The 72,089-nt window shown below is 36.3% G+C and overlaps 4 protein-coding genes across 4 annotated transcripts; 3 read left to right on the forward strand and 1 right to left on the reverse strand.

Moving 5' to 3' along the window:
* Positions 1-5,071: 5,071 nt before the first annotated feature.
* On the reverse strand, positions 5,072-11,500 carry LOC103435255 (uncharacterized). The gene is made up of 16 exons (XM_029102961.2): positions 11,230-11,500; positions 11,078-11,122; positions 10,948-10,988; positions 10,763-10,844; positions 10,485-10,529; positions 9,934-9,990; positions 9,397-9,456; positions 9,185-9,312; positions 8,700-8,937; positions 8,550-8,616; positions 8,192-8,262; positions 8,023-8,112; positions 7,301-7,409; positions 7,015-7,106; positions 6,141-6,246; positions 5,072-5,379 (listed from the first exon to the last, which is right to left on the reverse strand). Exons 1-16 carry the CDS (start codon positions 11,368-11,370, stop codon positions 5,252-5,254), a joined length of 1,500 nt encoding a protein of 499 aa, XP_028958794.1. The 5' UTR covers positions 11,371-11,500; the 3' UTR covers positions 5,072-5,251.
* Positions 11,501-12,040: 540 nt separating this feature from the next.
* On the forward strand, positions 12,041-16,092 carry LOC103435256 (protein OSB2, chloroplastic-like). Its single transcript, XM_029102963.2, has 9 exons — positions 12,041-12,528; positions 12,619-12,757; positions 13,256-13,352; positions 14,445-14,545; positions 14,646-14,817; positions 14,953-15,056; positions 15,135-15,282; positions 15,432-15,496; positions 15,598-16,092. The coding sequence occupies exons 1-9, from the start codon at positions 12,191-12,193 to the stop codon at positions 15,706-15,708; spliced, it is 1,275 nt and encodes a 424-aa protein (XP_028958796.1). The 5' UTR covers positions 12,041-12,190; the 3' UTR covers positions 15,709-16,092.
* A 1,171-nt stretch (positions 16,093-17,263) lies between these two features.
* Positions 17,264-20,019, forward strand: LOC103435262 (vesicle-associated membrane protein 722-like). The gene is made up of 5 exons (XM_008373647.4): positions 17,264-17,879; positions 18,390-18,531; positions 18,619-18,739; positions 19,341-19,403; positions 19,635-20,019. Exons 1-5 carry the CDS (start codon positions 17,690-17,692, stop codon positions 19,782-19,784), a joined length of 666 nt encoding a protein of 221 aa, XP_008371869.1. The 5' UTR covers positions 17,264-17,689; the 3' UTR covers positions 19,785-20,019.
* Positions 20,020-51,965: 31,946 nt separating this feature from the next.
* LOC139196249 (uncharacterized) lies at positions 51,966-52,781 on the forward strand. The gene has a single exon (XM_070821926.1). It carries the CDS (start codon positions 51,966-51,968, stop codon positions 52,779-52,781), a length of 816 nt encoding a protein of 271 aa, XP_070678027.1.
* The last annotated feature ends 19,308 nt before the right edge of the window (positions 52,782-72,089 follow it).

A 72,089-nucleotide genomic window follows, 5' to 3' on the forward strand; every position in this document is an offset into this window, starting at 1 on the left:
GAATGTTGGGTGGTGAAGCATCAACACGTACACAAAATGGGTGTAGCGGAGATGAGGATGCTTCGTGGGATGTGTGGGCACACGAGAAAGGATAAGATTGGGAATGAGGATATCCGAGGTAAAGTAGGAGTAGCCGAAATTGTAGGAAAGATGAGAGAAAATCGGCTCCGGTGATTTGGACATGTGCAAAGAAGGCCGACTGACGCTCCGGTTCGAAGATGTGACTACGGGACAGAGGTTCAGGGCCGAAGGGGTAGAGGAAGACCTAGGAAAACTTTGGAAGAGACTCTAAGAAAAGACTTAGAGTACTTGGATCTAACGGATGACATGACACAAAACCGAGCGCAATGACGTTCTAGGATTCATATAGCCGACCCCACTTAGTGGGAAAAGGCTTTGTTGTTGTTGTTGTATAATTATTTTGTTACCTAATTTGATTATAATTATTTGTTTGTATTATTTATTTGTTACCTAATTTCATTATTATTATTATTTGTTTGCATTATTTATTTGTGACCTAATTTCATTATTATTATTTGTTTGTATTATTTATTTGTTACCTAATAATTTCATTATTATTATTTGTTTGTATTATTTATTTGTTACCGAATAATTTCATTATTATTATTTATTTGTTACCTAATTTCATTATTATAATTATTTGTTTGCATTATTTATTTGTGACCTAATTTCATTATTATTATTTGTTTGCATTATTTATTTGTGACCTAATTTCATTATTATTATTATTTGTTTGTATTATTTATTTGTGACCTAATTTCATTATTATTATTTGTTTGTATTATTTATTTGTTACCTAATAATTTCATTATTATTATTTGTAGCAACTTCAAGCACAAGCATGGTATGCTGCCAAAATCAAATCAAGAAACAAATCATTCACCCGGTGGGAATGTTGGAATATTGTTAAAGATTGTCCTAAATTCAAAGTTGTGCATGTTGGTCCAGAAGTATGCATGAACAGCATCCCTCTACACAACACCTTTGTACACAGCACCCCTCCACACTCTACACCCGATCATGGCTCCCATGTTGATGAAGAAGATGGAGAAGAAGTGCCTGAAAAGCCCATTCCTGAACAAGCGTCGGGGTCAACCCGTTATCCAATTAGGCCTCTAGGTAAGAAGGCTTCAAAGAGGAAAGGGAGTGCTTCCAAGAATGATTATGGAAAGTACATGCAAGAACTTGCTCGTCAAGGTGAATTGACGTTGGCGCGGGAATTGGCAAAATATGAGGCTGACAAGGCTAGAGATGAGGTAAAAGCTGCAGCTATTCAACAAGCATTTCAAGCTGAATAGAGGAAAAGAGATCTACTTAGGCAAGAAAGGGAGTTGCTTAGAAAATAAAGAATTGCACAATGAGATCGTGACATTATGAACACGCGTTTAGAAGAGATGTCTCCAAATTCTAAATATTTTTTGCAGTCGGAGAAAGCGGATGTGGTGCAAAGGAGGCATGCAAGAGAAGCGAGATCAAGACAAGATGGTCCTAGCACAACAAGACAAGATGATCCTAGCACCACATATTGGTTAAGTGGTGAGGAATATGGTACTTTTGTAATCGGAGTCCATAGTTTTCCAATCACTTTGGGTTGTAATTTATTATTTATGTTGTTTCCATGTAATCGGAATAGGGTACTTATGTAATTTATTATTTATGAAGTTAGTACTTTATTAAAAGTGAGAGTACATGTATTTAATTTCGTAATATATTTATCCTAATAATAGAATATTTATTCATCAAATTGTTCACGTATAATGAAATTATAAAACACACCAAATAAAACTAAAAAACTCACCAATTGGAATTACATAAACACACCAAATAAAATTACATAAACATACGAAATAATAAAAAATTCACTACAAAAAAACACACCAAATAAAATTACATAAACATACCAAATAATTCACACCAAATAAAATTACATAAACATACAAAATAATAAAAAACTCACTACAAAAAACACACCAAATAAAATTACATAAACATACCAAATACAAACAAACATACTAAATAAACTTAAGTATCTTCAGCTTGTTTCAATGCCCACTGGTGCTCTATCAAGTCAATTTGCCGATCAATGTGCATAGATGACATTTGAAGTGCAGTATATCGTTGAATGACCATTTCATTGTAACGTCCATCCCTTTCTAATGGGTCGTGTTGCACGGGTTCTTCGGTGGCATCATGTGCACAATATATCCGTGTTCTTGAATTGTTCATCGTGTCTGCCTCTGGCTCATATTCATCAATCGCATCATAATCGAACTCATCTTCCACAATCATGTTGTGAAGAATGACGCACATCATCATGATGGATCAAAGTGACTCTACATCGAACATTCTGGCAGCACCCCTGACGATCGCCCAACGAGCTTGAAGGATACCAAAACAACGCTCCACATCCTTCCTGCACCCATCTTGACAGCTTATAAAGTGTTTTTCCTTTGCACTTCGCGGACGTGGCACTGTTTTGACAAATGTTTCCCACCGTGGGTAAATGCCGTCAGCTAGGTAGTATGCCCCTTCGTACCTACGTCTGTTGACGACGTACGTGACTTTTGGTGCCTTTCCTTGCAGGATGTCGTTGAACACTGGGGATTGGGCAAAGACGTTGAGATCATTTTGAGCCCCCAGAACCCCGAAAAAGGCGTGCCATATCTATGTATCAAAAGATGTCACTGCCTCCAAAATGATAGATTTTGATCATTTTCTGTCCCCATATGCGCCTTGCCATGCACTTGGACAATTTTTCCACGTCCAGTGCATACAATCGATGCTTCCTATCATCCCAGGAAAACCTCGCATCTCTCCCTTCTTCAGAAGCCTTTGCAAGTCACAGCGAGTAGGTTTTCGGAGGTACTCTGCGATGTACAAAGATTCGACTGCACCGCAAAACCTCATCAGGGCCTCAAGAATGGTTGATTTCCCCATCCTCGTTATCTCATCCACTTGGTCTGCAGATGTTCCATACGCAAGCATCCGCAATGCAGCAGTGATTTTTTGCTCAGGCAGGAGACCCATAACACCACAAACATCCTGCTTTTGCACAAAGTAAGAATCATGGTTGCAAACATCAGTCATGATTCTGTTGAACAAATGTCGTTCCATTCTAAAACGGCGTCTGAAGTACGTATCAGGAAATGCACTGTTATGGACAAAGTAATCGTCCAACAGCTCTTCACCCCGTCGTTGCTTGCTTCTATCAAGGTTTCTTGAACGGTTGGGCCTGCATATCTGAGCAACAGTCTGGATGACTCGACGGGAATGTGAGGCTTTGGCCATTCTTGTTTCGTCATCTCTTCTTCTACGCTCCTCATCCTCTTCCATCTCATTTTCGGCTATCTGAAGGTTGAACATTCCTTCAGATTGGTTAAACAATTCTTCCTCTTGCTGATCGATTTCCCACATCATCCTTGATGAAGAAGAAGACATTGTAATGATGGATGGTGAAGAAGAAGCAGAAATTATGAATAATGAGATAGAGATGTTGAGAAAATTGGTGTGAGATTTGTGAGGATGGATGGTGGATTATATGGACGATTTAGAAAGGATTGGATTGTAGATAAGGCCACGTGGCATGCCGTCATTCGTTAAAAATCTGATCGAAATCTATCCTCAAAGATTCTGAAAAGATAATGACACGTGGCACGATCGTATTGGATAAATTTTTTATCGAAATCGATATCCAATAATTATATTTTCGGATAATGACACGTGGCGCAATTTTGAACGAGTTAAAATCTGATCAAAATCTATCGTAAAAGATTCTCAAAAGATAACGACACATGGCACGATGACATTAGATAAAAATCTTATCGAAATCCATCGCTAAATAATTGTTTTTTTTTTATAAAATAACACGTGACGCAACGAGAACGATTTAAAAAATCTTATCCGAAATTACAAATAATTTTATTTTGTATTATTTAAAAAAACAAAAAAAACTAATATTTTATTGTCTATTGCTAGGGAATGGCTCTAAAGGTGGAGATGTAAATGATAATTACAGTTCATTAATGCTAGTTCCTATTCATTAAAGGCAGTTACTGTTCAAAATGGTGGATTTAATAGTGGATTGACAGAGAAAAGGCTCCATAGGTGGAGTTGCTCTTAAGGAATCCACGTGGGGGCCTGGATTGACACGACCCACTTCCTAGGCGAGCTTCTCAGGTGAGTTTACGGTGAACACCGGCGACAAGCACCGTCGCCACCACCGCCGTTCCACTGCTCTCGGTGCCACGAACAGGACCCACCCAGAGTTCACGCTGTTTGGTCGCCGTTCATGGTGGATCGAACTGTGGATCTCAGGACCAAGCTCATCAGGTAGTTGCCACCGGCGGTGTCAACAATCGAATCGAGAGGATTGCGAATCACGGTTCGGCACAGCAGATGGGCGACGGTGAAATCACTGGAGGAATGATTGCCTCAGTCTCCTCCCTGTTAGCTAGCCACGGTCTCTCCGTCGACATCGGAAAATTAACGGTGTCTCTTCCTGCAGCCAAAACTGGGCAGCAGCTCAACCACAAGAAAAAAGGACTGGGCAAAGCAGCGAGGGAAAAAACATAACCCTGGGCCAACTATGTCGTTTGGCCCCATCCTCTTCAACTTTTTTTTTTTTTTTAATTTCAAACATTTTTAAATAATAACAAATTTTTATTAATTTTTTGTCCACATGGCTCAAACATGATACCATATCAGCAAAGTGTGGGGTCTGCATCATCCACATCAGCATTTAACAAAAAAATTAACAAATTTATTACATTGTAATGAATTCTTAAGTTGCAATGTTTAAAAGATAAGGAATGAAATTGTTATGCAACACAAAATTAAGACAGTAAAATGTAATTTACTATACAAAAACATAGTATTAATCGGTAATTTTCAAAATATCATATGATTCTATACACTTATTATTTGTCAGTTAAATTAAAATTTTAAGCAATCATTTATCATATCAACTTTCTAAAATCATTAATTTACCACATGCCCTTGACTCCGTTAGATTTCCATCCACTTTAGCTCGGAAAGCTCCACCGTATCGACGTTTGTAAGAGAGGCATTCCATATAAAAACATCGTACAACAGCGTAACATCAAGTATCGAGAAGCAGCATCAGCTCATACATAGTAATTAAAACGCTATAACATTAACGTTACACATGCTCGAATTAGTACACAGCATTCCTTTCCCTTCCGAAAAATGGGAAGAGATGAAGGTAATAGAATTACACCCCGGACTTCTGCTCTGTTACTGCGGTATCCTTCAAATCGTAAGCAGCATCCGCGGAAGAGGTGTCAATGTCATTCAGACCCAATTCTTCGTTTTGCTCCCATGACCTCTCGTATTCCTCAACTGTAGTCGGCCAGCACCAAAGAAAACAATGTCAAGCGTAAGAGAGCAATAACTAGCGTCGTCGTAATCAGGTGAAGGAACGAACAAGCAGTATAATATAAGGAACTCGTTAACGAAAATTAAAATCAAATGCTGAAGAAAAAACTGGTAAAGATAAGAGGTCTGCTGGTCACACAAGCATTTACCAGATACATGACTTGACAAGCATTATCGCACTCGAAGATTATAATAGAGTAATAAAATTCTGTGAAGTCCAAGATAATACTTTCTTCCATACAAATTTCCGTTAAAAGTTTCAATTCCATCAGATTTTATCATTATCGCACTCGAAGGTTATCTACCAGAAAAGGATAACCAATTTCGTTGGTGGTGGACAAGGGAGCTAAAACTGCTTAACTGCATACCGGGTAAGGTTTATGGGACACCACACAACCTGAGATGCATACGGCGACACAGAACTGATGTAATTCTAAGAATGTATCTTGTTTGCAAGAATATGTAGTGACAATGTAGAAAATCAACTCAATTACATAGGCGTTGCAGAATCTAGATGAACAGACAAAATTATCCTCTCTTGACCCAACTAAGGAAAAAAAAAAGATAGCTTATTGGTAAAACCCAATTTCCCTCTTAACACATCTTTATGGTCAGCAATCATCCTCTACTAATGTAACGTTAACTATGGCATTTTCTCTAAGAGCAAAAAAACGAGGAACCATGAATTTTTAAAGTACACTTGAGATGAAAGAAAGAAGTCTTACACATCAACTGATGGTCATCCTTTATATCATCAGTTGCCGGTGCAATAAAAGAATTAGCCAATGCATCGTCAAGAATTAAAGTCCAAGGCTCTTCTAAACATAGAAGCTGCAGCAAAGGGAGAGAAGTCAAGGGAAAAATTGATATTGTCTGTGGAAAAAGTAAAAGCCACCATAATTATACATAAAAAGACAACCAAAATAAAAGATAGAATAAAGCAAACTAATTTTCCGCAGCCGTTGCAGAAAAAAAAAACATATCCATATTCCATATTTAGAAATTTTTGCCATCTTTGTAATGTTCGAAATAAATTTCTCGCACGAATGTTTTTTTTCCATCTATGTTACATGCACTAATAAAATAGAATGTTGGGCGGTGTTGTATCAACACGTACACAAAATGGGTGTGGCAGAGATGAGGATGCTTCGTGGGATGTGTGGGCACACGAGAAAGGATAAGATTGGGAATGAGGATATCCGAGGTAAAGTAGGAGTAGCCGAAATTGAAGGAAAGATGAGAGAAAATCGGTTCCGGTGATTTGGACATGTGCAAAGAAGGCCTACTGACGCTCCGGTTCGAAGATGTGACTATGGGACAGAGGTTCAGAGCCGAATGGGTAGAGGAAGACCTAGGAAAACTTTGGAAGAGACTCTAAGAAAAGACTTAAGAGTACTTGGATCTAACGGAAGACATGACACAAAACCAAGCGCAATGGCGTTCTAGGATTCATATAGCCGACCCCACTTAGTGGGAAAAGGCTTTGTTGTTGTTGTTGTTGTTGTATGTTACATGCACTAATGAAAAAGAATATTACAGAAATTAAAAACTCAGACCGCATATTTCTTTTCTATATTCCAGTGACAGGCCATCTAGTACCTTTTTTAGGCTTGTATGAAACTTTAGCCACTTGCTTCTCTTATTCTCATCAAGACTGTCTCCAAAACTAAATCCATGCACTCTTTCAAGACCTGCAAAATCAATGATAAAGGCACTCTCTCAAAACCATAACACAGGTGAACCATATCAGTTCTGGGTAATTAGAAGAAATACCAATGTTAAATTCCACTCTCTGAGAGGTAGGTACTCGGAAGGAATTAAACGAATCATGTACTAGAAATCACAGCATGTCACAGACGGAAGAGGCAGAAATATCAGTACTTACTTTCACTAATTTTCATTATCAAGCCTTCAATAGTTGTAACAACCCCTCCCAGAGTGCCACTAGCCAGCTCCAACTCAATTTCTGGAATTATCACGCTCGCTGTATCAGACTGATCCAGCATGATAGTTTGTTAGATTACGGTTGGAACTTTATAATAAAAATAAAGGTAAGATCTCATGGATGCGGAATCAACATGCATTTATTCCCATCCAAGTTGATATTGTTATCCTCCACATTCAGGATGCTTGTTTGGATACAACTATATGAACAGGCAAAACAGAACAAACAAACAAAATCTTTTCCTTCCCAAAAAGAAAAATACACTTTTTGTCACATTCTTATAGTATATATCTGTACATCACTTAGCACTACAAGCAACGGCAAAACAAAACTACTGAATTGATAAACCAATAAACCAGTCCAGACTCCCCATCCTTTTCACAATTTTCTGTCTGATGGAAATCTAAAGTTCCATATTCTTGTGCATTTGTGCAGAAATTACAGCAAAATTTTCTCTAATATTAAGCCAACAACCACTCTAATCAGAACCATTAGAACAAGTCAACTTTAGGAAAGCAATGTCAAGGGCTACATGTTACTGGTATGAGGGAAAGTGGAAGTAGTATATGCACAGATAATAAGATAAAGACAAGAAATGATAAGAACATTGTAATAAACATCATAAGATAAAGACAAGGTATGATAAGAACAGGGTTATAGACCTTTATTACATCACGACTAAGATCCTTAACATTCTTCACACGAAGAATAATTTTCTTCCCTTTCTCAGGAACTCGTCCACCAGGCTTCAACTGCACAAGAGAGCATAATTTAACAACAAAGCATGGAGGAGAAAAAACAAATCGACAAAATAAGAAGATTAGTACAAACCTCAGAATTGCGGTAACCACAGGCGTCACAAGTGGATGCCATGACAATTACTTCTTGAAAATATGGAATGTCTGTAAATGGTTAAGAAGAAAAAGATATTGCAAAAAGAAGTTCTAGAGGTAAAAGTGACTTCTAGTCGCACGTCCTAAGTTTCTTTAACAACCAACTGGATTGTTTTAACTTTGCTTTAGATGTGTTCTTTTCTAGTTACTGTTGGATCTACAGAGAGGCCATTGTGTTATATTTAAAGCAGAAGGTTCATTTTCACAAGACTAAAACAAGTTCCAGGTCAGCTGTAAAAGAGAGCCAACCTATTGACTTAAATATCTGAAGACTGATAACAGACGCAAAGGGATACTGGTGACAAACATTCGAGTTTCACACCTAGCAGTACAAACTCCGCATGTCGATGGGAAAGTCATCACCTGTCAAACAGTAGAAAAATTCACTAAATGTTTCAAAAATCTATAAATGTGGATAATGCATAGAACAATTAATAAATGTGTACCTCCTCTGGAGCTGTGTATCGAAACAAAGATTCAGCAATTTCAGCGCTATTACTCTGAGCAATGGCCCGATGACCAGCTGCTGCTCCAATTGAGCCATGTGGGACTCTTTGTACTTGGTCAGAAGTGCTAACTGCTTCTGTCGATGCTGCATCAACAACATACCCTAATGCTGTTTGTTGCTCTGGAGTTCGCTCATAGAACTTTATACTCAATGATGGATCAGGGGATGGAGCAAACCTGCACACATAATATTTTATACCCTCTGTCAGTGAAAAGTCCAAACAAAAAGCAAATTAAGTTTCAAATTATAGCGACAAGAAATGAAAACAAATCCAAAGTCCACCACAAATGCAAGTCACTTATGAGACATTAGCTGCATTCCTTATAAAAGTGACTCCAACTTAAACCGTATATTGATAGAATGAATCCCTAGGACCAAAATTATAACAAAATGGTTCTCTTTTCAAAATTGCGAATCTCTTACAGGTTCTCAACAAAGCTGTTTCCAGCTGGATCATCAAGGATGAAGGTGAAGGACATGTCTGCTGTAGCACAGGCTCTCAACTTTAACAAAAACTGGTCTAGTGCTTCAGCAGTCTGAGGATCCACTTTCTGAAAACCCAAAGGACAGTAAGTAAATATTGAGAGAAACTACATTATCTCAGAAAACAATAAATGTAAACCTTCTGCATGAACCTTGCGTTCTTCTTGCAGTGCTTGCAATTCATCTGCGGCTCGCAACAATATCCCCTCCACCTGAATTATCAGACAAATATAAGATGTTTGAAAAGGGAAAGGGTGGGGTGGGGATGGAATGTAGGTACTTCTTAAAAAATATAAGGAAAAAAATTGAACTGAAGACACAAAATATATGAAAAATTATACACCAAAGATCAAACTACACAATTAAAAAGATGATACAAGGTCCAACATTAAGGTGCATGCATAATATAATTGCATATACATTTAATACGCCTAGCCATCTCCAACGTTAATCTTCTTGGAGAACCAACAACTTAAGCCTACCCATCCAGAAAGATACAAAATAAAAGGTATACAAAAGTTTTACTGGTCTGCAGATTCTGCACTGATATCATGATCACTACACAGGGTCATACATGTAAAAAATAAGATATCACTACCAACCACAAAATTACCAAGGTGAATGGAGCTAATCCACTAAGCAGCAATTTATCCAACTCTACTAGAGAAGACGGGGAAGTAAAACAATACCGTTGACAGAGATCCACGTTGAGACTCTGGAGGAATCTCAAAATCCAATTCGGGAATCTGTGTACACAAGATGAAAGAGAATGCACAACTCAGTACATTTTTGTTACCTTATACAAATAGAGAATTAAGACAATGCCACAAGGAACGAGAACAGACAAAATTAATTCTAGTTTGACTAACCTAGCATTTTATTATTGCTATTCTTACATATCTAAGCAATATTTCCTTGCTCTTCTTGATCATCTTGTAAGGGGATTACAAAAAAATAAAAAAAATATAAAAAAAAAAAGGTCGTACCCAGTGCACAAGGCTCCCGCTTTACGCAGGGTCTGGGAGAGGTGAAAAATAAATACGAAAAATATAATCTTTTCTATGAGTGTCAATTAGCACCAATAGGGATATATTAATAATAGCAGCCCCAATCTCCACAGCCGGAATGTGGAAATCTTACTACCAAACTGACTAACTAAACGACATTAAATAAAAGATACCACTACGAACTGTGTCAGCATTCATCCAATTAAAGATTTAGAATGAACACGTTAAGGTACCTTAATAGTAGCAGACTCAGACTTCACCACCTGTCGATTAAGCATCTGCACAAAGAAAGTTCATCAATTCGGCAATCCTGAAGGAGGGGGAATGTCCAATAGAAAAAAGATCATGCGTTGCATTGTGTAAAGATAAGGGCTTTGTGACTATAACATATCAGTGCATCCAATACGATAAGTACTTCTTGGCAATTTGGCTAAATACGGAAAATTTGCGACAAAAACAAGAGATAAAATGATCCACATAATGCAAATTATAAAAATTTGATTAGTCTAACCTTGGGATCGCCGGAAGGCACCTCCAACCGGTAGCAGCAACCCTTGGGTTGGATTTCACCAGCAAACTGAACCTCATTATTTCTGTGTTCGACACAAAACATACAAAATCGAAAATCAAAAACAAAAATTTCCCTAAACCAATAAAAAAACTGAACAATTATAATCACATAGTTTTAAGTTTTACCTCTCATTGCAATGCGGGCACTCGAAAGCCGAAAGCAAAATCTGCAAACCAACAAAACACTTTCAAGTACACAAAACAACAACAGCAACAAGAAGAAATTGGCCAACTTTATAAGCAATTAGAGGCATACCTTTCTGAAGTGTGGAATCAGAGTCAGCAGAAAACTGGTAGTCCCCTGAGATTAACAATAAAATTAACAAATTTGAAGATAAAAAGTAACACAGAGAAGCCCTAAGAAGAAATTGAGAGAGAGAGAGAGAGAGAGAGAGAGAGAGAGAGTACGTTTTCGCCGCAGCGCATGCAGAGGCTTTCGACTCGGTAGAGAGGGGCGTCGGAGTCGTCGGCGGAGACGGCTTCGACCACCGAGCGGACATCCACGATTTGATTCTGGTCTTGGGTGTTGCTATTGCCATTGCCTTCCATGTTTCTTGTCTTCTCTTTGTGTTGTTTCTTTCTCTGCGATTGAAAAGAATGTGCGGGAGTTTTGAGATGTTTCGTTGGCGGCAGGAGCAGATGGCAGTGTCCGTCTTACCTACGCATACAACCGTTGAGAAAGTGCGAGAACCTTCACAAGCATTCTAAACAAAGCTCCGGCCCGCTGACGCAACCCGATCGAACCGGCACGTGCTTTTCTTTTGATATTTTTTTGCGGTAATTTTGATTTCGTTTGGTATGCAAACGGAACTGGGACAGAATGAAATGAGACGGGATAGGATAGGACGGCACGGAAGAGAGAGAGCAAAGATGTCCTTAGATGAAAATAAGGAGGAATAAGAAGGAGAAGGAGATGTTATAATTTTGTGTTCCACGGATGTGGAACGAGTCGTTACAGGGGTGAGGCGGAACGAAAATTCACCCAAAATTCATCATGTGGAACAACGCGTTCCACCCGCTTTAGGCACACCAAACGTGGGATTAAACGTCTCGTCCCACTTACCAAAACGGTACCTTTGGGAACTGAATCTCATCCAAAGAAACTGAATCAATAATCAAATTATCCGAATCATTAAAATTTAATTTAACAGTTACAATTATTATAACTTTTTAAAAAATCTCTTATTTACAATTGTCGGATCAAATTCAATGTGCCACACCATCTAATCATTTAGTTCGTGGGTTCCGGAGGGGATCCGGTTCCGTAATTTTGGATGTTCCCTGTAACTTTGCTTGTCTTTGGGGTTTTGGGTTTATTGCTCTGACTCTCAGTCCCGACAAATCGAAGAAAAGGAGACTGGTTTCCGCCATGAATTCAATAAGCAGAGCAATACAGACCAGAAAACGCCTTCTCTCGCGCCCCTTGCTTCTTCTCCAATCCCACTTCTCCACCACCGCCACTAAACCCAAAACCTCAACCACCTACACCGTCACTAAACCCCGCTTCAAGTCCAAACCACCGCAGCCGCCGCCAAACCCCGATTTGCCGGCCCCGACCCAAGTCCCCTTCCAGCCAAAGGTCGCCAATTCGGTGCGCCTCATTGGTCACGTGCGTACCCCTCTTCAAGTCGTGCGTACTCCTGATGGCAAAGTCTTGGCCGCCACCGTTCTCACCTCCTCTTGTTCCTCTCCGGGTTACACCTTTCGGTAAATCGAATTCCAAATTCGATCACTTGGGTTTGTTTCTGTAGTTGTTATTATGCAGGATTTTTGAATTTTGGGTTGGTTCTTTGTCAGGATTCCCATCGTCTTTGAGGGCGACTTGGCTCATACTGCTGATCTGCATTTGAAAGACAGTGACTTTGTGTTTGTTGCTGGAAGTTTGAGGTCGGATTTGGAAAATTTGAGTGCCGCTGAGGACCAGGCTCGTCTTCAGGTAAATTCTAGTGCATCCTGTATGCCGAATTTCCATTTTCTGTAGTTACTTGAAATGTGGGTTCATATGATTTCCCTTAGATAATGCATTTGTTTAGTTTTTAGCGATTTTATTGCGTACTCATTACTCTCTGCGCTTCAAGTGTTTGTCGCATGTTGTTTACAAGGGTGCCTCTTTAATCTCTCTGCATCTCTTTGTAAATGAGAAGGCAGTGTTAGCTTGACTCAAACTTAGCATGAACTATGGTTTAGTATGGTTGAGTCGATTTTACATAGCGGTTTTCGTAGTTTCAGTCTTCTTGCTAGTTTTGAGGTTTATGTCACATTGATTAGAAGCCAATATTGCTGTAATTACTCGTACATTAATTTAGCAATTGTGGAAGGTGCAATTTTCTGCTCTAGTGTTTTCTTTATTTCGAATGCCCTTTCTTTTTATAGGTTGAGTATACAGTTGATGCGTGTTCATATGTATCTAACAATTAAGGTCTAACTTTGTTAGGTTTTGGTGCATACCCTCAACTTTGTTGAAGAATCTTATCAACTGAATAAAAGCTCTAAAGCTGACAGACAAGAAGAAAGGACAACTGATCACACTGGTAAGTTCATTCAAGTGATTCTCAGCTTCTATTTTGTCACCTTGTAGTACTTGGATTATAATCACGCACTGAAGTATCGGTGCTACCTTTTCTATGTAATATTGAAATATGGTGCTATGAAATGCTTAAGATATTGACAGTATAGTACATTAATGTGTAATCTCATCAATCGGTACTTTAGTTGGTGTTTTATATTTACTTTTCATATTTGGGGAGTTTTAACTTTTAACTAAAAGAAAACATAGTAAATGAATTGTATGCATGTGTTTGATAAAACTTAGAAGTTTAGAGAACATGAGACAACATTTGTCCCCCAGAAGATATGCTAGGAGCTGCAAGCATTAGATTTAAAACACACAATTATCGAGTACTTTGATTCAAAAGTTTATATCTGTTCAAAGAGTTTATACTGGTCCTTTCATGCTAGGTGTGCTCACAACTTCGTATAATGTTTGTGGCTGTGTGCATTTTTTTTGTACCTTCTTTCATTTTATTGTTTCTATTAATTGGTTTAGAAACCCTTTTTATCTCCATTTCAAAAGAGTAATGTTCACAGACAGTCTCCATTTCCCCTAAATCCCTATTCAGATAGAGAGAGAAATATCATTGTACTGCAAGGGTCGGTGGTTATTAGGAGTGTGTATGGAGTCCACTGTCCCCCACTAAATAAAATTTCTGTCTCTTCTGAAAAGAAAAACTATTGAGTGCACTCTATTGCGCACAACTCCTGCTTTATTGAGGGTCTGTCAGGCAGTTTTCCTTCTCTCAATTGTCTAGATTGTGGTTAGGAATGTTGCTAAAGTTCAATTTTGGGAAGACATTACTCATTTTTCCGATCTTTTGTTTCATCAGTTGTATCGGACAGCTTTGTTTCGTGTATTATATGGGTCATCTTTGAATATTGTCTTTATGAGCATTATACTGGTCGAAGCATGTGCTTATGTCGTTGCCATACAAAAGTCTACCTGGTGGCTAGAACACTGTTAGGAACTATAATTTTTAGGATTGTCATTGAAGTCTAATACTGAAAATACCACCCTACTTTCGATTAGCAACCTCTAATAAGGTTCATACATGCTTTTATTGTAGCAGTTGTATATGATGACAGGGATCAATCATGGAAGAAAGATCTTCTCGCATGGAAAGATCTCCTTGCCAAGCCTCATGAGTGGTGGGACATCAGGTTGAAAGAGGTACCAAATCTATATGGGTTACCGCTTGTGTTTTATAAATGGGGATGTTGTTCCTTTTATTTGTAAATAGTTAATCATACTTGTTATAATGTGTGCTCAGGATCCAAAGGCTGCAGCTTTTGAACGGAAGAACAATGGCGAGTTACTTTGGATAAATGACAAAACTCCTGAATTGATCCTAAACAAGTTAGATTCTTTGACATTTGATAAGAAACCTATACCAGATAGTCAGAAGCCAGAGACTCAGAAACCTATATCAGATACTCGTGAAAGTAATTTCTTGGCCATTGAAAGATTTCACATTCATTTTTTTCATGCTGGGTTGACTTAATAAAATAAATGTTTAAAGTGTTTACTTATTATAATCTTGTTACTGACGAAAAGGGAGGTACTGAATTGTTTTTCAGCCATCTTGAGGAATGATGGGGACTCTACGTTGGGTTCTTGGAGTGATCTTCTTAGTAATCCAAAACAATGGTGGGACTGCCGCAGTAAGAAGCTCAATGGATTGGTGATGATTCCTTACAAACTCTTTGTTATCTGACTGATTTTCCTGGTAAAAGATTTGACATAATTGTTTCCCTTACAGGTAAAGCCAAACTACCCTGATTTCAAGCGGAAGGAAGGTGGTCATGCTCTCTGGCTTGAGAAGGCACCAAAGTCGGTTTTGTCAGAACTTGAAGGCCTGCATTTTGATGTTCAAATTCAGAAGTCAAAACAAGTAAAAGAGAGTAAAGGTGAGCTTGCACAAATTTATTGTGTACTACCCTGCATTATCCAATCTGTATTCTGTCATGCTTTCATGCAACTGTTTAAGCCGTTGGAGGGTTTTGGAATTTTCTTAACTTAATCTGTCTAAAATCTACTTTGTTACTCCTCGAATCAGGGGAGGATTCCTGGAAGAACTTGGTGGAAAACCCGGATAAATGGTGGGATAATAGATTGAATAAGGTAACCCTCTTGAATTTAGTCCGTCTTGCATGCTGTCCTCCTACGCACACCCAATTGAATTGTTTGATCAATTTGTTACCTTGCTACTCTGTTATACACAGCGGAATCCAAAAGCTCCGGATTTTAAGCACAAAGAAACAGGTGAAGGACTTTGGCTCGACAGTTCGCCAGCATGGGCACAACCTAAGCTGCCACCTTCAAAAACACAGTAATATGTAAAGATTGGCAACACAGATACGCCTCTCCGGTGAGACATGCAAGCATCTCATGGTTTGCAGCTTATTGCAGACTGTTTATCTTCTGCCTTGGTTTAGTTTTGACATGAAAAACCATAGAGCATTCGAACCAACGGCACAAAGCATCTAAAACTGAAAAGGAAAACGTCTTTCATATCGTTTCCACCCCCGATCACAGGGAATTGGGGTCGGAATAGAGATTCAAAGTGACCTCTGGCATCTGAGTAAACCATCGAAATACGAAGATTTATGAATGTGAACTGTATTTAAGTTGTATATTAAGTATTATTTTTTTAAATTAAATCGTATAGTTGTGTTGGAGACCATGTGGATTCTTTATTTTAAGGCTTTTTACTAAAATGGTCCATGATATTGACTTAACGTCTTACCTTGGTCTTTGAGCTTTAATTGATGCTGGACAATTTCAGGAATCACTTATATTGATTTTGAATCTTAAGGACCGAAGTGAGGGATTATATCAATTTCAGGAACAATTTTGGCTGAAAAGTCTTATTTTTAATGGTTGCTTTGCCAAAAGAATCCTTGATTGCTTGTAGGAGCAATGTACTTATCTATTCTACTGAGAGAAGAGCCCTTGTCAAATTTTTGTCCCTTTTTTCCAATTTTGCCTTTATACACTATTGACATGAGAAAGGCAAAATAGTAATTTTGTATATTTTGACAAAATGACAATCATATCCCAATTTTTTTATTTTACCCTCTCTTTTTTACAAAATGACAATCATATTCCTATTTTTCTATTTTACCCTCACTTTTGATACACAATAAGAGAAATTGTTCCACTATCATTTTTTCATACTTTTTTTAAAATTTTAAAAACTAATCACATTCCTTAATAAAAAAAAATAAAAAAATAAAAAAAATTATTAACACACAGAGTGTGTGAAAATTATATAAAACTCTAAATCGGGGGGGGGGGGGGCAGTCGATGAAATCTGTCTTTTCCTTTTTCGCTTTTTCACCTTATAGAACAATTCGGTATGTGTGTTGAAACTTTTTCTTTTTGCGATTTGAACTTAGTTTTGCATTCGTATTGTGCTGAAGTTTGTACTTTTGTTTTCTTTGTTAATAATTTATAGTGAATACTTCTGAACGTTTTAAATTTAATAAATTAAAAATAAAAATATAAAACGAAAGAATTATGAAAACTGAAACTGAAAAACAAAAAAAAGATATTAAACTTGTTTTTGTTTTGCATCATCTCTCTCTTTACATTTCATTTCTTTCTTATGGTGTGAGAGTGAGACGGTGACTGTGAGTGGTGACGTCACGGGTGGGCCAGGCAAATTGATGCTTAATCTCTCTTAATTTTTATTGTTACGCTTCCTCTTTTGGATTAAAATATTGAAATATGTGTTATTCCGTACAATACAGGTAGGATAAATTTTTGTTTTAATTGTGATGGGAACAAAGTGGTACACCACGTGTTTTAAGTTATTAATTTTTTAAAAGCTAAAGTTGAATATTTACAAAATACAAAAAATTTTGATACCCGATTTTTTTTTAAAGTACCTCGGTACCAAATCAATACTAAGAAAAGAAAGAAAGAAAGAGCTCGTGAGTCTCTCATGAGTCCAACCCCACAACAATCTTTCCCCAAAAAATCCCTCTCACTCTAATTAAACTTTTAATCCATATTTTTAAAATTTAAACCCGACATTTCTTCTCCCTCACCTCTCTCTCTACTTTTTAAACCTCATTAAACTCCCCCTTAAACATTCCCTTTTCTCTCTCTAAAACAAATCCAGTGGGAGGCCAGATCAGAGAGAGAGAGAGACAAAAAGGGCGCTTCACGCATCAAAACCCAAAAAATCCAACCCAACCCCCAAAAATTCGAAAGAAAAAAGCATAAAAATTACGGAATCGCTGTGCGGCTCTCTGAAACGAGAACAAGAACGCACAGCGGTAGGCAGAGAGCAGAAGGTTGGAGCAAAAAATGGGGCAGAAGGCGCTGATCTACGCGTTCGTGGCGCGCGGCACTGTGGTTCTCGCCGAGTACACGGAATTCAGCGGCAATTTCAACTCCATTGCGTTTCAGTGCCTCCAGAAGCTTCCTGCTACCAACAACAAGTTCACCTACAACTGCGATGGCCACACCTTCAATTACCTCGTCGACAATGGCTACAGTAATCTCCTTTTTCCCTTTCCTTTTATTTTCCGTTTGTCTCCCGAGAAAATGCTGGAATTTCTACTTTATGTTGTGTTGATTGTTTGATTTGTTCGTTTTGCTTTGCTTTGTTGTGCTCCGTTTGGTGTGCCTAATTGTTGTTAGATCTGAGCTTGATCTTGATGCTTTGGTTTTGTTTTGTAAATTTTGAGTTTTCGGCGCAAAATTTCGGTTTCTGTGCATTGGAGTTTCTAGATCTTGGATCTTCGGCTTATATTTGAAGATATCTTTATTCATTTGCGCTTTGCAAGTGTGCAAGCGTGCAAGCGTGAATCGTCTTGTTGCACTTCGATTGTCGAAAATAGTTCCAATGCCGTGATTTCCTGGATGTTGAAATTGTTAGGATATTCGAAATTCCTGTGTTTAAAATCTTAGAACCGAGTTTTTTAAAGTTCTTGTTAGTGTCAATTCAAAAGTTACCGGTGCGTTATTCAATCAATGTACTCACCGAAGTTTGTCGTTGTTGCAGCATACTGTGTGGTTGCAGATGAATCGAGTGGAAGACAAGTACCTATTGCTTTTCTGGAGCGTGTCAAGGATGACTTTGTCGCGAAATATGGTGCTGGAAAGGCTGCTACAGCTGCTGCCAACAGCCTTAACAAGGAATTTGGGTACTTTACCTGATTAGGATGTAAAATGCACGGTGATTGTATTTTTATCTGGCTAAAACTGGTAATTTTTTCTTCGGTTAATGGCAGGTCAAAATTGAAGGAACATATGCAATACTGTGTTGATCATCCTGAAGAAATAAGCAAGCTTGCAAAGGTGAAGGCCCAGGTTTCAGAAGTTAAAGGCGTTATGATGGAGAATATTGAAAAGGTAGACAACATTGGTGGTGTATCTGTATTGTTCACTTGGTTTGTATCAGATTGTTTGATAATCCTGGGATACAATATTATTGATTCAAATAGTAACTGCCTGAGCTTCACGCATCTATGTATTTCTGAATTGGTTACGTTTTTGCCCATTTATTTATTTTGAATTTGGGAAAATAGATAGAATTGGGGGTTTTCGCCCTGGACTTTAGGAAGAGATGTTCTTCAGTAATTGTTGGGCATTTAATTGTACACAGCTCTGGACACACGTCCATAAATGAGCATGTGCAATCTTATGTGTGTTGTTAGAAGCTAAGCTACTAACAGATCGGGCAACGTGGAAGAAGCAATGATAGTTGGGATTTGGAAAGGGGGATGTGGTGATATCGGATAGCATTGTGTCCATTGAGGGGTTATATTTTACACTGGCTAAGTTCGATGATTGTTGATTTTGGTTGTATATGCATCCATTCTTATAGACATAGAATAAATGTCATTAGATGAACTTGTAACTTGCTTGCTCAAGATGCCTTTTTCAAACCTGTTTTTCTGTACACGTTGTGTAGTATAATCTTCTCATATGTTCGTTTTGCATTTTGATGCAGGTTTTGGATAGGGGGGAAAAGATAGAGCTTTTAGTCGACAAGACTGAGAACCTTCATCAACAGGTCGTATCTCGTTCTCTATCATTTGCATGGTCTTGTTTAATAAATAGAATAGTTTTTTGTACAAGTATTTCCCTATTGAATTGGCATGCCACCCACATAAGTCTGAGCACGTTGCTAATGCATAATGTGTGGTGTCATTCGAAATTGATTCATCTTTCAAGATGTTGTTTCCTCTGAACGAGTTGTTATTCTGTGTTCCCTACTTACGGGGAAAAAATGACCTGCTTACAGGCACAGGATTTTCGGACTGTGGGGACTAAAATGCGGAGGAAGATGTGGCTGCAGAACATGAAGGTGAAGCTGATTGTTTTAGGAATCCTGATCGCCTTAATCCTTATCATAATACTCTCCATTTGCCATGGTTTCAACTGCGGAAAATGAGCCCTTTGCTGTTGTCAAGAAAATCATTTGGCCTCGTCAGTCCAAACTTCTGCAATTATATTGCCGTAATTGTTAAGAGAAAGATCATATATCTGTTGCAACTCTGTACTTAGTTAAAAGTAGTGATATTCGGACGTGTCATGAGGCGGAAGATGTATTTTTTGTGTGAAAGAAACTCCCTATATGATGCTACTACTACTACTTTGGCATAAGAAATGAGTGCGTTGCCTATGGATGGATAGTCTTTTGCTTTCTTGATTCCAGTTCTGAATGCTTCACTCATTGGTTGTGACTTGTAACCTCCGAACTTCGGATCGAGATCAAATCTTCCGTCTTCAAAATGGGTGTGGTCTCTATGTGGCTTCAATCAATAACTGATACATATTAAGTTTATAACAACAAAATTAGAAAAGTTAAATTTATAAATGTGTCAGGCATTGATTGGGGTCACCGAGAGGCCACAATTATTTTGAGTGCAAAATATTTGATTTCTAAGAGGGTACAAGTCACCAAAAACGTATTGTACCAATTTTAATAGGGATTTGTCGTTGGCCTTAAAATAAGTGTTATCTGCACTATTCTCTTTTATCAGGAAATTTAACGAAAAGTTTCCGGTGCTGTTCACTTTAATGAAAAATTATATTTTTATTTAAAAAAATCAATCAGGGTACTATCACTTACAACACATTTTCTGTCATTTTCGTTAAAACTCAAAGTTATCAAACTATTTTAATTAGTTTTTTTTATTTAATTTCATTAGCGAGGGGTGCAAGATAATATTTTTAGAGTATTATGTAGTCATTCGGATTGACGCGTTTAAAAGCAGCATTGGGCCATTGATGTGTTTAAATTTGATAGAAAAGTTGAATTCCCAATTATCTTTCGAGATGGGGATTTGAACTTGGATTTCGTCCCTAATAATAGAAGATAGTTCCACCAAGACTATAGATTCGCACTTGAGATTTCTTCCATAAGACTGGACGAGAGGCCCACCAAGATTGTTTCGGTGGAGAACCAATGAATTTTTCTTTTTAAGTATTGTTAGGTAAGGGGGATGAGTGGTTACAATAATTTCATAGAGAAGAATTCTGAAACCTAACACTATGTTTGAATGAAGGAAATAAACTTGAAATTTTGGTAAAAGTCAGAATTTATAACAAATTTCCAAGTTCAAATTCCATATAAATAGATATCATTTCCTAATTTCTATGATTGAGAGTTTAAAAATAACAAATTCTGTATTCAATTCCATTGTTCTTTTAGGTTAACCAAACAAGAAAATTTACAAATTCTAGAAAATAAAATCTTGTCATTTCAATTTCCGTCATTTTAAAATTCCTTAGTAATCTTAAATTTCTTCATCCAAACATAATGTAAGCGCATAAATAGAAACCCTACATTCTATCCATTAAGATATTGAACCGCATCCTACCCACTAAAATACTAGATCATGTTCTAAGATATTAGACCAATGACATATAAAATCATAAATCCATAGCTTCCTAAAGAAACTCCTGCACAAGGAATGGGGGGCCGACGATGCACTACGTTTTTTGGGAGACAGGTCGGACGATCGAATCCTGCTGTGTCCCTCCGGAACACGCAACTTAGTGAAAAAAATTACAATCTCTGAAATTTGCCAAAAAAACTTCAACATCTTCATCACAACAAAATTATCAAAATTAAAACTATCTTTTATCACCATCATCATCATCATCAACATCAACATCATCAAATTCATGAATTCTTGTTCTAGTACTGAAATTAGTGTAACCAATTTTACTGTTACTCCAAGACACCCTCTTCCCTCCTCTACACACCCCACTTCTCAAATCCACACCCATTCCCCCCACCACCCCACTCTCCTCCTCCCCTCCTCCTACCCTAAACCTCACTCTCCCCCTCTTACTCTTTCCCACCGATTCCCTGCAATTCCCTTTCCCATTTCCACTTTCACCGCCACCGCCGCCATTACTAGCCACTACATTCTCCCACAGCTCCTCCCCATTCCTCCTCTTCCCAACCGCCTTCCCCATGTCCGGAAACGCCGGCAGCCATCTCGGCACGTGCAAGCCCCTCCGGGAATCCAGTTCCGGAGGAATGGGAACCTCATTTCCCCTTTTCTCCGCGCCCAATTTCTGCACCCGCGGAATCGGCCTGGCGAAGGGGATTTCCCGATTCCACCTCACGAACCCGGCGAGTTCGCTCAAAATGCTCGAACCCAATACGCAGAATCCGTTTTCGTGGAGGGCGGAGGCGCCTCTGAATCCCTGCACCGACTGCAAGTCGTGGAGGGCGTTGGCGAAGTCGAAGACGTTCGTGTTGGTGCGCTTGGCCATGGCGGCGTAGGAGGCCGAGGCCGAGGCTACGGCGCCGATGTACTTGACGGCGATGTGGGTCAGGGTTTCGAGGGCGGAGTGCTTCGTTGATTTGAATCCGACTGATTGGCTGATCTGAGACACCGCGATCCTGGCTATGGCGAAATGCAACTCTGGTGGGGTCGGGTTTTGGGTTGGGAGTGTTGGGGTTTGTTCGATTTTTGTGGTTTTGCGTCGTGATTTGGGTTTTTGGCACATGGTGGTGGCGTTGGTGGATCGGAAGAAGGTTTGGTGCTTGCAGACTGTTCAGTACGAATACTGGTGTGGTTTTTCTTCTCAACCCTAAACTGTTGGAGAGAAAGTTTGTCTTTTATTACTGGCTTTTTATTTTTGTTTTTGAGTGGTAAATATTTTTTATGTCAGATGAGAAATAGTGTTTGAATGTGATTTTAAAATGACTAAAAACGTTTTTAGTAAAAATATTTTTAGAAACAATCATTAGTACAAATGCCTGTAAATTTTAAAAAAGCGAAGTGCATCTGGAAAGAAACACATAACTGATGTTTTTTGTAGAAAACATTTAAAGTGTTTTTGAAACCTAAAAATATTTTTTCTAAAAGCTCTTTTAGTTAATTTAAAAGTATATCCAAACGAGTTAATAATCATCACATACGCTTTTGTGTGATTTTGACGTACAATTAATTGTTTTTGAAAAATCACGTAATGTGAAGGAGGATTAAGGATAATTTTAAATCAAGTTGTGCAAATGCAAAAATATGATGCGTAAAACTGATTTCTCTTTCAAATATAGCTTATTTTTCCCCAAAAAAAAAAAGTGGTTTGAGTTTTCATTTCTAATTCATAGAATATGGTTTGAATTAGGAGGACATAGTAAAGGGGCATTTCATAAATGTAATAACTAGAAGCGCTTATAAAACTTATAAACGTTTTTGAGTTGTAAAAGTACTTTCTAATAAACACATCTTCATCAAGCCCTTTCAAGTGCTTCTAGAAATAAACACTTACGATATGAAGTGTTTTCAACAAAGGCGTCTCCAAACAAAACTTTTATTTTCCTAAAGAGCGAGGGTCTCGAAAATTTGGACAATTCAGACTTTTTGGTTTTTGGGTTGGACAATTGAAACTTCATACTTGGGAGTTGGAGTTGGGCTAAAGCTCGTTATTGTCGAGCAAAGGCTTGCGTCAATGTGATGTGTTTATTTGGAACAGGCCAAGGCCAACCCAAGACCACAAAAACTAAGTGAGAGATTACAAAGGACCTTAAAAGAATGTCCAATTTAATTGTTTCTTCATCGTCAAGATATTGTAAAAGTTACAATGATACGGCAGAATAATTGGATTTCATGAAGAAAAGGGCTTTCTTGTCAATTAAGCTTGAAGATTTATATCAACCAACGATATAGAGCTGTGTGCAATGCAATCACATTGGGAAAATATGTGATATTGTTCCTGGAGTTCAATGATTGCTTACTCCAAATTCAGACCTCATGGATCGTGGTATGAGATTAGTTAGGTTCGATTACATGAACTTATGAGTAAAGCGGTTTGTAACTTAAGTGGTCATGAGTAATAACTCATGCACATCAAATCTTGTGTTCGATTCTCAATTTTCTCACTATCTTTCATGAGTCGTTTACTAATTTGACATAGAATTAGACTAAGGATAGTCAAGATCCAAATTTCTTATTAAGCTATTTACTAAAATTTTATGAAATTGGGGTAAGAATAGTACTGATTTTGTAAAAGCTGATTACTAACTCGCTTGAATGGAAATCAATATGATTACTATGCTATAACAGTAAACTTGGAATCTAGAAACTAACGTGAGGAAAAAGTAGATTCAAATTCAGTGCATAGAAGGGAAGCACACTGCTCTAATCCTTAGATACTGATGGTATCATTTCTGCAATTTATTAAACCTATATATAATTCTTAATTAAATGAATTATGACCCTTAAGATGAACTCAATATATACAGATAAACAGTATATATGGTATGTGTGCCTATTAAGTTCATGTGAGATTGCCGGTTTTTACTGTCGATGTTGTCGACAGACAAGATAACCACATCACGGACCTGCAAAGGGTAGATGAGTGTTCGATCCTACACAGTTTTTCAATTTAGACTTGTGAAGCAAGGCATCATAATTTGGCGTTCTGTCTGGTTATTTTGTAGCCAAGGGACTGTATATACTGCCAAATACAGTTGTCCTTTTTTTCATCTAGTCCCAAAACTAGCAGATCTGAGTGGGAATTTTGGTATCCGATTTAGGTGAAGGTTTATACGCCAGAGCAACAACTCTGAACAGTCCTGATTGATCATCGTAAAAACGTATTATTACTTTGTTAGTTTGTTTTACATTGTTTGACTCAGTTCTTAAAAATTTCATCAGCAGATTTTACTCTTCATATCTCTTCTTCGTTCTCCTTTACATGATAAATTTAACCGAAAAAAATATGCAGGTTGTATGACCTTAAATTGCCGCGGGGAGCATGTTCTTGGTGGGATTTATATTGCCATACCGGAATACCACTCCGCATATCTATGTAACAAGCAAGATGGTAAATCGTTAGCTGATTTTCGAACTTCAACCAGTTACTCCATTACCATAAGTCCTTTCATTAGAGTTTCTACTGAATGATTTATCTTGTTTAGGTCCAGGAGTACACTGGGTTGTTCTAGGAGCACAATGACTGCGTACTACAAATTTAGACCTAGCTACATTCCTACAGATCAATAAATCAATAAATTGCTGACATTTTGACAAAAAAGACTTCGTATAATCCAACGTTTTCCCTAGCTTGAGATTGAAGGGGAGTATTGACAGTTATCTAGCTAAATATTAGTGGTTTAGTATTGGTAATTAGTATATAATGTTAGCTGTTAGGCTGCTAGAGAGAGTCAGTAAGCGAGTTAGCTGTATTGCTTGAGAGCTAAGAAAGCTATGATTCTCTCTGTATACATATGTTGTAGTCTCTCTGAATGGTAACACTATGTTTGGATGAAGAAATTTAAGATTACTAAGAAATTTCAAAATGACGGAAATTGAAATGACAAGATTTTATTTTCTAGAATTTGTAAATTTTCTTGCTTGATTAACCTAAAAGAACAATGGAATTGAATACGTAATTTGTTATTTTTAAACTCTCAATCATAAAAATTGGAAAATGACACATATTTACTTGGAATTTGAACTTGAGAATTGGAGGTCCCAAATTCCAAGTTTTTTTTCCATGCGGAAATTCTAAATTTCTATGTTTATAAATCCAAACAAGGGAATTGGTGAATGTCAATTTATAAATTCTGACTTTTACCAAAGTTCTAAGTTTATTTCCCTCGTCCAAACATAGTGTAAGGGTATTTGATAAGTCCATATTTTACCATATATTTTACCCTAATCTTAGTATTAATTCATTGGTTATTTTGGTAGGATTTTGATACTTTGTTATATATTTCCAATGTAGGACATTCAAATTCCTCTGGAGCAAAAAGTGATCAAACGGATGAATTTTGGAGTGATTCCAATTGGAAGATGTTCGTGAGTCTTTCAAGATGATTGTATCAAAATTCCATATTTTTCTACCAAGCCATTTGACCGTGGCAATGAAATAAAGGCTCAGCGCGCAATTTTCTCAGATTGACGTTTTTGAATGTTTTGGGCATTTTGGAGGTCAATATGGTATATTTTGAGGAAGATTTGTAGGGGACGTCTTCAGCTTTCAAAATAGACCTTTTGGGACCAAATCGGAGTTGATTTGGTCGGGTAAAAGTGTGATTTTATGAGAAGTTCGAATTTCAGTTTAAATAGGAAACCTTTTATTTCCTAGTTATCTTATTCTATTATGTTTCCTAGTTTTTAGAAGACCTTTTCTAGGTAGGATTTTATTTTGTAATAGTATAAATAAGGCTTGTTAGCCATTAGGGTTCACTATGCAACATTGGGGGAGAATGGACGCACTATTTGGAGAATTGCTTTTGACAATTCAAGTTTATTTTCAAGGTGTTTTCTATCCATGTTTTTAATAATATTTTGTGTTTATGGTTGTTCTTAACTAATTTTCCGTTTGCTAGGACGATGCCTTGAGCATTAGCATGAATATGTAGTATTTATTTAATTGCTTATGATATTATGCATGCATGGTTTGAATTATTAATCACTGTGTTTTAAACTGTCTCTATATCTTAATGCTTAGCTACCATTAGGCTGTTTAGATAAGTAATTGGATGCAATTCGGTCGGAATGCCATCGAGGAATTGAGTATTGCTTCTTGTGATTGATAGTTGTAATTTCACCTAGGGCGAATGCCACATCTTAGGGGTTGCATGATTTTTCAAAGAGTTTTCACAAAGCGTAATGAGTCATGCATGTTTATATTTGATCCGAATGCCACAAACGAATTGCATGTTTGATATACGTTCTAGCTTGAATGCCACAAGTAGAATATGCATAAGGAAAACCTAACCTTCAAAGTTGCATGAGTAATTCTTAAGTAATTGGTAAATCTACATAAGATTGTTAAGGGGACGGCGGAACCATAGACTTTTACAATTTGATTTTCAAAACTATTTTCTTTTGTTTTCTCTACTTTGTCAATTTATTTAATTGTTTTCAATTAAATTCGTTTTTAATATTTTAGGTCATCAAATCAACCATTTCCAATCTTTGTTTCCAAATAATTAATTAAGATTTGATATTTACATAAATTATTCATTCAATTCCTGCTGAAAATGTGACCTTGCTTGAGCTGTTATACTACAACAATCTTGTACTCTTGAAAGTATTTTTAAGTGTTTTTATTCCTATTTTTACAGGTGGTAAAAATCTCTATCAAGAAGGTATTCATCTCATTTTGTGAGTGAAATATATAGAGCCTCACTCTCTCTCTTCTTCAAGCTTGTACTCTTGCAAATATTTTTTAAGTGTTTTTATCTCTATTTTTGCAGGTGGTAAAAATCCCTATTAGGACGGTATTCATCTCATTTTGCAAGTGAAATATACAGAGCCTCACTCTCTCTCTTCTTCAAGCTTGCTTGTCTATGGTGGTTGGATTAATATATTAATACTTAGATTGTACAACAATATCAGTTTGGTTAAAGCTTCAACGATAACCTGATAAAGCAAAAGGCTTGTAACTCAAATGGTCAAAAACAATTATCCGTGCCCCCGAGATCTTTATATTCGATTCCATGCTCTCCCACTGCCACTACCGTTTGCATGAAAGAGAAAAACAACAATCCAGATGAAAAGAAATTATACAATCAACATTTTTTAGCTTGTGGGCCTTTCAAGTGGGTTGAACTTGGGCTAGACTTGAAGTTGAAGTTGCTTTAGGCTAAGCTAGAGTTGAATATTTCCAACCCTATAGAATAAGTGTAAGTTTGGCCCAAATACATTTTGCTAATTTTGTTCTCAACACTCCAATATTATAATCTTCAACCAATTCGAACCAATTTTGTTGGGGTAGTACTATTTACACGCCTCTTTTTACATCTTATATGCTATTGCTAATTTTTGTCCATCATTTGATCCAATAACAGAAAATTGAGAGAGGTGTGTAGGAGATAAAAATTAGTGTGTCGATAGCATTACCCTTTCGTTTTTCTTCCCTCATTTTATTCATGATTTATGCTTGGCTATAATGGCTTCTTCTATTTGGGGTCTTTCCACTGTAGTCGTTACACATCACATTCAATACCTATTGGACAACCTCACCATCCTTGACCAGGCCATGCTTTTCCTTAATAAATTTTGGAGCAAATCTGGTTAGATCGACTTTATTATTTGATACAATAAAGTGGCAAGGTCTACCAGCTGCCTCAGCATGATCAAAAGCTGAGATCCCAGTTAGAAAATTGCACCACATCCACCCAACGAATTTATTCACATGCTAAGAAAAAAAAAAGAGAAGACTTAAGTCTTGTCGCACATAATTTTACCTAATTTTGAAAGATTCTTTGTATGACTTAACCAAGATTCTATGTTTTGGATTCAACACGATGACTTGGAGACCATGTTTCGGTCCAGCACTTGGTTCCTTTATAGTTGCGACATGCAATGTCGGGGTGGTGGCCAATAAAGTGTGATGGGCGACATTACTCTTTCAACTCCTCTCTTTTTTTTTTCTTTTTTTTTTTAATGTTCATTTAGTTGTGCCAAAAGGTACTCATTTTTTATTCTTGCTAAAAATTGGATTATGTAATATATTTGATTAAAATTTGATTAGTCTAGGTTTTGGGTCACTTTCCATGCCATCACCCTTTCTCTTCAACGCTAAATTTGCTCCTTTCAAAGAGAGGAAAAGTTGGAAGCACATCTAGATGGAATGATGTATATTTTACTCCTCCTCTTCTTTTTCTCTTTTCTTTTTTAATCTTTCGTTTTGGTTGATTACGACCTTGAGGTTACTCTCATAACCATAAACTTCGATGCAAAGAAACATCTTGAAATTACTCTCTCTCACACACACACAAATTGTATACATATATATATATATGTATATATGTGTGTGTTTTTTAGATAATAGTCATGCCATATGGACAACCAAGTTCCCATATGTTGTCACCATTATTCCAAATATATTTTACAAATAGTGTTAAGATGATTTTAAATTCAACTTCAAATGGAGTAGGTTGTTGATCCCTAATTTAAAAGTGTGTGTTTTCCCAACAATTGTTTAAAACAACAAATAAAGTCACTGATGTGTACTTTAAATTGTTTAGTATCATCACATGTATTATAAATCAATTGTTCATTTGAAAAGAAAAATAACAAGTTTTATTTATTCACCCAAATCTATCAATGTTTGATTGAAAAGAAATTTTACTTGCACAAATATATAAACTTAAAACAATTCCTAACACTTATCCCTCCCCATAGAAACCATTTTCACAATGTGTCATTCATACCTTACTGGCCCCATACTTGAAGCAGTTAGTATCTCTCTCACCACTAAAGTGCCATTTAGATCATTTGCCCATAATTTTGTTTGCTTCGTTACAAAGACTTTTAAGTTTAGGGTTTCATTCATAAAACTTAAATAAATAGTTTTTTTTTTTTTTATGTTATAAAACAAGTAAATAAAAGAGAAAAATGAAGATGATGGAATTTGCACTAATTAGATTTGATGCTGCAATCTTAAAGAAACCAATGAACGGGATCATGGGATGAAGAGAGGTTGCAGCCTTTTAGGCTTTGGCGTATAGGATTTTTGTTCGGTGGGATAAGATTTTGTGCTTACAACAATGGCATATATTTTTCTAATTCAATGGAAAAGAATGGTAAGTAAAGGTCCCCTTTTATGCTTATGTTGAATAGAATCACCTTAACCTTCCGGATACTTCAAACTTTATTGGTTCTTGATTCCACCATGGAAAATTAATAATCCCCAATAGATATTATACTCCACCTTTGCTTCAACTCCACCATCTCTTTATCCTATCAAATCCATATTCCTAAAGCAAACCAATGGTAGCCCTCAAAATTCTCGCATAAAGGATATTCTCTCTCTACATGTCTCTCTCTCTTGTTTGTCAATTGTCATATGAGTGGGACAATGTTATAAAGGGAAAATGTGGTGTTGTGAGAGAGGAGAGGGAAGCAACATCAAATTTTAAGGTGATGACTAAAGCTGATAGCTGGATTGTGCCACTCACCCCACATTTTACTACACATCATATGCATGTGACCCTAATTTTTTTCTTTTTTTTTAATATATGGAGATCCATATTTTATGCCATGGCTTTGTCCACTCCATCACCATCAAAATTCCCCACCACCTTTGTGCATGGAATATGGATATATCTGCAAGGTGGACTTGCCATCTTTATGACACACCTTTCCATTTCTTTACCTATTTTCCCTACTGGGATCAATACCCCCCGCAAGAATTCAAATACTAAATAGCAGGGTAGATAGACATCGCAATTGCATACTGGGTTTCTCTCCTCACAAAACTATAAAACCAAATGAGTGGGGCTGTGTGTGTGTCATTTTCTTGTTTGACAATAAATAAGATAGAGGAGGGCCAGTTGAGCGTACCATATGGCATGAACGAGGTTGTCCTCTTTGCCTTCTTGTGTTATTATATATATACAATATGGACATATGCATATGTTGTCAACGTATCGATCTATATGCTTTGATATTATGAAAAAAATTGAGGTTCTATCATAAAATTAATCAGTAATATGAAGAATAGTTTAACCCTTTATAAACCCTTATAAGATTTTTTCTTTCACTGATATAAGACTATTTTACCTTCAAACCCTCACAAAAAACACGTCATCTTTTTGTTTGATGTGATGGGCTTGTGAAAATTAATTTCAAGTCTCCACCACCTTCGTAGGCAAATTATTACATAGGCCAAAAGTACTCTAGATCTTGCAGGTTATATTTTGGAAAATTATATCATACATATAATGTTTAAGTTAAAATCGATTTTCTTTATGACCCAGAAACATACAAATGATAACAAGCAAACCAAAGTCTTAACTCTTAATACAAGCAATTAAGTAGAAGGTTCAGATTCTTTGACAATTATCTTCACTCATCAAGGATATATGGTATTTGCTGGACAAGATCTCCAATTATCCGATTAATTACATTTACAGAAATGCAATTTGACATTTGATGAGTTTGCTAATCAAGCACATACTTATAGTCAAGGCTTATTTTATCAACACCCCACATATATTGTTGAATGCACCCCACAACCTTAATACACCCAACATTTGCTTTTTTAATTAAAATTTATCTTAATACACCCCACCTACTTTTCCATAATACCATCACACCCCACACCTCAACATACAACCCACATTTTCTACATATACCCCACACTCTGCATATCTAAAAAAAGAAAAAAAATTTAGCCCTCCCCCTTCTCCAACAAGAACCAGCCACAATTATTCTTCTTCTACCACACCGCGCCAAATGTTGATTAAAGAGTAACATTGCTTTGATTAAAAACTTGAGGTCACAACATTTAAAGGAAAGGCCAGTGCTTCAGTTCCTCCATTTCTTTTTGTTTGGACTTCAACCCAGGATAAGTAGGACAATGTTGCGAAACCTAAAAGATGTGTACGCAAAAGAAAGGGACAACCTTTCCAAGCTCTCCTCGAAAATATGTGGAAACCAAATATTCTTAAAACAAGACTTGCAAATGAGGGCCTTTGTATTGCTTCTCTGAGCCGAACAGCCAACTAATAAGACTAATTAAGGGGTTACTTGATTTGGTATGGAAGGTTGATTTGATTGAAGGAATCAGGTTTAGAAAGATGGAAACTGCCCAAGTAGGAATAGGAAAATGGGGACAAAAGTTGGGATTAATTGATTGAAGATCAATTATCAATGTGAAGTTTATTTGGTTTTGGATTAAGATTCTCTTATGAATAATTTTTTCAGTCAACGTCTTTGTAGTTTTATTGATTAGAGTTTTGTTCTAAGTACAATGGAGAGGGAACGGTTTTGAGAGTTGAAGAAAATAAATAATATTGGGATGTGTTATTTGGGGTGTATTTAGAATTATTTTAATTTTTTTTTATAATCTTATGTGGGGTGTTTTCAACATTATGTTGGGATCTAATAAAAAAACCATAGTCAATCTTGTATTTAGTTTTGTAATTTTCGTCCGAAATTTGTTCGTGGCTCTTAATTGATTTGTATTGTACTATGATCCGTATAGGATCCAGTTTGTAATGTTTATATTTAAAAAAAAAATCACAACCAAACATCATAACATCAAGATAAATGGGGAAAAAGAAGAATTAGATAGTATGCAACATTAGGGTTCCTCTTTGATTAAGCCAGAAAAGAAGATCAGTTTCATCTTTGTCTGTGCTTATTTATCTTCAATTAACTAAAGGAAGTCTCAATGAAACATTCATGGTACTGTTCACTTTTAACGTTAAAGATATTTTTAGCCGGAAAAGTCACTTCTGATATTATTCACTTACACATTTATTTTGTCGCTTTGATTAAAACTATTTTTTTTTTTTTAGAACTTTTCGTTAGTTTTCCTTAAATGGAGAGTTCAACTGTGCTATATATACTACATGGTGCAGTGTTGCACGTTACCTACAATTTATAAATTCTTCGTGCAGAGTTAGTAGAACTCAGATTTAGAGAGAGGTCTGGGAACCCATATGCATGGCTATGTGAAAAAGATATGATCTGTTACATAAAACAAAAATTTTGTTATGATATTTTTTAGGTCAAGAATGGCATGTAAAGCAACAAAGTTTGGTTTACTACTTTATTCACACTTCTTCCACACCTTTATTTTATGAATTATAGGTTACAAATAAGGTGGTTAGTTTCTCTTAATCGCAACATCACCGCTTGAAAAGATAACCCTATCAACTTATCATATTTAATCAAAACCATTAATTTAAGAACACCTCACGAGTCACATAGGCCAATAATCTTCGCACCATATGACAGTGACAAAGAAGAAGAAACATATAAAAAGAAAGTGAAATATTCCCACTTACGTACACATATATGATATCTTTATATTTATTCAACCAAAGGTATAATAAATCTTGGGTTTTGATGTATAAGGTGGTGGCCATTGTTTAACTTGGATGCGTGCCGATATTAGATGTCACGTATATGTAATATTCCTCTAATTATATATTTAGGATGACAATTACGAGATGGGTGACGGGTCTTCCATGCCACTACTTGTTTATGTCACCTAGGCTAGTACATAAACACATGGTCACGGCCAACAATCCCCACGCAACAAATAAAGGCCAAATATTCATTGCAATTTTGAGTGGTCCGGGCCTTGAATAATTATAAGGAATAATAGATGACCAACGCATAAAATGATGTGATGCCCTCAAGGAGTTTAAAAATCTTAGTCAATTTGAAGAATTAACGGTTAATTTGGCTAACAAGTGGAGCTCGGGTTCCAAATCTAATTATATGGGGACACTTTCTAACGACCAAATGTCTGAAAATTAGTTGGTTGTTAATGTGAGCAAGGAAGTAGAGCTATTAAGAAAAAAGTCTTTTGCTCATCGGTGGTAATAATCACTACCTTATTTATTATTATTGGATAAGTTTAAATTTTAAGATTTGTGTCTGTCTACTACACAGATTTTGAAAATTTAAACTTATCAAACAGTGATAAATAAAGTGGTGAGCATTACCATCACTTGAGAATGGTGAGTAAACATATTCCCATTAAGAAATTTACCAAAATCGATGTAGACTTTGTGAGTTTGAGGCTTTGGGTTTAGTTATACATTGAAATAGTTAGAAACTGTTACATATTGTAGGCCAGCTTTATGAGGTCACTATTCAATAATTAGTAATATCGTCCTAGGCCTGGACATGTAAGCTCATGCCCTTAAAACAAAGCCTGAGTTTTCAAATGAGTGCTCTAATTAAGGTGAGCTTGAATCCTTTAGCATGAGCCTCTTAGAGGTGGGATTTGTGAAGATTGAAGCAGTAGCTCCAATGAAGATAGTCGAAGAAACTGAGATTTAGAGAGACAGAGAGACAGAGAGATTTCAGAGAAGATTTCTTTTGTATTTCTTGTATGTTTTTCATCATCAATTACACCTTTAGCTATCTGTATTTATATTATTACATTCCTTGCTCTGTAAGCCAAGATATGAAGTATATCAGTTTTAACAACTTTAACAACCTTAGCACCATATCCTAACAACCTTGTAACTTCATTTGGATCTTGTGACACTTGTCCTCATCTAGACCCTTGAATTGCTTTCACTTGAATTCTGCTCTTGATGCTTGTTGTCCTTACTTATACTCTTACATCCCCCCTCAATCTCATGCGTGAGGGAACTGAGCATGAGATTGCCACAGTGATGGTGAAACAAGGGTGCAGATAAACCCTTTGTGAAAATATCAGCAAATTGATCAGCAGAATAAACATGTTGAACGTGAAGATCTCCTCTTGTCACCTTTTCATGAACAAAATGATAGTCAATCTCAATGTGTTTAGACTTCGCATGAAACACAGGATTTGTGGAAAGAGCAATGGCGGAAATGTTATCGCAGTGAATCATGGGGGCGTGAGAGAAAGGAATATGTAAATCATAAAGCAACTGTCGGATCCAGGATAGTTCAGCAGCTGTGATAGCAAGAGCTCGATACTCAGCTTTTGTGGATGACCGAGAGACTGTATGCTGCTTCTTTGAGGACCAGGAAATAGGATTGGATCCAAGAAAAACGATAAATCCAGAGGTGGAACGTCGGTCATTTGGATCCCCAGCCCAGTCGGCATGACTATAGGATAGAAGAGATAGGGGTCCAGGTTTAAAATGTAACCCATAATCTGGTATGCCCTTGAGATAGCGGATGATCCGTTTGACTGCAATGACATGGGACTCCATAGGATTATGCATGAACTGGCAGGCTTGATTCACGGAGAAGGCTATGTCAGGCCTTGTAAATGTGAGATATTGAAGAGCTCCCACGATACTTCTGTATTGATCGGGAATGTGATACGGCTTGCTATCATCTTTTAAGAGTCGATGATATGGTAAACAGGGAGTAGCACAAGGTTTACACGCCTGTAAATCCACCTTGGCAACTAACTCACTGATGTATTTGGATTGGAAAACAAATAAACCCTCTGCAGTGTGACTAATTTGCAGCCCTAAGAAATAATGTAGATCACCTAAATCCTTCATTTCAAATTCGGTAGTAAGAGCTTTGATGACCTGAGCTATTAACTGAGAAGAACTTCCAATTAAAATAACATCATCAACATAAAGCAATAAGACAACAATGCCTTGTTGAGAGGATTGAACAAAAAGCGATGGATCGGCATGTGAAGACTGAAATCCCAAGGCTGGTAGAAAACTTGTAAATCTATCATTCCACGCTCTTGGAGCCTGTTTTAATCCGTAGAGTGACTTGTGAAGCTTACAGACATAATTAGATGGATACTGGGTGTTGAGAAATCCGGGAGGTTGTTCCATGTACACGTCTTCTTGTAAAACGCCATGTAAGAAGGCATTTTTGACATCAAGTTGCCGGAGTTGCCAGTGGAACTGTGATGCCAAGGCAAGAATAAGACGAATGGCTGTAGGTTTAACCACCGGACTGAATGTTTCACCGTAGTCGACACTCTCTTCTTGACTGTACCCTTTGGCTACAAGCCGGGCTTTATATCGTGCCACAGTGCCATTGGCATTCTTCTTGATTCTATATACCCATTTACATCCAACCAAATTCTTGTCACGGGGAAGAGGAACTAAGGACCATGTTTGTTGAGAATGAAGGGCATCGATCTCTTCTTGCATTGCACTTTGCCATTCTACAACTTTAGAAGCGGCTTGAATATCTTTGGCTCGGAGACAGGTGACTGAGAGCCAATGCTAGCTGAGAAAGCCTTCGGTTTGACAATATCATTCTTGGAACGTGTTACCATAGGATGCACATTCATTGGTAATGAGAGAACAACAGCAAGATGATCGGGTTGGAAATCAGGATCCACAAGGATGGGATACTGTGTAGGCATGGTACCTGGTATGTCAACACTTGGAGAGGGAGATGAATTCAAATGTGGGACAGATGTATGTGTTTCCAAGGAATCAGAAGCACTAGATGCAGCCAAGAAATTTGAGGCACTAGATGCAGCCAAGGAATCTGAGGCACTAGATGCAGGCAAGGAATCTGGAGTACTAGATGCAGAACGTATTGAATCTGTATTATGAGATGAGGATGCATGATTATGAAGTGATGTTGTGACTTGATTAGTCAATGTAATGCATGGTAATGACGGAGAAGGATGCAATGATGGAGATGATACTACCAAAGGTGAGGTTTTGACAAAAACAGAAAACTTTTCATATGGAAAGTTTGATTCATCAAAAAGCACATGTCTTGATATATACATTTTTTTTAGCAAGATTTAAACATAGGAAACCTTTATAATCGCCTGCATAGCCCAGAAACACACAAGTAGCTGTTTTTTGTCGTAATCTGGAAGTGTTATATGGTTTCAATAGAGGAAAACATGCACATCCAAAAAAATTTAAATGACTAATGTGTGGAAGATGACCATATAACAGTTGATAAGGGGACTTCATTTTAAGAATGACACAGGGCAAGCAATTGATTTGATATACTGCAGTGGCACAAGCATGAAACCAGAAGAGATTAGGTAACTTAGCAGTTTGAAGTAGAGTAATGGCAGTTTCTACAATGTGCCTATGTTTTCGTTCAGCTAATCCATTCTGTTCAGGAGTGTGTGGGTAGGATTTGTGATGAAGGATACCATTGGTGGTGAGAAAATGTTGAAATTAAGAGCTAATATACTCTCATTCACCATCACTTTGTAAAATTTTAACTTTGGCAAAAAATTGGGTACACACAAACGCATGAAACTTGACAAAAATAGCAAACACTTCTGATTTATATTTCAAAGGAAAAATCCATGTAAATCATGTACATTCGTTTATGAAGGTTACATAGTATCTAAACCCTTCATATGATAAAAGAGGAGCAGGGCCCCATACATCACTATGGATGATTTCTAGGGGATGTACAAATTTATTTGTGGGAAAGGAAAAAGGCAACTTGGTAAATTTCCCTTCTAGACATGGTGTACAAACTGTTTTACAAGTGTCTAAAGATGCAGAAACTTGATGCTGATGTAGTATGGCAGAAGTGATTGCATTAGATGGGTGTCCTAGCCTTTGATGTCATAGACTTGTACTAACAGGTTGTGCAAGAAAGCATTTGTGAAACTGAGATGATGCAGATGGCAGCTTCGGAGTAATGTGGAAAGGTATAGGATAATAACCAGCCCTACACAGCCCCTTGAGAAGGATTTTCCCTGTGAATTTGTCCTGAACCCAAAAAGAAACATCATCACATATGAATCGGCATCTATTATCCTTACAGAGTTGGTAAATTGATAGTAAAGGCTGAGATAGCTTTGGAACATGTAAAACATTCTGCAACACAAGAGTATGAGAGGAAGTATGCAATTTGGAAGAGCCTATGTGAGAAATGGGTAAACCTGCACCACTTGCAGTGGTAATCGTGTCATTGCCGTGATATGGTCGTGCCAACTCCAAGTTAGCTAGGTCAGAGGTCATGTGAGATGTTGCACCCGTGTCTGCAACCCAGAATTGTTCTTCAGGGGCAGATGGTTGATGCTGAACATGCATTGCAGAGAGATTTGGGGTTGGTGGCCGTCCTTGATAAGCAAAATTTCCTCGATGATAACATTGAATAACGGAATGACCAAACTTCCAGCAAATTTGGCATTGAATCGGAGAATGAGAAGCAAAGACCGGTGTACTATGTCGCTGAAAGCAGTCAGCTGCAACATGCCCTTTTTTGTTGCATATTTGACAAGTTGGTATTTCAGATGGATGATCTGGACAATGAGACTGAAATGGTCTTGGAGCACCAAGAATTCCAGGACTTGGATTTGGTGAATGATTATAAGATCGGGAACCAGACTGATATGACCTTCCTCTTCCTTTGCCTTTGAAGTTGTTACCCTTGTAACCGCCATAGTGGTAAGAACTCTGAAGATTACTTCCAAAATTGCTGGATGGACTCCCATTGGTATAATACTGCCCACCAGAATTATAACCAGGGGAACAGGAACCACCACCATTGTTCTTGTATGGTTGATCATTGATGCCAGAGCTAGAACCAAACTCAACAGGATGAGAAGAATCTTGATCAAGAACTAGAGCTTTCCCTTTGTCAGTGTTGGTACCAACAACCATTGCAGCACTAAAGGATCGGGAAGACTCAAAATATTGACCAATTATAGTTTCTTCAGCTAACAATTGAGACCTGAAGTCTTTTAGGGAAATGCCAGTTTCTCTGCCTCTTATAACACACCTGAAGGTGTTAAATTCTGCAGGAAGACCTTTCAGGGCAAGAATGATGATATCATCATCATCAAAAATGACTCTTGCAGTAGCAAGATGATCTCTCGCATCTTTGATCTTTTGCAAATACACAGAGACATATTCAGACCCTTTTTGAATGTTTTGGAGCTCAGTTTTCATCTGAAAGATTGTAGCTTTTGTGACTGTCGAGAATCGCTCAGCAAGATTAACCCACATTTCATGAGAACTGTTACTCCCAATTATACAAGACATTGCAGTTGTAGACAAAGTGGCAATGATTAATTGCATAAGAGCACGATCATGCATCTTCCATACAAGATAATCATCTGTTTCAATCCCTTCAGTTGTAGCATCCTTATCAAATCTTGGAGGACATTTTCGTGATCCATCAACAAACCCCAGAATACCATGACTTTCAAAGAGAAGTTTAATCTGAAAACTCCAGGTTAAGTAGTTAGAATCATCAAGCTTGACTGTAACGGACGTAGAAATGGTAGAGATAAGACTGGTGATTGGAGACTGAACAATCCGTAGCTGATCAGCAGTAACCATTATTGAGTTGTGAGACAAGAAATTCACTGAGACCTTTTAACAAACAGTTGATATGCAGAAGAAGAAGACTAAGTTGTTGAAGCTCTGTAATACTCTGACGATGCCAATTTTTGTTTTATCACAGAACAGTTTGCAAACTAGAGGGTAGAGAGAAGAAATGAAAGCTTTGATTGAGATGCGGAAGCGCCAGTCGGATCGGCTCTGATACCATGTGAAGATTGAAGCAGTAGCTCCAATGAAGATAGTCGAAGAAACTGAGATTTAGAGAGAGAGAGAGAGATTTCAGAGAAGATTTCTTTTGTATTTCTTGTATGTTTTTCATCATCAATAACACCTTTAGCTATCTGTATTTATATTATTACATTCCTTGCTCTGTAAGCCAAGATATGAAGTATATCAGTTTTAACAACTTTAACAACCTTAGCACCATATCCTAACAGCCTTGTAACTTCCTTTGGATCTTGTGACACTTGTCCTCATCTAGACCCTTGAATTGCTTTCACTTGAATTCTGCTCTTGATGCTTGTTGTCCTTACTTATACTCTTACAGGATTGGACCTTTTCGACTGGGTTTGACAAGTTTTTTATTTTTTATTTTTTTTATTGTTGAATTGGATGTAAAACCTGCAGGTTCAATGGTTTTCTCTGTTTTAATTAGGGCTAAAAGTCAGTTAAGTCGGTTTATGTATTCATTATCCAATGTATGATAGTGATACAAAATATACAAGGAAAATACTATTACCGCACGTTTGAAATTAAATAAAATGACAAGGTAGAATAACAATATTTAAACGCCGGCCAACACAATCAAATGCTTGTGAATGCAAAGTGAGCTATTCTTGGCATACAAAATATTTACGACAAATAACGTGAGTGAAAATAATCAAATATCTCCCTTCATCATGTGAATGAAAGTAATTTTGAATATTATTGCTTTGTCAAAAACTGACTATATTTTCCTTTAAAACTTTTAAAAATTTCAAATCACAAATAAGTAGCCATATTTTTGTGCTTTCTTTCTTCAACAAAAAGAATCAAAATGGGAAAATTAGGTTCACATCCTTCTTTTTGTTACTCCATTGATTAAAATCTTATTCATTTTCAATTTTTGATCAAGGTCCTTGAATATTAATAACATCATTAATTATTTGAATAATAAAATATTTTTATTTTTAAATATATTCCTTTAATGTTAAAAATGTTACAATTAGTATATTTATATTTATGCCTAAATTTTTTATCATATATTTTTATTTTTAGTTTGTACCTATTTTTAATTTGCAAATATTTTTTAATTTGTACAAATTTTCTTTTCATTTTTAATTTTACCCATATATTAGTTTCTTTTTGTGCCCATATTTTTTAAAGTTTTATTTGTGTTTGTACCCATATGTATACCGTCATGTGACATTGTATATTTAATCAATAATAGAAAAATTACATATGGTATATTTATGTTTTATGCCTAAACTTTGTATCATATATTTATATTTTTAGTTTGTACCCACTTTTAATTTGCAACATTTTTTTTTAAAATTTGTAGTATTTTCTTTTTAGTTTTATTTTGTACCCATGTATTAATTTCTTTTAGCATTATATTTTTAAAAATTCATTTGTATTCATAATTTTTAATCTTTCATCTGTACCCTAATTTATTTCTAATGTACCCATTATTCTTTATTAATGTACCACTTTGTTATATGTGAAATGTATTCATTTTTTAACACTATGGATACATTCTTTTGCCATTTATTATTTCTTATTTTTATGTAGTTTTTATCCATTTATTCAATCATAATATTTGAATTTTTTTATTGTAACTGTTTCTAATAGTATTATAATGAGGGATTTAAAATTTATAGGATTATAAATCTCATAAAATATCAAACAATTAATGTCAAAACTATAAAAATATAAATATTAATAGTAATATAATGAGGTGTACAAAATCAATGGACCTTGATCAAACTTTGAATACTATTAAGGTTTTAATCAAAGAATGTTAAGGATTACGGACCGCATCCAAAATATCCCGAATCAAAACCTAGAACCTCCGGGGCATGCCCAATAGTTAACTAAGTTAAGAAGTACTGCAAATAATATCGATCATTTGAATTGAAATTAACTAGAAGACAACTTGTAGAACTTTCACATGTGAATGGCCCTTTTGGTTGTAGGCAAGATTACAACTAGCTGGACACCATAATAATCATAATTTTGTTTTCAAAACTAAATTGGAATTGCATTTCATACTTAAAAGTTTTTTTTTTTATAATTTCATTCGTTTATTATCATTTTTTTTCATGTGTGGCAAATCATAACAATGTCAAAATGAATAATTTGACTATTTTTATGAACTATATATATATCCCTGTAATTTCATATTGTCAGACAAGTGTTTGAAACAAAATCAAAGATGGAATGGTTAATGTTTGGGGGAAGACCGGTTTTATTGATTAGATTAGCAAGTAAGCAAAAATAGTATTTCATTAACTCAATCCTGACCGTTCATTTCCCATACTGAGTAGTTTGGACTATTGAAAAAAAATTGGAGTGTCTAATTAAAAGGAAGAGAATTAATGTTTTTTTTTTCTTCTGAGGATGGCCCTTCCATGGGGCAAGTGAAGGGACATGTTTGAAGTAGTATCTATCTGTCAGCATGGCGCTAAGATCAAGCAATGTGTAACTTATAGTATTCCTTGCTTTTTTTTGAAATTGGAGTTATTTGGATGGAGAAAGATCCAATTTGATGAGAATGACATTGCACGTTTAAATTCACTAGCATCTTCATCAATTAGTCTCAGTTTCATGTTCCAACTTCCAACTTTAACATTGATGAATGCGAAACTTCATTCACATGTCATGTCCCAATACATGACGCTTTAGAAAATATAGACCCCATCTGTTGTCACTTGTCAATTGTGTTTTTCTTTTCTTGACATACAACCAATTAAGTTTAGGTTCGACGCTCCAACTAATTTGAAATTTTCTTCATCATATCTCCACCAAAATATAGAGTGATTTTGGGTGTTACGAAAGTGGTTCTCATGTTAAACAAACAAAAAGCTATCATAACTTAATAGGAAAACAACTTAGTTAGTTTCTACCGCGATAATCAAAGTGCTTGTGACATGATTTTGTATTTGATTATATGCATTTGATTAAAAGAGTGATCCCAATAAGTGAGAATGAATCCTATCCTGTGACCCATGCACTTTAATTTACATATAGAATTTATGATTAGATTTCGTTTTTTTTTTTATATATTTTATTTTACATCATACATAAGTAAATGTTTATAACCACTTAAGCTATATGTCCCTTGCAATGATCAGTATTATATATATCTATGAAATTAAAAGTTCATTTTAGATTAGTTTGAACATTTAGTGTAGCATTATATCTAATTAATTATCTCGACAACTTAACAAACGTTTTTGTTTGTTCTCAACAAGTCACCAATATGACCAAGTTCTCCTTCTTCCATTTCTTTTCAACAATTTTGGGGGTGTATTCAAATAAGAACTTAAAGAATCTTAGAAGAGTTTACAAATTCATATGTGTCTAATCAAAATTTTAATTGAATTTATGATGGTATTCAATTAAGATTTTAAAAGAAATCCGAGTGTATTCATTCTAGATTTTAAAATATTTTATAAAACTCCATGCGTATTCAATTAGGATATGATTTTAAAGTATTTTAAAAGATGAAGGATTTAATGAATTTGTAGTAATTTTATAGTATTTTTAGGCTGTACGAAATCAGACCTCTACCCTAAAGATTTATAATAATTTCACCTAAATTCACATAGAGTCTATGAAACTGTTTGGACCCAAATTTACATTATCGGCCCATGCAATCAAGGCCGTTGAGTGAGCATAGCTCCCAACCGTCGGATAGAAGAGTGAAGATAATTTTATTATTGTTAAGAGATAATATTATAATTTTTATTATAATAATTATCTTTTAACGTGAATTATCTTGGTTATGGGATGCAAACTATATCTGTCATCTGGAAGTAAACAACACAGTTCGAGTTGGGATTCTTATCACTGGCCTATAGGATAAGGAAATGGTGACGTGATGTGGCAGAAGGTTAGCTTACATGCATTTGATGGTCTCTCTTGGGGCATGCGAAAGATCAGGTGTGGTAGAGAATAAAATAATATTCTTTTATTTTCTACATAATCAAAACAACAAAGTGCATTGAATATTGCCAAGATTGCATCAGGATAAATACTTGAGATTTCGAATTTGATGGAAGGTCAGGTTCTCAAGATGACGGCAGGTTTTGGTTGATGTGATAAGGTGTGGGATTAGCAACAGATAAAGACTTAGAGTTACAGTACAATTGGGATTGGTTTCCACGATTTGAGCATGCAGATCTTTATAAATATTAAACTGCAGACCATTCAAGGCAGCCCCACAAAATCAATACAAAATTGCCCTGCGCAAACTCTCACAACTTGAGATCTTTTTCTTTTCCTTTTTCGCTGACACATCTTCCGTTGGCATCAACAGCACTGTGGAAGCAACCGGTGATATCTTAAGTCGGCATAGATAGCTCTGTCACCGTAGAGTCGGTCGGTCTCGCAGTATCTTCCGTTGGCATCAACAGCACTGCGGCGAGAACGGTCGATTGCCTATCCAAGTCTCGGTCGAGAAGGGTTTTCGAATCCTTGTTGGTCGAGGTCATCTCATTAGCCTTCTCGGCGAGGTGAGGTGTCACAGTTATTACATTCGGCACATTGCAGGCCGAATTCGGTTCGTGAACTTTGTAAGAAATAGCAGCCTTGTCTTCAGGCTCGAGAACCCAAGAGGCCGAGACGTGTTCCTTTCTCGGCCGCAATCGCAAGACGCAGAAGTCAGTAGCGTGACCCAACGCAGCATCATCAAATTTACTCCTCGGCCGAGCCTCGGCCGACGAGTTGGCACGCCCGCAATCACCGAAGGACGTAGTTAGCTTAGAATATATTCGGCCTGCGCGCCACGTAGGCTTGGTAGATTTTAGGGTCAACATTTTGGCACGCCCAGTGGGACCTAGTGCTAAAACTACGAAGTTCATATGATATATCAAGATTCCGATCTGGCTCAACATAGCCGATTATACGAGCTCCTAGAGGAATTGAAAAAACACAATGAGGAACGTAAAAGATCTTTTGAAGTGGAAAAAATTCTTCGTGGCCATAGAGATATGCAAAAGTCATTCGCTTGCATGTTGAGAATAAAAGCTCATGTTACCCTGCAAGAGCAATGGGTAAATGAAGACAGGGCTAGATTTAATGCCTGGCTAGATGAAGAACATTTTCCTTACGTTTCTGATTACAGATCAATTCCATTTGAAAAATGGTTAGGTCCAAAGGCCGGGGGGCAATTTTTCGCTCCGACCACAATTAAAATTCGGCCTCAGAAAATTGTCGAGACGGCCGAAGAAGAACATAGGCCACCTGTTTTTTTGGTTGAGACTGAAAGTGTGGTGGGCCTAGAAGAAAAAATTCAGATTTCTGAGCCACAACTCGACTTGGAAAATGATTCGTCAGAAAAGTGCTCCAATGACGAACAAGGCCGAGACATAGGCCTAATCGAAAAAATCACGCCAATCGACATGATTATTGGTGATAAGGCCGATATGGAGAAGTCCCATTCGGCTAAGTTGTTTGACTTAAAAGCCGAAATTGTGCCTGGGGGGCATAATAATTGTTCAACACATTCGGCGGTCGATAAAAAATATTTTTCCAAGTTAAATATATTTGGAGATCATTTTTTATTCGGCTTAATGCAAAATTTGAGTGGCTGTGTTGATATACAAAAATCTCGGCTTGGAATAAAGCATTGTTGGCCTCCTCCACCTTATAGTTCGGCCACTTTTGTTTTCTTTTGCTAAAAAAAAAAAAAAAAAAAAAAAAAAGAATAAATTATTTCCTTAAACCATTCGGCTGCCTAGCCGATGCTTAAGAAAATAAAGGGGGCACAGGTGATATAAATAGCGGATCAAATTTAAACTTGTCGAAAGTAAGTACATATAAAGGAGTTGTTGCTTGCCGAGAGGTTTTTTTTTTTTTTTTTTTTTAGGCCGAGCTCGGCCAACTTGTCGAGAAATATTTTCTAAGTTACGTAGACATCACTTTTGAAAGCCGGGAACAACTGGTGGCATGAATCATCGTTGAATATATATATATATATATATATATGGCCTACGACATCACATCAAAATAGGCCAAAAGAAAGATGGCATGCAAAAGCAAACGGCAGGTTCAAAAGTTTGATAAAAAAACCACTTATTTTAGGTTGTAGGCTTCCATGTGGGCACACCGTCTTATTCGGCCGAGCCATTCGACGCATGCTATGGGAGGAAACAATTTTCGGCTGTCTAGGCCGAGGCCGATAGAATCAGAATGATGTTATGGTGGATTTTTAGGCTGAGCCATTCGACGCATGATATGGGAGGAAACAATTTTCGGCTGTCTAGGCCGAGGCCGAGAGAATCAGAATGATGTTATGGTGGATTTTTAGGCCGAGCTATTCGACGAGTGCCCACAGCTTGATGGGCAAGTGTATCTATATATATATGGCCAACTGTTTGCCAAGCACGACTAACGTGAGGATCGTTAAGGGTAAAATGGTGGCAGCCGAAGAATCAGCCGAGTCGACAGCATGCGTGGTTGAAATGCATATGGTAAATATATGTTGTTATACATGGCTCGGTGGGTGAGGATCATCAAGGGTGCATGGTCGTAAAATCTGTGCAATTAGATTCTACATGCAGTCAAGCTTGAATATGCATGAGCCAAACCGTAGTTTCGTCGCACAAAGTAATTGTATATGCACAATCGGGTTTTATGAGTGTACCTCGACTTCGAGCAAGTAGTTTCCTTTGTTCAGATTGTTTTTTCGGCCTTGGAGTGTTATTTGGACTGAGGGGTGGTCGAGGTGGTCTATTAAGGGGCTTGAAGTCGGTGATTCCGAAGAGCAAATTAATTTCCTTAACCATTCGGCTTACAAGCCGAAGCTCAAGGAAACTGGGGGGCAATGTTTGGACCCAAATTTACATTATCGGCCCATGCAATCAAGGCCGTTGAGTGAGCATAGCTCCCAACCGTCGGATAGAAGAGTGAAGATAATTTTATTATTGTTAAGAGATAATATTATAATTTTTATTATAATAATTATCTTTTAACGTGAATTATCTTGGTTATGGGATGCAAACTATATCTGTCATCTGGAAGTAAACAACACAGTTCGAGTTGGGATTCTTATCACTGGCCTATAGGATAAGGAAATGGTGACGTGATGTGGCAGAAGGTTAGCTTACATGCATTTGATGGTCTCTCTTGGGGCATGCGAAAGATCAGGTGTGGTAGAGAATAAAATAATATTCTTTTATTTTCTACATAATCAAAACAACAAAGTGCATTGAATATTGCCAAGATTGCATCAGGATAAATACTTGAGATTTCGAATTTGATGGAAGGTCAGGTTCTCAAGATGACGGCAGGTTTTGGTTGATGTGATAAGGTGTGGGATTAGCAACAGATAAAGACTTAGAGTTACAGTACAATTGGGATTGGTTTCCACGATTTGAGCATGCAGATCTTTATAAATATTAAACTGCAGACCATTCAAGGCAGCCCCACAAAATCAATACAAAATTGCCCTGCGCAAACTCTCACAACTTGAGATCTTTTTCTTTTCCTTTTTCGCTGACACATCTTCCGTTGGCATCAACAGCACTGTGGAAGCAACCGGTGATATCTTAAGTCGGCATAGATAGCTCTGTCACCGTAGAGTCGGTCGGTCTCGCAGTATCTTCCGTTGGCATCAACAGCACTGCGGCGAGAACGGTCGATTGCCTATCCAAGTCTCGGTCGAGAAGGGTTTTCGAATCCTTGTTGGTCGAGGTCATCTCATTAGCCTTCTCGGCGAGGTGAGGTGTCACAGTTATTACATTCGGCACATTGCAGGCCGAATTCGGTTCGTGAACTTTGTAAGAAATAGCAGCCTTGTCTTCAGGCTCGAGAACCCAAGAGGCCGAGACGTGTTCCTTTCTCGGCCGCAATCGCAAGACGCAGAAGTCAGTAGCGCGACCCAACGCAGCATCATCAAATTTACTCCTCGGCCGAGCCTCGGCCGACGAGTTGGCACGCCCGCAATCACCGAAGGACGTAGTTAGCTTAGAATATATTCGGCCTGCGCGCCACGTAGGCTTGGTAGATTTTAGGGTCAACAGAAACTCCATTAAATACCATAAATTTATAAGTCTTTTAAAATCTTTTGAAATCTAAATTGAATACATCCCCTTGGACTAAAATTTGTGAAAATGTGAAGATAAATTTAAAGAGTCCACATTGGTGAAAATAGAAAGATTCTAAGGGCATATATATAAGAGGTTGAGATACTCCTCATATTGTCAAATGGTTTTACAATGGATCCTCAACTTTCTCCACATATAATGAATTTTCAAGCCAAACATGTGGACAACACAAATAAGGTGACATGGAGCATGTGTGGCCGTTGGCCTTCACACGTGGGCGTCAACCTGCTCTAATACAATGAAGAAAGTTGATATTCCACCATAAAACCAATTGGCAATATGAAAAGTAGCCCAACCTCTTAAAAGCCGTTACAAAATTTCTCCTTTCACCAATATGGAACTCTTTTACCTTCGCACTCTCAAAAAATTTGACATATAAATGCGACTTGACTTGGATAACAAATTAATTAATTGACACTAGAGTTGGACATATAAATTAGGTCAACTTTCGCTTTCAATTGTTAGCAAAAGAACACAGAAGAGAAAAACAAAGAAAAACCTTCACTTTCTGTATTTTTATTTGACAAATGCTTGTACACTAAATTTATAAATCAAATTTGTGCATTAAAGAATGTGAAACCATTAAACTTGTATTTTAATTCAAGTTCGAATTTGGTTAATAATTATAATAAATTTTTATATGATTTAGAATGTGCCACATTTTTTGGTGCATACATTTAGTCAAGGTAAACGCACTAGTCGGGCGGCAGGTAATGACCTAGCGCCTAGCTAGGGGACTAGGCCGCCAAGGAGGTTTTATAATTTATTTGTTATATAACATATAAATAACTCTGTACTTCAACTTAAAAAATATACATACTTGAGAAACATAAATTGCAACGTAGAATGATACATAAATTATAAAGTACCAGAACATATTGAAAACATGGGAAACAATCATATAATAAGTGTTCATCCATGTATCCAACAAGTATCTTACAATTCATTGAAAACATTAAATACAAAAAGCTTTTTAGTCAAAATGGTCCGTGAGATTGACATAAATCTTCACTTTAGTCCTTAACAATGAAAATCAATAGAAGTGGTCCTTTAGTTTTTCCACCGTAAATCATTTTTGTCATTCCATGATAAATATGTCACTATCCTCGTTAAGTGAAGGGGTTGGTTTGACAAAAATACCCATAAAAAGATGGTCATCTGATCGTTCACATGACAATTTAACGAGGATATTGACATTTTTTCATGGAAGGGCCAAAATGATTTACAGTGACAAAAACAGGGATCACTTGTATCGATTTTCATTTTTAGAGACCAAAGTGGCAAGTTCAACCAATTTCAATAACCATTTTGGATAAAAAGCCAATACAAAATCGAAGCTATCTATTTTCTTTCTAAGTAAGAGTCGCGACGCTAAGCAATTTTCTTAAATAAATAACAAATAAGCAAAAGCAGTCACAAAATCACCCAGCCCGCCTAGCACACTTATGCCAAGCTAGGTGGCCCCTAAGCAGGTTATGTGGGAATTTGGGCGAGCCTAGCCGTTTTTTCTATTTTTTTAACGACTAGAAATTAATCAGAATAGTGATCACCCGCTTAGCATCTAAACAAAATATTTTTTAAAACTAAAGTTAGTGCATGAACTTGGTTTATGTAGTACCGTTCTTTCTATTTATTGTGAATACTATTTGGCACTGAAACTGTTCTTATATGATTGCTTCATGTATATCGCCTTAATTAATGTAAGATAAACATTTGTGTCTCAATGCCGTGAGAAGTAATCAAAACAACATTATTTTCTTTCATTTTTAGTTCTTTTTCTTTGTGCAAATCGTAAAGAATTCTCTAACTCACATCCTTTGAGAGTTAAATTAACTTGAACCACAGATATGACAACAATATAAAATACAAAAGGTAACAGTCACCATCCAATATTCCAAATGTGCATGGTTTAGTTTAGATAAAGACGGTCATTGCATCGGGCATCCCTTATAATTATATATGGCTTGTAGGTTTTTAGTCAGTGGGTGGGATAGGTTGATTCATGCAGTTTATAAATTATAATCCCTAAGGTTATATGAATAGTAGTTAAATTAACTAGTTTTGGTTTTTCAATCTGTCTTATGCTAGTCACGGAGGGACTAAAGATCCCAAAAAATGGGTCCAAATCCAGTTTTGGCAAAATACCACAAAAAATCTGTGTCATCATATGTTACTTTCAAGTTGACCATCCGTTATTTATTAAGGGGTGTGATATCCACATACCCTATTTTACTTCTCACACACTTTTTTTCGTTTTTCTTTTATTGGGAAATTAATCTCTGCCTTATATATAGTTTTCAATGTCAAAAAATGTACACGTATACATTCTCTATGTCAAAAGAATGTACCAATCTCATTTTTTGTTCAAAAAAAAAAAAGAAAAAAAAATCTACCAATCTCAATGTTAAAAGAACAAAATGTTAAGTACCCACAAAATGTACCCCCTGATTTAGGTTACATATTACAATTTAAAATTATGGGTAGAAATAAAATATTTTTTCAAAATTAAGGGTACAACAAAAGTTTTAAAATATGGGAACAAAAAGAAATTAAATATATGGGCACAAATTAAAACCAAAAAGAAAATTGCTACAAACTAAAAAATGGGTACAAATTAAAAATAGAAATGTATGAAATATGCTAACATGTAAATTTATTGTTATTGAAATTATGAAGTAGATAAAAACCAAAGAACCTTGATAATAAATTGAAAAGGAATAAGGTTTTAACTAATGAAATAGAAAAATAAGGGATGTGAACCATGTTGATCACAAACCATATGTGTGGAACCATAATTTTTTAGGACCATGACAAGTGACACCTTGGGTGGCAAGAAGAACAGGAATGCACGTAACCCTGAAGCGTGATTTGACAATCTTTGTCCGAAAAGCTAGGCTTAAGCATATTGAAGGTATTAATTGTTTCTCAAGTGAGGAAACCCTAATTCAAATCAAATTAGGACATATTGAGGATTAGGCGATGTAATCATAATCTTAGAAAGATTGGATATTTTATCCGAGATGGCATCCTAGATAGTCTTCCGATTTAATTGGGATTAATTTTCTTACAAGGACTATCAAGATCTTTATAAATACCCTAGATTGGGTATTTATTAGAGGACCTTCTCTGGATTCATGATCTTCTCTTCAAGGCTACTACACATATATTTTCTCTACACCTAACATTGGTTCATCATGCATACACACCGTCGTTTACGCGTAGACACATTCATGGAGAACTCATTACCTTAATGACCTGCCATAGACTATTCGTCAAGGACGGTTCACAATGTATTGCACATCACACCATTCTTCCTTAGAACTGTAAACAGATAGAGGGATGAGAAAGATAACCGTCAAAGAGAAGAGGAGGAAAAAGTATAACTGAAACTTGTATTTTCTTAATGAAGAAGTAATTACAGGAAGAAGTATTTATAGTGTTGTAGAACATTGCATAACTGGATTGACCAAACCAAAAATTATTCCCCTGAGAAGTGCTAGCTTGAAAATTAGATCATTTGTCATGAGGTAAAGTATAATTGGCCAACATAGCAGATATTAAAGGTGAACCTGGATTGGCTTCAATAATGGCTTCCTCAGCAGATAATTGAAACCAAAACTCCTTAAGATAAATGACAATCTCTCTTTCTCTAATGACACACCTAAAAGTATTATACTCAGAAGGAAAACCATTTAAGGCTAAAATTACAATATCGGCATCCTCAAATCTAACTTTCGCAGCAAACAAATAATCTTTGGCTTCTTTGATCTTTCGGGATACTGAGAGACAATATTAGTACTGTTTATAATGTTCTGTAAATCTGATTTCAACTAGAAAATGCTAGTCCCAGATACTATAGATAAGTGTTCTTTAAGCCTAGTCCGAAGTGTTAGGAGTCATGAAGGTTCACAATCTTATCGAAGGTGTAAAGCACCATATTAGTATCTCAATGTATATGTTAGTTAGGGAAGTGTTGAGTCAGCACATTAGTTAAATTTGGTATTTATGTACAAATACTCAATGTACACCTAATCATAATGTAATGAAAAATAGTTATGTTGTAAATAGTATAATATGTATGCCCACATGCATACAGTAAACATGTCATATGTTTAACAGTGTTTTTGTTTGTTTCCATGGTGATGCTCTATAAATAGAGCTTTACGAATGTTCAACAAAGTAGAGAAAAGGAAGAGAAAAATATCTAATAGTAATAATATACATTACTTCCTCTGCAACAGCTTGTGTTGGTATAATACTCTACAACTGCTTCGTTCCTGTCCCGAATAAAGGTTATCTCTCTATAACTTTTACATTTTTATAACACGTTATCAGCACGAGTCTCTAAGTATAACAATGTCTAATTTACATTCACTAAACAATAAAGGAAATCATTCTCTCATTTCTCTCCGCCGAACAAAAATAAAAAATGTTTCCTCTAAGGTTTTTCCTGTTCATCTTCTTCATCTGCCTCAACTGCGCGGTATATCCTCGCGACGAACTATTTGCTCCATGCCTGCTCGTAGTTCTCCAACTAGCGGTTACATACATCTTTGATTACTTGTTTGGTTTGGATATTGATTACTAACATAGTATTTATATTGATCTTATTGCGATCCAAGATGGTACGGTATCATCGCCTATCTTGGACTGCATATCTACTTTTATTGCAAATTTCAGGTGGAGCGGTATAATCACCCTCCTTGCTCTCCAAATTTAAATTTACCTGTTATTTAATTTCATTGCAATTTTAGGTGGTGCGGTATAATCGCCATCCTTGCTCTCCAAATTTAAATTTACCTGTTATTTAATTTCATTGCAATTTTAGGTGGTGCGGTATAATCGCCCACCCTGCTCTGCGTATTTCAATTTTCTTGCTACTTGAGTGGTGCGGGCTAATCGCCCATTCCATGTTACATTCTTTCAATGAGAATGGTGCGGTACAATCGCCCTTCTCATTCACCCTGAAAATCTCGAGCCAGAAGTTTCGAGTGCTTATCATTTTGGCCTGAAGATCAAAATGAAAAATTTGTAAGAACCAGAAGTTCTAACATCACATTCCTCTAGGAAACTTATTACTGCAAGTTCTTACACATCTCATTTTCTTTCAGAAAAGAAAATGACGAACTTGGCTAAGCTGGAATATGCTACCCTGGACATTACCGGGAAGAATTACCTTACTTGGGTACTTGATACCAAGATCCATATGGAAGCAGGGAATCTTGGAGATACCATCAGGGAAGAAAGCAGCTCATCTTCTCAAAATCGGGCGAAGGCTATGATCTTTATTCGCCGCCATCTTGATGAGGCACTAAAGAGTGAATACTTAACGGTTGAAGATCCGTTAGCTCTCTGGGAGGCCTTGCGAAGCAGATATAATCACCAGACAACGGTGATTCTTCCAAAAGCTCGCTATGAGTGGTCTCACCTGAGAATTCAGGATTTCAAATCAGTGGCGGAGTACAATTCTGCGTTGTTCAGGATTACCTCTCAGATGAAGCTCTGTGGGGATACCATTACTGATGAAATATTGCTGGAAAAGACTTACAGCACATTTCATGCCAATAACGTGCTCCTCCAGCAGCAGTATAGAGCGCGAGGCTACACTGAATACAACCAGCTGATATCTGTACTTCTGGTAGCTGAACAGAACAATGAGCTCCTGATGAAAAACCATAATTCCCTACCTACTGGATCTGCACCATTCCCAGAAGTAAATGCTGCTTCCCTCGAAGTGAACGCCACATCCTCTGGTGGTAATTATCATAAACAAGGACGTGGCCACAAACGAGGTCGATGGAATAGGAAAGGCACGAACCATGGTGATCAGTTTCACAACCAGGTTCAGAGGCATAATTCTGGCCCGAGCTTCAAAAATATGAATCGTCACAAAGGCAAAGCTAACATGACCAATGCTCACATGAACTCTGAATGAGCCTGCCATAGGTGTGGTGGCAATGGGCATTGGGTGTGAACTTGTCGTACCCCAAAACATCTGGTGGAGTTGTATCAAGCCTCCCTCAAGAAGAAAGGTGTTGAGACCAATTTTCTCGACCAGGCTAAACCAATGGATATACCTGATCCAATGTTTGATTTATCAGGGCAATTTGACGCAACTCACCTAGATGTTTCAGACTTCATTATGGAAAGGGGGAATGAAGTATATCGGTTCGACTAAATCATTTATGTTTGATGTACTTTTATTATGCTGAACTTGTTGTCTAAAACTAGTTTTTCAAATTCAATAAAAATGGCATGTAAATTTCCTGTTATAAATTGTTTGTTAACTGTGATTCCATTTACTCAGAAAGCATGGATAAAAACTGTGGTTATTCTCAGAACATGAGAAATGGCGGAGATATTTGTCTTGCAGACAGTACAACCACACATACAATACTTCGTGATCGAAAGTATTTCTCAAGCTTAATGCTTACAAAAATAGGGGTAACAACAATATCAGGACCTTCAGATGTGATTGAAGGCTCAGGGAAAGCCCAGATTATGTTACCAAATGGAACAATATTGTCCATACAAAATGCATTGTATGCTACTCGATCTACTATAAATTTGTTGAGTTTCAAAGACATACGTCTAAATGGATACCACATTGAAATGAAAAGTGCAAAAAATGTGGAGTATCTATGCATTACCTCCAATGATACCTAGAAGCGTATATTGGAGAAGTTGCGTGTGAGTGGATTATATTATACATACATAAGGACAGTTGAATCACATACTATCATGAACCAGAAGTTCATTGATTCAAAGGTTTACATGCTTTGGCATGACCGTCTGGGTCATCCAGGATCCACCATGATGCGTAGGATCATTACCAACTCTAATGGACATCCATTATTGAGCAAAGACATTGCTATCTCAAATGATAACCCTTGCAAGGCTTGTTCTCAAGGGAAGTTGGTAATTAGACCATCACAACTAAAGGTTGATGCTGAATCCCCATCATTTCTACAAAGAATTCAAGGGGATATCTGTGGACCTATTCAACCATCTTGTGGACCATTTCGATATTTTATGGTTTTGGTTGATGCATCCACCAGATGGTCACATGTTTGTCTCTTGTCTACTCGGAATGTAGATTTTGCGAGACTTCTCGCTCAGATAACTAAGTTACGAGCACAATTCCCAGATTATCCCATTAAATCAATCCGACTTGATAACGCTGGTGAATTTACATCTCAAACCTTTGATGATTACTGCATGACATTGGGCATTGATGTTGAACACCCTGTTCCTCATGTCCATACTCAAAATGGTTTAGCAGAAGCATTGATCAAGCGGCTTCAGTTAATAGCCCGCACTCTGCTTATGAAAACCAAATTGCCAGTTTCTGCATGGGGACATGCCATTCTACATGCTGCATCATTGGTTCGATTGAGACCTATAGCCAACCACCAATACTCTTCAATACAACTCGTGTTTGGACATCAGCCAAACATTTCACATTTACGAGTTTTTGGTTGTGCTGTTTATGTGCCTATTGCACCCCCGCAACGCACTAAAATGGGACCTCAGCGTAGACTGGGAATTTATGTGGGTTTTGATTCACCATCTATTATTAGATATTTGGAACCCTTGACAGATGATATGTTTACAGCTCGTTTTGCTGATTGTCATTTTGATGAGACAGTCTTCCCATCGTTAGGGGGAGAAAAGACCGTTCCAGAAGAACGGAAAGAGCTGACATGGGTTGTTCCCACCTTGTCTCATTTTGATCCTCGAACCCTTCAATGTGAAAATGAAGTGAAAAGGATCGTTCATCTTCAAAGCATTGCCAATCAAATGCCAGATGCATTTAATGACGCTATGAAAGTGACAAAATCGCATATACCAGCTGCAAATGCACTTGCCAGAATTGATGTCCCTGTTGGACAAAATAAAGTGGCAGCGAATGATTCATCTGGTGCACGCCTGAAGCGTGGTAGACCACCAGGTTCAAAAGATTCAGCCCCTCGGAAGAGAAAAACGAGGGCACAACTGAATCCAAATGAAATCATTCAGGAAGAGAGAGTAAATGACAAATCCACAATTCATGACTCTGGACTTCCAGAAGAAGAAAATGGCCATGAAGAGACAGAAGTACATGAAAGCAAAGAAATGTCCATAAATTATGCATGTACTAATGAATTGTGGGATCGGAATGAAATAATCATTGACGATATGTTTGCATTCGCAGTAGCCACTGAAATCATATTAAGTGATGATATTGAGCCCCGCTCTGTTGATGAATGCAAACAGAGACAAGATTGGCCTAAGTGGAAAGATGCAATCCAGGCAGAATTAAATTCCTTGGAAAGGCGAAGTGTTTTTGGACCAGTAGTCCAAACCCCAACTGATGTAAACCCCGTAGGTTACAAATGGGTATTTACAAGGAAACGCAATGAGAAAAACGAGATTGCTAGATACAAAGCACAACTCGTTGCACAAGGCTTTTCACAAAGACCTGGAATTGATTATGAGGAGACATACTCTCCTGTAATGAACACAATTACGTTCCGTTACTTAATAAGTTTGGTGATTTCAGAAAAACTTGACATGCGCCTTATGGATGTCATCACCGCGTATCTATATGGAGAATTAGATACTGACATATATATGAAAGTCCCAGAAGGACTTAAGTTGCCTGAAGCAACAAACAAACCACGGGGTATGTACTCAATCAAGTTAAGGCGATCACTATATGGGCTGAAACAATTTGGGCGAATGTGGTATAATCGTCTCAGTGAGTATTTGATTAAAGAAGGATATATCAACAATGTCATCTGCCCTTGTGTGTTCATTAAGAAATCCAACTCTGGATTTGCTATAGTGGCAGTATATGTTGATGATATGAACTTAGTTGGGACTCCTGAAGAGCTCCATAAAACTGCTGAATATCTGAAAAGCGAATTTGAAATGAAAGACCTTGGGAAAACCAAATATTGTCTAGGCCTGCAGATCGAGCATTATGTTAGTGGAATTTTGGTCCATCAATCAGCTTACATTGAAAAAATACTGAAGCGATTTGGCATGGACAAGGCTTATCCACTTAGCACCCCCATGGTCGTTCGTTCTTTAGACATTAAGAAAGATCCATTCCGTCCAAAGGAAGATGATGAACTGGTCCTTGGTTCAGAAGTACCATATTTGAGCGTAATAGGTGCTTTATTGTATTTAGCACAATGTACTAGACCAGATATAGCTTTTTCAGTTAACTTGTTAGCCAGGTACAGCTCTGCTCTAACAATTTGTCATTGGAAGGGAGTCAAAGATGTTGTACAATACCTTCGTGGGACAACAGATATGGGTCTCTTCTACTCAGACAAGCCCACAAATGAACAAATCCTTGTTGGATACGCAGATGCTGGTTTTCTCTCCGATCCGCATAAAGCCCGCTCACAAAATGGATATGTGTTCACTAATGAAGATACTGCAATTTCATGGCGATCAACGAAGCAAACGCTAGTTGCAACATCTTCCAATCATTCGGAAATAATTGCTCTACATGAAGCAAGTCGTGAATGTTCTTGGTTAAGATCAATGATCCATCACATCCGGAATTCATGTGGTCTACCTTCAAAGACAGACACTCCAACTGTCATCCATGAAGATAATGCAGCATGTGTCGCCCAGATGAAGGAAGGATTTATCAAAGGTGATAAGACTAAACACATATCTCAAAGATTTTTCAGCGCACATGAGCTTCAGAAGGCTAAAGTTATTGAAGTCAGACAAATCCGTTCCAATGAAAATTTAGCAGACTTGTTCACCAAATCTCTACCAAAGTGCATATTTCAGAAGCTGGTGCAGGGAATCGGATTACGTCGGCTTACAAATTTGAAGAATGCAGAATCAGGGGGAGATCCAATTCAGGGGGAGCATCCATGATACATGCATGTTGTACTCTTTTTCCTTCGCTTAGGATTTTTCCCACTGGGTTTTTCCTATCAAGGTTTTAACGAGGCAACATAAGCATGCTCAACACCATCCGGATAAAGTTGTACTCTTTTTCCTTCGCTATGTTTTTTTTCCCACAGGGTTTTTCCAAGCAAGGTTTTAATGAGGCAACTGATGTTGATATGTGGGCATCCAAGGGGGAGTGTTGTAAATAGTATAATATGTATGCCCACATGCATACAGTGAACATGTCATATGTTTAACAGTGTTTTTGTTTGTTTCCATGGTGATGCTCTATAAATAGAGCTTTACGAATGTTCAACAAAGCAGAGAAAAAAGGAAGAGAAAAATATCTAATAGTAATAATATACATTACTTCCTCTGCAACAGCTTGTGTTGGTATAATACTTTACAACTGCTTCGTTCCTGTCCCGAATAAAGGTTATCTCTCTATAACTTTTACATTTTTATAACAAATTACACAATTCTCTTTCTCTCTAAAAAACCGGTTCCTTACTCTCTAAGATAATATTTTCCACATGGTATCATCGCCAGAGTCCACCTATGTTGATCTCCCGCTTCCATGTTCTTGATTTTCTTTCACTTTCTCTCTTGCCAAACAAGTCTTTCTCTAATTTTCTTTATGATTTTCTATGAGATTCCACTATGGCTTAGCGATGAACTCATCCAATTCTCCTTCTCCTGCGAATTCTTCAGCCTTTGCTCCTCACGTTGAAGTCTCTAATCCTCTCATTGATTCGATCGCTTCTGTGACTGTTCATAATATAGCTAGTATGGTGTCGGCAAAGCTGAATCGTCACAACTACATCAGATAAAGCATCTTATTTCTTCCAATTCTGAAGCGATTTAAAGTTTTAGAGCTTATTGATGGAACTGACTTTTGTCCCTTTCAATTTGTTTGTGACTTTACTGGAATTTGTGTTATTAATTCTGCACATGAAGTTTGGTGTGAGTGAGACCAAATCTTGATGATTTGGATCAATTCGACTCTTTCTAAACATCTCTTTCCTCTAACAGTTAGAATGGATGATTCCATGTCTCTGTGGCTCTCATTGGAAAAACGATTTGCCGATGCTTCTCGCATACACATTCATAGTCTTTGTGTTAAGATTCAGATGATCCAAAAAGGTGATTCTTCGATGATTGATTATCTCAATTCCATTACAGAAATTTCTGACAAATTGGCTACTACAGGTGAACCAATTTCTGAGTATGATCTAGTAGCTTATATTATTTATGGTATTCCTGATGCTTATGAATCATTTGTTGATTCTACTGAAACAAGAAATGAATCTGTTACTTCTGATGAACTTCATGGTTTACTTTTGAGCAAGGAAATTTCCCTTCAAAAGCGTAAAACAAGATTGACTGTTCCAATTCGTCTACCCCATTTCATGCTTATGCTGCTCAATCTTTAAATAATTCTTGTTCTACTTCTGGTCATAACTTTGAATTCCGAGGGAATTATCGAGGACGAAATCAGAATCGCAACAAATTCAATCAAAATCGCAATTTTGGGGGAAATCGCTCTAATAATCAAACTGCTGGAATTCTTGGTAATGGTCCATCTCGATCTGGTGGATTTCAGTTTGGTCAATCTTCCTTCTATTCTGGGAAATCAATTCCATGTCATCTTTGTAATCAGCGTTAGGTAACAAAGTAGTTGTGATTAACTGCATAATAACATGATCATGCATTTTCCAAACCTTGTAATCATCAGTCTTAAGATTATTAGAGGGACTAGCAGAGTCAATCCCTGATTCACCAGGAAAAAAAAAAGAGGGAGAAACGAGGAGGACATGAGTTTATACCATCAACATGACCCTCTAATAACAACTTTATTTCAAAATTCCAATTCAGATAGTTGGATTCATCCAATTTGACATTCACAGAAGTTGAAACAGTTGAAATTTAATTAGTGATTAGGGACTGTAAAGTTTGTAGTTGAGAAGCAGTTACCATTTTTTGTTGAAGAAAAGTAGATGAAAGCACAAATCTTGAATTAGGAAATTGAGCAAACACATGGGGTGCAACCGAAGAGAAAATGAAGCAAACGAAGATTCAAGAATCACATAAACCCTAAATTCTTCTATTTTGGTAGAAAGACATTCAACAATCAAGATGAAGTCCAATCAATAATCCTCAGTGTAGAAGTCAAAGAGATTGTAGCGGAAGCAGATGATGGATCAAAGATTGTAGCGTAAGCATAAGAGGCAATGGATACCATGTCAACCAAAATTGAGCTGAGGAAACAGATAAAATGCAGAGAAAGATAACCGTCAAGAGAAGATGAGGGAAATTTAGAATTGAAACTTGTATTTTCTTAATGAAGAAGTACATGAATGAGTATTTATAGTGTTGTAGAGCACTCTAACTAACAAGACAAACAAACTATGTAATCTCAGTACAAGTGGCAATATCATAGCCATTCATTCTTATTACTCTAATAAGAACTACAACAATAGTTTGATTCTCCTTCCCAGAGATATATAGGCAGTCCAACACAGATTCCCAATCAACCTCATGTTGAATATTTCAAGAATATATATATATATATAAAATCTATATTATATGTATATGTATATGTGTGTGTTTTGTATTGGCAGAGAATAGAGTTGGGTTATTGCCCAACAATCATATCTCTTCAATTTGAAGCATTGCAACTTTTCATTGTTGCTAACAAATGTACACATTCGTTGGGAATCTGACCCATGTTTTACAACATATATGACTTTTGGGTAATTGGCGTTTTGTATCAGATATGTAGACACGAAAAGCAACTGAGGAATTTGCCAATAAGAGGCAAATATGGTGGAAAATTCTGGAATTGATAACATAGTTGCAATGGTATCAATGATGCATATTGGCATGGTTACTGAACTGAATATGGCAGCGACAATAAAATCATCCGATTGGTGGCTCGACTCAGGGGCTACTATACATGTGTGCAATGATAAGGCACTATTTAAGACATATGAATCATCAACGGAGAATCAAGATGCTTTAATGGGGAATCATAATTCCACCAAAGTTATAGGAAAATGAATTGTTGAACTTTAGTTTACTTCTGGAAAGAAATTGACGTTGCTTAATGTACTACATGTTCTAAAAATTAGAAATAATCTTATGTCTGCAAATTTATTATGTAAGAACGGCATAAAGACTGTTCTAGAGTTCGACAAGTTAATAATTTTGAAAAATTGGATTTTTGTTGGGAAGGGGTATTCTTGTGATGGGATGTTCAAACTAAATATTAATAATAAAGTGAATTCTTCTGCTTATATTGTTGAATCTTCCTCTCATTTATGGCACTTACGTTTAGCATATGTAAATTTTAGATCTTTAGAATACATGAGTACACTTGGTTTGATTTCTTGCAATGATGATTATAATGATAAATGTGAAACATGTATTCAAGCAAAAATAACTAAGAGACCTTTTCCAATTGCTGAAAGAAATACAAGTTTATTAGACTTAATACATTCTAACATATGTGAATTTAATGGTGTTTTAACAAGAGGATGAAAAAGACATTTTATCATATTTATAGATGATTGTTTAAAGTTCACTTATGTTTATTTACAGTGATAGAGGTGATGAATATTTTTCACATGAATTTGATATTTTTTGTGAAGAGCATGATGTTATACATCAAAGAACTGCACCTCATACACCACAACAAAATGGTTTGGCAAAAAGAACAAATAGGATACTTACTGAAATGATTAATTACATGATGATTAATGCTAATACTCCAAAATATTTATAGGGTGAAGCATTGTTTACTGTATGTCATATACACAATAGAATTACATCTACTTAGACACATGTGTCACCATGAAATTTGCAAAGGAAGAAAACCAAATTTTTCATATTTGAGAGTATGGGGTTGTGTAGCTTTTTATAAAGCACTCGATCCGAAGAGATTCAAGTTGGGTCCAAGAGGAATCAAAAGCATATTTGTAGGATATGCAGAAAATTCAAAGGCATATAGATTGCTTAATTTAGACTCACATACAGTAGTTGAGTCTAAAGATGTCGAATTTATAGAAAATAAATTCTATAACGACTACTCAGTGTCTGGAAAAGAGAACAATCAAACACCTTTCTCTAATCTGGATAGTAGTTCTTCTCAAGGTGAGAAAAGAAAACAGTCTGAAACTGTAAAAAAGAAAAGAAAAGACTCTAGGCCCAGACTTTATTTCGTCTCAATCTATTATATTTTTAGTTGAAGGAAACAGAAAAAAGGTTCTGAAAAAAAATACCCATATTGTTGAATGTTGAAAATGATCCTAAAAGTCTAAGCGAAGCAATGACTTCAAGAGATACAACCTTTTGGAAAGAGGCTATAGGTGATGAATTTGAATCATTAATATCTAGTCAGACAGACTTGCCCCAATGATCAAAAGCAATAGGTTGTAAGTGTGTGTTTAGAAGAAAATACAATACAGACAGGTTTATTCACACATTTAAAGCCAGGCTAGTTGCCAAGGGTTTCAAACAGAAAAATGGAATAGACTATTTCGATACATATGCATCAGTAGCTAGGCTCACATCAATTAAAATATTGTTTGTATTAGCATCTTTATATAATTTGCATATGCATCAAATGAATGTGAAAACATTTTTTTTTTTAATGGTGATTTGGATGAAGAAGTCTATATGGAACAACCATAAGGGTTTGTTCTCCCTGAGAATGAAAAGAAAGTTTGTAAATTAGTCAAGTCGTTATATGAATTGAAGCAAGCACCAAAATAATGACATGAAAAGTTTGATTTTGTCATTTTATCATATGGATTTAGACATAACAGTGTTGATAAATGCATATACTCTAAATTCACAAATGATTATGGTGTTGTTATATGTTTATATGTCGACGACTTGCTAATTTTTTGTACAAACATGAAAGGTGTATTTGAAACTAAAGAGTATCTAAATTCAAAATTTAAGATGAATGACTTGAATGAAGTAGATACTATCTTGGGAATTAAAGTAAAGAAGCATAGTATGGGTTAGGCTTTGTGTCAGTCACATTATATAGAAAAGTTGCTTCTTAAGTTTAAGCATCTATAAATAAAAGAAGCAAATGCTCCTTATGACCCTAGTGATAATTTGCTTAATAATTTTGGCAAGTCTGTTGCACAGCTTGAGTATGCTAGTGTAATCGGAAGTTTAATGTATGAAATGCATTGTACCAGGTCAGATATCGCATTTGCAGTAAGCAAACTTTCTAGACACACTAGTTGTCCAAGTACTGCCTATTAGAAAGCAATAAATAGAATTTTTGGTTATCTTAAAAGAACTATTAACCTGAGTTTAACTTACTATGAGTTTCTAGCAGTACTTGAAGTATATTCATATACAAGTTAGATAACAAGTGCTAATGATAATAAGTCTACATCAGAATGGATTTTTACAATTGTCGGATGAGCAATTTCTTGGGCTTTGAAGAAGCAAATGTGTATAGCACATTCAACTATGGAATCTATAGCATTAGCGGCAGCAGGTAAAGAAGCGGAATGGATTAGAAATTTGTTATTGGAAATAGAGTTGTGGCCACAACCAATGCCATCCATTTCTTTATACTGTGATAGTGAGGCTACTTTGTCTAGAGCATACAATAAGGTATACAATGGAAAGTCTAAACATATTAGCTTGAGACATGAATATGTCAAGCAATTAATAACTGATGGGGTTATTAATATTATTTATGCTAAATCAAGTAATAACTTGGCATATCCGTTAACGAAAGCACTTTCAAAAGCTTTGGTAGTTAGTACATCTAGTGGAATGGGGCTAAAACCCTTTACTGAAAATTAGCCACCAATAATGGTAACTTGACTTTGTCTAGAACATCACTAGTTTAAAAGTTTAGTGGGTAATAACAAGTTATATATAAGTGGTTGTGAAAGCACTGGAAATTAATATATAGCTCATTCTAGGATGATCAGTGCAAGACTGTTACGTTTAGGAGGATGAGTTTTATCTCTTAATGAGGTTATTTGTAGATATGTCTATAGTAGCAGCAACATGGGAAGGAACCTCATAAGAAGTGGTACTGCTTCTACCAAGAGTTGGGTTTTCTCTTGTAAATGTTCATGAAACCAAGATGAAGCACAAGGCCATAATAGTGCTTAATTAGATCAGAAATTTCTTTAAGGAAATAAGACATAGTCATGTGTGTAGTGATTCCGGTTTTAACATAATAATAGTTGGTTTAAACTTAGGTCACCATCGCATTCATTATAACTTTGAATTACTTACAGTAATTAAAGGTTTAATTCGAAAGACACCTTTATTGTATGCATGATTATATCGGTATGCTTGTGTTTAATTATAAAGAGAGAATTATTGTAACGAAAGTGTTATTGGCACTCCAAAAATCTGATTCTACACTTCTCATAAGTGTATTTTTCTTTCTAAATATAAAAAGTTTGGAGTGTAGAATGAGAATTTTGGAGTGCCAGTAACAATTCCCTATTATAATACCATTTATTATATATTCTTAAAATAGGGAAGGATTGTTGAATATTTCGAGAGTATATATATATATATATATATATATGTATGTATATGTATGTATGTATGTATGTATGTATGTATCTATATATATAATCTATATTATATGTATATGTATATGCGTGCGTTTTGTATTGGCAGAGAATAGATTTGGGTTATTGCCCAACAATCATATCTCTTCAATTTGAAGTATTGCAGCTTTTCATTGTTGCTAACAGCCATACACTTGGGTTGGGCATCTTAACCATGCTTTACAACAAATATGACCTTTGGGTAATTGGTGTTTTGTATTAGATATGTCTATTAGACATACTGCTGCAATGAGTTGTATCCCACGATGAAAAGACATATACTCAAACCAAAGGATGTGTCTAACAGGTGCAATACTCTCTATGTGTTGGTAACATTGGCAGAAGAGAAATTCATTTAGAAATTTGTTGTCTACACGATTTCCTTACTCTCTCTTCTCTCTCTATCACATTCATATAATTTCTTTCTAGTTATTTTTAAGGGAAATACAATTCGGTTTTGCTAATCGAATATTTCATACTTTGTTGTATCTTGGAAGTGAGTTGCCAAGAACCCTTTAGCGAACTCATTCAAGTGGGGACAAGTAACACTTTAAGGAAACGATTCAAGTTGTACCTCAAAGTCATCCTTCGGATTATTCTTTATATTTCTACATTTACTCTAACACCCCATCTCCCTTCGCCGGAGATCATAGGTAATTCTAACTGGATTTCACCTCCGTCCACGAATGTGCATAAATTTAGTTTCAACAATACGCATGTGGTGAATGAATTTACCTGAATTGTACGTGTGGGGTCTAGTCATTTGCCAACAAAAACAAAAGAACTCACCTCTGACTTTGGCCGTACGTATTTTGTGTATCGCAATGCACAAGTGTATCAGTTGCAGCTGAGACATATCTGGGGTATATTTGTTTTAACAACTGTAGCTCTTCTACTATGCATTTTGAATTTGTTGCTTGCTACGAAGGGACGACAGAAGCTTGTTGAAACACAAACTTTTGTTGGTTATATATCAGTACTGATGCTGTGAAGGCTTACCTAACCAACAAAAGTTCAGTTTTCTCGTTGTTGTCATTCAAAATGTCATTTGCTTTGTTGCTCTCAAACATGAATGGCCCATAGTTATAAGAGCAACCTCTCGAGATATAACTAAAATCTCTCGAATGGCTGAATACATCATGATTTAGTAGAGTGATGGTTCCCTCATGTTTACGCTAAATAGTTCATGATACCTGAGTTTTCTGTGAATGTAGTTGTATATAAATGAACTTTTGGGATGTGCCTGACTAATTCGACATCTCCTTTATTTGCTCTTAGTGTGGATAGACTTATTTTAGGTATTATAGGCTTTAATACCCATTCCGGTGCACAAATGATGTTCATCTGAGGGCTTGCTATGTAGTTGACCAGAGAGTGAGCTGGCCACATTTTAGTCGGACTCCATGCCCTAAATAGTAAATATGCTTTTGTATTTTAGGAATTAGAATACAAAAATTGCTCTCTTTTATAAAGAAAGCGTGGGTCTATCATCATGTATTAATTTTGCAATATAATATTCAACAATACAACCATTTAGTTGTATCGTACCTAATTAATACTGACGTACTCTTCTGTTTCAGCCCTAAGTAATACTTTTCTATCTTGCATTAAATGCATGTATTAACAATTAATTATTTGTTAAGCAAATGGGCAATGGGCATGATCACTTTGACTTGACAATTGGGAATCAAGGATTCATTCTTTGAAGTCGATATATCAACGCCAAATTCATTTTTGATCTTTTTGTCAAATACTAACAGCATCCACGTCTTTCTCCAGCACCCTCCACTTCAACTTTACCATGTCCATATTTTTTTAAGCATAATTAAACATACAGTACCCTAAAGAGACAGCACAAACATAGAAAATTGTCCAATATCTCAAACTAATAATATACAACTATTTAAACATTTTAATAACGATGCAGAGGTCCAATCTCACCAACCTGTTTATTTTGTTGTTTATTAGCTAGTGATCGATGATTATGATATTGATCCAACTTTTTTTTTTTATTTTTTTTTTTTATCATAACTTCTACGAATGCATTTAGATAATGGAGAAAGCACGATTAATATTTTCTGAGTACGACTTTCATTTGTGGTTGTGGCATCAAAAGCCAAAATTAACTTTGTGATTGTAGCATCAATGGCATCATAAGGGAGAATAGATACCACTGCACCATAAAGAGTCCATGATTAAAATTAAGCTTAATTATATAAGAATTTCTGTATATAATTAGGTAATGTGCGCCTTCTACTCAATAATAAAAATAGACAAAAATGTTATCTTCTTAACTTCTTCTGAGAAAACGTCAGTTAAGAAAGACAAGATTGAATTTCTTATACTATAATTTGAGTGAGTGTCATATCTATATATAGGAATCAAGTAGCATGAGTTGATACCTATAACACTACTGCTACACTAGTATGAGTTTAATAACTGTGAGTCATATTTTTTTACAAAATTAGTTTATAAGTATATCACACTCATGAGTTCAATATGTTGGTATCACGCTCAAATTTTACTATCCATTGTAGGATGTGATTCTTATATGAGTTCAAGACAATATTTGCATCCCAATGAAGGAATGCACATATCTCATTCCTTACAAATAATGTATCTTCATTTTATAAATTTTAATTGTGTAACTTTACCCATCACACTTAATTTTACCGTTGGCTTCTTAATTTTAACAAGGTATCACAGACTCACAAGAATCATTGATATAGGTAGACCCGGCCCATCGAGGATGATTAGCTTTGGTCGCTTTCTCCAGCAGCATATATACATATCTCTATGCATCATTCCTGACGTGCCTCACACCAAAAGCCATTAAATCTAAAGTGGGTACGTGAAAGAGCTATCTGCAGCATTATCTCAAGGCTCAAACTACCCAATATTGGTAATTACTGTAACATCTGCATGAATCTGTATTAGTCCCTAAATAATTCATAATCTGTAGGTCTCGGGTTCGAGACTTTGGAGCAGCCTCTCCATAAATGGGGGTAAGGCTAACCGACATTCACCTCTCCCAGACCCTGCGTAAAGCGGGAGCCTTGTGCACTGGGTACGACCTTTGTATCCTCTTAACAAGGTTCCCCAATTGTGATTACATAAGTGATTAACAATGACGCGTTGCGGTAATGGGGTTCATGTGAGATACATACAAAGAACAAAATTGCATACTTTTCTAAGGTTTTTTCTATGCTTGCGTTGCAGAATGTAGTTGGAAGTTGAATTATGTGGGGGTAATGCTATGTTTTGGCTTGAAATAGCAAAGGTATGGGGTCCCATTAGGCACATTCGTTTAAACAAGAAAAGCTTGTCATTACAAGTTAAGGCTTTCTTAGTCAAAGGAGAAGACATTTTAGATTGAGGTTTTGATTTGAAATAAACATATATACATAATAAAATAAATTACAAAACAAATTAGGGTTACAATATTTTCCTTGCTGTTTCCATTAGGAAAAGACAGAGAGATATATCAATTTTTTACTAGTCCCAAAGATAGAATCACCTTAATTATTCAAAAAGGAACATAACCCTATTATTCAATCATATCATTGAAAGATTGAAAGCAAAATATTGGCCCACAATTGCAGGGAGTAGCATAATTTTGATAAAGTACGTGATTAGTGACCACACTCTGGCCTTTATAATATGCACAAATTTTCTCTATCAATCCATGCTTTTGTCCTGCAGCCTCCAATAGAGAAATTCCAAGAAAGTGACATGCCCACGTTTCAATCGGTTTGGTTGCAATTTGGTGTTTGTTTGTGTTGTCAATTGAGTTTTCAATTTTTACTTAGCAAGCATTTGTTTGTCAATTATACACACACAGGTTCAATAATATAGAATTGAGTGGAGGCCTGCGGTTCACGTAATTTCGGCCAAGAATAATACTAACCCTAATATGCCAAAATACAAAGTCGATTAGTCTCTCGCAGGAAAAGAAAAGATGGTAAAATATGGACTGCCAATGTCTCTGTCTTCATACTTCATCTTGTGAAGGGAACAAGGATGAGTGGGAGATTTCAACTATTTCTTTGACATTATGGTGCGTCTAAAGTTGGGAATCAAATTCGTTGGATACAATGATTTTTCAATTGTATTTATTTATTTTTTCTTTCTTTGTTGCATTCTAGACTGATCAATTCAAAGAAATCATCATTGCAGGAATCATGATTAAAAACCGATAGAACTTGGCTGCTAAAGAATCAGCAGGAGGTGCTGCTGATTCTTTAGCAACCAGGTACCGTTCTTAAAAAAAACCTAATCAAATCTAACAATTTAAATAATGGGTCCAATTAGTTAGTTGAAGGTGCGTATCTTCATCCTGACTTATTTCATATTTTTCGTAAAAATAAAAAGATAACATGGAATAATTCGTAATCAACCAAAATTACAGATCAAAATACTTTAAAAGTGTGTTGTATCGGCCATGCAATGTGCATAATTTTCCTACTCCATAACATGTGAAACAACCGATTATTAAATTGAGCCAAGTTAATTAGGAAAAGTTTCACGTTAAAACATTAATTAACAATTCAGGCGGCGGCACTAATGAACACGACATGGTGGTGTCGAGTCATCTGATCTCAATGAGTGACCTAATTTACACCAATTTGGGTTTGTTTCTTTTTCAATTAGGTGGATAATCACATTTAACTACGCATATGTCCTCAAATTGCGGATCTTTGGACTTTTGAGGGACCTAAGTGCTTCTTTTTTGCTTTAGTATAAAAGCACGGTAACTTTATTATGACTTCCCGTTTCACTAGCTTTGATCATTTAGCTACCCACTTAAGAAAAGCTCCCCAATCCTACTTATCTTCTTTTACAAGATTATATTACTTGAATAAGCTAATTGTGTTTTCATTGGCAGTTCTGACACGTCATATTGTCAAGTTATTAATCCATACACATATGACTTCCTCACCTCCAATTCTATAACCAATAGCTCAAATTCATAGCCAAACTAACATGACATATGCAATTGTTCAAATTAGCAGTTTAATAATATGTAGAATCGTAATTGTGTTGGTTTCAATTGATAACACAAGACACAAATATATACTAGTCAAGTAACTTGTTGTACAAGTAAATCTAAGCCCACATGAATTTATATAGCCTAGCTTAATAAAATTCTGACCAGATTCTTCTATACTAGCATAAGAGCTAAATTACTTATCATATTTAAGTAACTGCCGTTAGCCAGGTGGCGAGAATAAGTAGAAGTAGACTAGGGTTTGAAACCCTTTAATGTAAACAGCAACAAGAAAATTACCTTACCAATAATTCAGAATCATAAGTTGAATTTTTTTACCATTTGTGTTTTAGCTTTTCGAACAAGATATACATTCCAAGTGGAGTAATCATATATAGTGCTTATAAGACCAAACAAGGAGATATGCTTCTTGGTTATCAGAACCACTATACACGTTCATGATGTGTTTTCGATATTAGTGTGGTTCCCACATTTGAAAAACTTTTTAGAATCGTGGTGGGATCTTCCAAGTGGTTTAGCATGTAAAACCGACCTCTCCAGATATAAAAGGAGAAAATAAAGGGCCGGCATGGCTGGCTAGCTAGCTAGTGGCTATTGATGCTTGCAACACTAGACGTGAAAAGGAGATGGAACTTTAAGAACGTCATTGGAAACTTCTAAAAGAAACCTAATTTTAAGCAGTTCTAACGAATAAGGGGAAATCAATAGTGCAGATACAGTCACCATTTCTACAGTCTACTCCACGTACAAATATAATGCTAGGAAAAACAAACGCAATGATGGAATATGCCATTGTTTTCCTTCCTTATTTTTATCCACTAGTTTTTTCTGTCATGTGCTTGGACGGGTTATATATTATTTGGCAAATCGAAGACAAATCTGCTAAGATATCCCATAGCTTTAAATATTTAGTTTCCTGCCCTTTTTCACATATTCCAATCCCATATATTTTTTTATGGAATTCAAGAAGTAGAAATCCAAAAATATTTTCTTAAACAGTATTAAGGGGGCAACTGACGTGAAGATGGTGGTGGATATGTTACGTACTGGGAACGGCTGTAATGAATCTGCAAAATTGTAGAAAACCCTCAAAGAGTTTAGTAGCTAGGCATCGTTGTGGTGCCGGCCAAGAACCCTGTGATGATCAAGTCATAAAGCTTGTAATTCTCCATGACATTCGGGTGATAATCACTTCCCAAGTTCCTACAATTGTTTGTTTTTAAGTTTTGTCATACGCAGACAATATGTCAGCAGAGGTTGTGGCTGCATTTGCTCGATCGTAGGGAGCACATCTAGTTTTTAAAGTTTAATATTCTTTTAATTTTTAATTCCCTAAAAAGACAAAAGAGGGCATATTTCTTTTTCTTTTTTTTAAAAGGGATCAGCTGGTGTAGAAGCAACATTTTTAAAGACTAAAAAGACTCACAGACGCATTTCAACATTTCCATAAAACTCTTCTTAAGCACGTCTAATAAGACCGGGCAAACCATGTCCCTCCCCATAAAACTCTAGTAATTTGCAATAAGATATGGCTCTTCAAAAGGAGGGCCCTCACCCTTATGAGGAGCCATACCTTGTTGCCTAGATAAAAAACCGAGTGGGCTGCCATTGATTCCGTGAGTGCATGTGGTGTGTTGGTATTTAAAGGCATTTTGGTAACAAATGTCAGGTTCTTAGAAAAAGGTGAAATTCGTATTTTTAATAGGGTGTAATTAAAAAATTAGGGTAAACTTGGATAAGTAATGGTGTTTAAATAGAAAAACTCTATTTTTATATGTCTGTGATTTATTTCAATAAAAGTTTGCCTTCTGAAAGGAAAATCATTTTTTTCGTATTATATATATATATATATATATATATATATATATATATATATATACAGGGAGCTTAAGGGGAGAGATCCCCATTTTTTTAAAAAAAATGGGGACACGCTCCCCACCGTTAGATTGACTTTAATGAAATTGTGTGGTTGAGATTAAAACACAGGCCATAGAATCTCAACCACAGGATTTCATTTAATTCAAATCCAACGGTAGGGAGCGTGTCCCCATTTTTTTGAAAAAATGGGGATCCCTCCCCTTAAGCAATTCCTATATATATATATATATATATATGTTACTGCTACCAAATAAGCATACATATCACAAATACCAAGCTACTAATTAATATATGTAGCAATCTTAACAATGCAACGTAATATATTCAATGCACCCATTTGGTTTTCATCTATCTCCCTCTTTTATCTATTTCTTGTGCCTTCTTTATATCATAGGCATTTGCGTTTGCTTGTGTATCTTATATTAATTTTCTTTTGAGGTGGATAAAGTGAAGCATACGTTATGAACCCTAATGGGATGATGAATGCAAGCAATAATAGATGGAATGAATAAAGAGAAAAAAAGGTGAGGGATAGTGGATATGGGAATCCATCTGTCTTCATTCATATTTGCTATCTTTTTTGGTGGCAACTCCTTTTCTTTTCTTTCCCCTTCTTTATGTTCTCAATTTCTTTCCTATTCAATTGTGCGCGTTCGTGAGGGAATTAAAGAAGATGTTAGATAGTTTCAGACAAGGTGGGGTTACTGTTCTATCGACTTCATTTCGGTCAATACCCCATAATTTGGTTGCATAATTTGGCCCCTCCAATTCAATTTTGGTGTCTGAATTAAGAACTTTGATGCCAACGGTTTGATTATTTTCATTGCTGTTAATTTATTTGGGACAACTTCACCATTGACCTTGACCCTATGTTAATGTTCCAGATATTTAATTTGGTGCAACTGCAGGTTGTGAAAAATTGGTGTAGGAAATTAAGAGAAATTGCAATATATATTTCTTTACTTGTTAGGAAAGAATTTAACTGGAATTTAAAAACATACATGTGATTTTGACTATGAAAAATTGCAATATTATAAAATCAATTGGGACTTATTAGGAAATTACTCCATATGACAGATCTGGAATTAATCACAAGAACTGCTTACCAGCAACCTATTCCAATATAGTTATCAAATAGTCTTTGATTTAGTAATAGTACTCTTAACATAGTTGGAGAAATATCAATTTAGACACAGATGAATGTGACAATAATATATAAGCGTAACTTTGTTGTTAATGAATTATTTTGTTGAGAAAAAAGCTTTGTCGTGGGTGATATTGTGACGTGTGAAAATTATTTCACTGAAATAAAATCGAAAGTGGGTAAAGAGATAAGATACTGGGAAATGAATAACAACACTCTAAAAATAACAGCTATACATGATGAAATAGTTATGGATTTTAAATTACATGAGTCACTTAATACTATGGTCTAGTGATATTCTTATTCACTTGTAAGTGAGATGTTTTAGGTTCAATTCTCTCAAAAGAAGAATTTGAATCACAAAAAAGTTGTTTGAATCGTAATCTGTTACTCAATTCCCATTCATCACTTGAACAAACCCGATCGAAGGACAAAAATACACTAGTTTCCGAGTGCCAATTAGCAAGAGAGAAGTTTCTATTTACCTTCACCACCCTAATGCCATGCTATTTGGCTTGGGTTTCAAGGGGTAATAATCACAGCTGTGCAAAGTCTTACAAAGGAAAAGATTATAGCCCTTAAGCAATAATTAATTAAATTGGCATGCACTTGTATGATCCATCCCTACCTGTACATCTTTATTAAATAGTCCCCCCCCCCCCCCCAAAACACACAATTCAAAAAGTTGAAAGCCACCATTCACCGTTG

The sequence above is a fragment of the Malus domestica genome, chromosome 05 (genome assembly GCF_042453785.1).
Source record: "Malus domestica chromosome 05, GDT2T_hap1".
NCBI lineage: Eukaryota > Viridiplantae > Streptophyta > Magnoliopsida > Rosales > Rosaceae > Malus > Malus domestica.

What these genes read in the sequence shown, in the direction of transcription:
- LOC103435255 (XM_029102961.2), bottom strand. Translation starts at nt 11,370, where the DNA reads ATGGAAGGCAATGGCAATAGCAACACCCAAGACCAGAATCAAATCGTG. An exon ending in CTGAGTCTGCTACTATTAAG is followed by an intron (nt 9,991 to 10,484) that starts GTACCTTAACGT and finishes TTGTGTACACAG; the next exon opens with ATTCCCGAATTGGATTTTGA. An exon ending in GATACACAGCTCCAGAGGAG is followed by an intron (nt 8,617 to 8,699) that starts GTACACATTTAT and finishes ACTGTTTGACAG; the next exon opens with GTGATGACTTTCCCATCGAC.
- LOC103435256 (XM_029102963.2), top strand. Translation starts at nt 12,191, where the DNA reads ATGAATTCAATAAGCAGAGCAATACAGACCAGAAAACGCCTTCTCTCG. An exon ending in TCTCCGGGTTACACCTTTCG is followed by an intron (nt 12,529 to 12,618) that starts GTAAATCGAATT and finishes GTTCTTTGTCAG; the next exon opens with GATTCCCATCGTCTTTGAGG. An exon ending in TATATCAGATACTCGTGAAA is followed by an intron (nt 14,818 to 14,952) that starts GTAATTTCTTGG and finishes ATTGTTTTTCAG; the next exon opens with CCATCTTGAGGAATGATGGG.
- LOC103435262 (XM_008373647.4), top strand. Translation starts at nt 17,690, where the DNA reads ATGGGGCAGAAGGCGCTGATCTACGCGTTCGTGGCGCGCGGCACTGTG. An exon ending in CCTCGTCGACAATGGCTACA is followed by an intron (nt 17,880 to 18,389) that starts GTAATCTCCTTT and finishes TCGTTGTTGCAG; the next exon opens with CATACTGTGTGGTTGCAGAT. An exon ending in TGATGGAGAATATTGAAAAG is followed by an intron (nt 18,740 to 19,340) that starts GTAGACAACATT and finishes ATTTTGATGCAG; the next exon opens with GTTTTGGATAGGGGGGAAAA.
- LOC139196249 (XM_070821926.1), top strand. Translation starts at nt 51,966, where the DNA reads ATGACGAACTTGGCTAAGCTGGAATATGCTACCCTGGACATTACCGGG.